The 72,089-nt window shown below is 38.1% G+C and overlaps 1 long non-coding RNA gene across 1 annotated transcript; it reads left to right on the plus strand.

The window, feature by feature from the left end:
* Positions 1-38,429: 38,429 nt before the first annotated feature.
* Positions 38,430-46,894, plus strand: LOC108586588. The gene is made up of 2 exons (XR_004183828.1): positions 38,430-40,804; positions 46,701-46,894. It is a non-coding gene; the product is annotated as an uncharacterized LOC108586588 (long non-coding RNA).
* Positions 46,895-72,089: the final 25,195 nt, after the last annotated feature.

Genomic DNA, 72,089 nt, shown 5'->3' on the forward strand with positions numbered 1-72,089 from the left:
CTGCATGTAACTACTTTCTCCGGCCAAGAAATAGAATGTTGCCAGAACCCCAGGAACCACCCAGTCTCTTCCCATATGACCACTTCCCCACACTCTCCACCTTCCTTACTTCTATAGTAACTACTTATTTGCTTTACTTTATAGTTTTATCCTTTAGGAATGAATCTCTAAACATTATAGTTGAGTTCTGTCTGTGAGGTTTAAAATAAACTGAATCTTACAACATGCATTCTTTGTGTCTGGCTTCTTTAACACAACATTCACCCATATGGTTGCTTATAACTGGCTTCATTTTGTTGTTGTTGTTGCTATATGGTATTCCATTGCATTAATATAACCCAATTATGTACCTGCTTTTGTTGATAGACTTTTGGGTGGTTTTCAGTTTAGTGCTATTACAAATACTGCTGCTATGAACATGCTTGTACATTTATTCTGATGCACATGTGCACACGTTTATTTTGGGCATATACTCAGGACTAGAATCGCTGGATCACATAATATGCAAATCTTTAACTTTAGTATATAATGCCAATGGTTTTCCACAGTGGTTGTCCTAATTTGCACTCTCGCTAACAGTATATGGCAATTTTCCAATTAACTTTTAAGAGAGGAAAGAAGGCTTTTCATTATGTTAAAATATATTTAACTACATGAAATTCATACATGTAGAGTTTCACGGACTAAGCTCCTGTAGGTGGTCTGAGTGGTGTGCTCAGTAAGTGCTCTTGCTCTGGACTCTAACAGACCTGGATTCAAGTCCTGGTCCTGCCACTTATTCACTATATGGCATTAGACAAGGCAGTTAACATTTTAAATTCTGTTTTCTTGTTTGTAAAACAAGGGTAACCATAATACAAAATTCACACAATTGTTGTGTTCATTTAGTAATACATTCAAAGTGCCTAGTACATTGTCTGGCACATTGGAAACCTAAATATAATAGGTGCTATTACATTATTATTACTATTATATTATTACTATTTGCACGCAGGATTTCCTTTCTAACCACAGCAGCGAGAAAGATTGGGAAGCAAAAGTTAACCTTGGCCATCTGTACATGCATATTTTTCGGTAACCTCCAACCTCAGGAAATAGTCTTAGAAAAGGATAATCAAGAGGATATTTACAAACCAGAACTCAGTTTTGTTTAAGTGGCATCAACCAGATGAGCAACACTTGTCAAGAGTGTTTTCCTAGTCACCCTGACAGTTCTACATCTCCTGGCACCTCAGAGAAAAAATAATTGGAACCCTGAGCTCTCCACCACCACCACCTGTCCAGGGAGCCCAAGTGCTCAGCCACCTGGCATGTCCCTGACTCCTGAGACTGCAGCTGCAGGAACAACGTGGAAGCCACGTCCATTTGAGCCCTCTGCTCACTGTTGCTCTGGGATGCAGCTGCCAGGAGCTGTTCCCAGAGGACTGGGGTGGCTAGTAGCCAGCAACACTGAGAAATAAGAGTCACAGAATCCAGGAGACAAGGTAGAAATCACTGTAAAATACCCTACAGTGAGTGAGCGGAAAGGCCGCCAATGCAATTCTGTGCTGAGAGTGACTGATCTCTCAGCGTCTTCTCTCTAGCACCTGCTCCTTTTGTCCACTTTTCCAGGAAGATGCCCAACAGGCATTAGGAAGAGTGCCTGTTCTAGAAACAGGGCGCTGATGGTCCTGTAAATAAAAGACCCATTTAGATTCCAAGGTGCAGTCCCTGGGCTAAAACTCCTAGAGGATTGTGAGGTATGATACCTAAGGGGCAGGGCAGAAGTGAGGCAGGTTCTTTGTCTGCAAGGAGACGTCCAGGCCTGTTTTTGATAGGGGAAGGAGGTTCAGAGTGGATTATGGGGTCCGACTTCCAGGATTGATTTGGTGAGACCACTTATTCAGTGATATTATTGTCCTTTCAAGGTCAAGCTTTCTTACTAGTGACTTTTTTCTTTTAGAGCAGTGATGTATTAGAAAAGACTTAAAAATCTACCGGCTAGGGACCTGGAGTCTGGGTTAATCACACACATGCGTACGTTTGTTTTTCTAAATAGGCTAAATTGATTCTTGTACCAGAGAAAACCTGGTCTAATAAAGCTTGGAATCATTCTAGATTATTCATTATTTCCATGCTGTGCATCACATGTTCCCCACTCTAGTCAATTTCTCTTTAAAATGCTTCCCACCTACGTTTCTCCTTCTTACTTTGTCTTATCATCATTATTCCTTTGTCATTGCAAATATCTCTCATTCTAATCAATTCTTCATAGACCTGTCAACTTAATATTATTAAAATAATGTTGTCATCATATCCTTTCCTGCTCAAAAAGGTTCTCAGTTACCTCATAGGTAATACCAAAATTCCTCAGCCTGGAGCTCAAGGCCCTTCACTATCCACTATGTCTTAATTCTCATTTCCCACAATTTTTCCAGTGAATCCTGTCAGGACTCATTGTCTCTGTAACGTGCTACCCCCTCTGCTCTTCATTGGCTCACCCTCTAATACCATTTGCTTTCTTCCCTTCTTCTTCCATCATGCTTAGTATTGCCAAAGTGTGGTGTGTGTATCTCTGGTATAACATAATATAATTGGGTAGTAGACCAAATTATTTATTTATTTGTTTATTTTCAGACAGAGTCTCACTCCGTCATCCAGGCTCGAGTGCAGCGGCGCGATCTTGGCTCATTACTACCTCTGCTTCCCAGGTTCAAGCCATTCTCATGCCTCAGCCTCCTGAGTAGCTGGGACCATGGACACTCACCACCACGCATGGCTAGGTTTTTGTATTTTTAGTGGAGACGGGGTTTTGCCACACTGGCCTGACTGGTCTCGCACCCCTGACCTCAAGTGATCTTCCCACCTCGGCCTCCCAAAGTGCTGGGATTATAGGCGTGAGCCACAGCACTCAAGGTGACCAAATTTTTTAAAGGAAATTTTAATACATAGGGTCTGAGTCAATTTATAGCGGGGCATTAAAAAAGCTACATCACACCCATGACTTCATAGATATCACTGCTCAGAATGGGCTAGAGTAGAAAACGCTGCATTATCCCACTTTTACAAAGTATATGAGCATAGTCTTCCACATTATCAGCATATAAATGAAGTGGCCCCACACCCTGGCCAGATAGATTGGCTCAAGAATGGGCATTTGGTTTGATTCAGTCCAAAGAGGAAAGGTCTACTAGAGAATTGAGAAAGATGTTTAATCACTCTTAAGAGCCAGTCATTAGAAAGGATATCCTCTCCTCTCTTTTTCTGGATGTAGAAGCTGTAGATATAAAGACTGCAACTGCTATAGTTACTTTGGTACCATAAAAGAAGGCAGCCTGAGGACCAAGTCAGCCCACAAGACCAAGTTGAGACATGTTCAGAGAGCTCTATATTAAACCAGATTAAACCAATTCTACTTGGACTTTCAGTTCCAGGAGCCAAGGCATTTTCCTACTGATGAAGCCAGTTCAAGTTAGTTTCTCTGCCACTTCAGTCTAAAGCATCATGGCTGCTTCAGTTTGGATGATATGAGTTGCTAAAATAAATCCATGCTTTCCATATATTTTTTTTTTTACCTGATGTTCATAGTAGAAAAATGGTAGTAGCTGTAACACAGTGATGTAAATGGATAATATTGCTTGTGATCAAAGGTAAAGCACACTGGGGCCTTTGGCTGTATCAGCTTCACAGAAAGCTGGGGGTCAGTATCTCAGAACTTGTAATCCATTTGTGGTGAGTGTGAGAACCCAGTGACTGGGAGGCTTTGCTTTAGAAAGTCCATGTCTATGGTTCTTTCTTTTCAGAAATGTGTGAAAACATCACTCGTGGAAGCAGTAACTCATTTAGTAGGTAAGGTATAAACATGTTAGAGTTGGGCTTTTGCTCTTTGTTTTTCTCTTACATTGGGTTCATTCAAGAGCAATGGTTAAAAATAAGATTTTTACAATGTAAAAGTGAGCTGTGTTGGAAATGTGAGCACTAGTAGTGAATGGCATTCTAATGGTTGCATGAGAAGTTAAATGTACTGATCCCTATGCTCTGGCAAGCTTTGTGAAAAGGTGGGCAAACACTAAAACAATATCTATTTTATTCTGATGCCCCTGGCTTCAGATAGAAAGGCCCCGAACATCTACTGGCTTTTTGAGAAAAATATCAACAGTTTCCTAAGGGAATTTTCTATCTGTAACATCATATATTTGATTGGAAATGGCTTTGCTAACTGGCATATTTTTGTTCATTTGATCAACTTAAATATACCGTTACAAAAGAGGTTTATACCAATACACCAAACGTACAACAAAGTGAACACAGTGACTCCAAACCAGATCTATAGACCTTATGCCTCAAGTAATGAAAATCATGATTTTTTTTCATGGTGCAAACAACTTGATTATTAACTCTGATGAATATTCATTAAAAATATTTTGAGTATTATGAAAAGCACTTGGAAAAACTTGATATGTATTCTTTGAAATTACTTTTCCAAATGGAGTAAATGGATTAAAATAAAAGAAAGAAAAACCAAAAATATTTTCCCTTAAGCTAAGGACTTTAGCAGATAATATATTCAGAAAAAGTTTGGAGCTTGCTTCAGTTAGTTTTTGAAATAAATATTTATCGGAAAAAACTTCCTATTTTATTTTGATTCAAAATTAATTCTCAGGATTCAGTTCTTTCACAGAATAGTGATTTTTTTTCTATTCTCATTCTATACTCATGTCAGTTGGAATTCGTTTAAATCATAACTAACCACTGAAACTATTTTATAAAAAATTTATTTTCATCTGAAACTAAGTGACTGAGCCTATTATAAGATTTATTCTTGATTGACTCTATTCTTTTCTCTTAGAAATTTATATTTAGGTATGCACTTCTACAAATTGATTACACCGAATATTGCTCATTTTACTACTTAACTTTTATTTCGGATTTAATTTTTAAATTGAATAATGTTATTTTGCTCTATTTGTACTATGGGTTTGTATAATAGTTTGTCTAATGACAGTAGTAATATAAGATTTTATTCATGAATGCATGTTAATAAAAAAAGTGAGTTGGTTTAAAGAAAAACATAAGTATATAATAGTATGTGTATGTGCACACGTGGTCCGAGTTGGTCATGTGGATAACTGAGGCTTTGGAAACCCTGCTCTAGTTGAGGCATACTTCATTCAAGGCCAAGATACATTTTTCTTCCTTTAAGAAGTCTTCCCTGATAAGTCAAACCAGCATCAAGCTCTCCTTCTTTTTAGGACTCTTAATTGTGTTTATCTTTTTTTGTTTATCAGTCTTAAAAAGCTCTTGGTTTTAATCTTTTGGTTAACTGACAAACACTCCACTTACAGTGTTGACCTGTATGCCAGCAGTAGGGTGGTGGAAGTGGTCTGCTGTAGGTGCAGGCAATAAGAGGTGCATTGACTTTAGTGAATATAAAAACATCAGTAAAACCATCTGGGTGTGGTAATCATGCCTGTAATCCCAACACTTTGGGAGGCCGAGGCAGGTGGATCACTTGAGGTCAGGAGTTTGAGACCAGCCTGGCCAACATGGTGAAACCCCATCTGTATTAAAAATACAAAAATTAGTAGGGCATGGTAGCAGACCAGTAGCCTGTAATTCTAGCCACTCGGGAGGCTGAGGCAGGAGAATCGCTTGAACCCGGGAGGCGGAGGTTGCAGTGAGCTGAGATCGCACCACTGTACTCCAGGCTGGGCAACAGAGTGAGACTCCATCTCAAATAAATAAATAAATAAATAAATAAATAAATAAATAAAACCAATTGAAATCCAGTCTGCTTTTGATTATCACCAGGTGCCAGCAATTCTGAACATCACTGATAAAATACTCCATTCCAAAAAAATCTGTGGTTAGTCCAAGTTTTAAATAATTATTGCAGCTATGGTTAAATTTTAATAATATATATGTATGCTTCAAACAAGGACATTGTTATTACTTTTCCTTTAATAAACATTGTATTGAACACAAAATAATTTGAAGAATGCCTGCTTATACAGTTAGCCTCCAATATTTGTGGATTCAACTGTACTTATTTATTTCAAGAACAACATAGTTCAGGTTCATAGTTAGAAGTTCATGATGGTTTGAAATCATTGGCTGGTGCTTGTTTGGGGTCTGGTTTATGTTTCCAATCCTGTGGTCTACATATTCATGCATTTAAACAGTGGATCTGAAATCAACAATACTGACCCAGTGACTGTAAATTTCTTTAATCCTGCCATTCCCATGTGGTCACTTGGAGTTTTTATGTTTAAAAATTTAAATCAGTGAAACAGTATAAACTGAGGGGTGCAATATTTTTGTTTAGCTACATGAAATTTTAGTTTGTATTCAGAATTTGACTGAATTTAAGAGTAATTTAAAATTGGAATGTATTTAAAATTGTCTTAAAACATCACATGCCAAGAAAATAATGGTAATTTCTGATTATCCTTGATTACTATTAAAATGATTTTCTCAGATAGAAAAGGAATGTATTTAAAATGATCCAATGCATTTGTTAAAACTCAATATTGTACACCAAAAAGGGGTAAATTTTACTGTACATAAATTATAACTTTGTTTAAAAACAATATAAAAAGTTCTGCTATGGGTGTCAAATATGCTAATTACTTCACTAAAATGAAGAAAGAAGTGGATGACTCATCAATAATCAGTGTTACTGGGAGGTGTGGAGAGAGGGAAGGTACTGATGGTGTTTAGGAGGTAAGCTGGCATACAGGCTACACCACACAAGAACTAGTGTCTGTTCTCAGCTGGCCTGTGGAGAGTCATATATTGGAAGAGAATGTGAACTGCTCACAAGACCAGCAGTTTTGCAATCTGCTGTTACTTGGGGTGGGAATATTCATAATCTTTTTCTTCTTTACCTCCCAGCACCAATGTTCTCTTAACCCCCAGAGCTGGTCATCCAGCATACTATGAACAACTAGAAACCCATTGGGAGCCTTGTGCAGTTGTGGGGTACAAGGATGATGCCCATGGAAGAGGCCACAGAATAGTCTAAGCCTTCTGGGAAAGATTCCTTGTTTCTTGCCAGTGAACATTGTTTCCTTCTCTTGATTTCTATCAGCTCTTTCTATGTGGGCTTTATTACACAAAACATTTCATTAAATTGGACATCTTTTCACTACCTCTTTTTTGACTCTAGTTTGTTTTTACTGATTTGGAAATCTAAATACCTAGTTAATTAAACTGCAAATGTCCCCCTGCCCCCCAAAGAAAGTACAACCAATCCTGATCTTTGCAGGGGCTACATCTGCATATAGATCACTCTGTAGGGTTAGCAGAATGCTTAACCTCAAATTCACTATCCTAGAGGGGTAGCATGAGAGCATGCTAGGCTGGAAGGCCAAGGTTAGACACCTGGGGCCATGTCATGGGTTTCCACAGCATTTTAGAATAGGAGAGCCCTTAGAAAATGTCTAACAGTTTTGATTAACCCATTGGTTACCAATGGGAGAACATTGTTAACAATGAGAACAATGAGGCCCAGAAAGGGAGTCAGGTTTGCTTGAAGCACACAGCTCATTAGTGACAGAACTAAGATTGCAAATCATGTCTCCTTCTCCCACCTCCACAAAATAATGCAATATATATGTTTGGGTCAAGCCACGAGCCGCATTTATTTAGAAGGTGGTGGTTAGAAAGAATGTAAGGCATACTTGGCAGAAATTTGTCATCCCTTTCAGTTATAGAGAAAATTTACTCCAGAAAATAGTTATGGCCTCAAATAGATATGAATGAGTTCAGGATTCCTGGGGAATAGAATATTTAAAGAAATCTCATTTAGAATCCTTTTGTACACATAAATATTTTTTCAAATATATATAATTGCTTTCCATACATTTTAGAGTATTTACATTTAGCTTATTTCATATGCAGCCATCACATAGTCAGAAAAATCTGACTTGAAGAGGCCATGGCTCTCCAGGGAAAATGCTATTTGGGGCTGTATTATTAAAGGTAAATGACATTAGCTGCTGCAATTGAAAACCCTGAATTCTCAGTGACTTTACACAAGACAATTTATTTTCCTCTTGTGTCATAATTAGATGTGGGGTAAGGAGAGCTGGTCATTTAGGGGCCCAGGTTCTACTCTCCTCTGGGTCTTAGGAGTTCTCTCTAGTCTACTAGCCAATGGAGAACAGAGAGGCACCCAGTTGGCAGTAAGGGTTGGGTCAAGAGTGGACGCATCACTTCCACTCATTTTCTAATGGCCAACACTTAGCCTCATGGCCAGCTAGTTTCATATCCAACTTTATGCCAAAACAGTGGGCATTCACGGATGTTGGTGAGCACAAGCTTTCTCTACTCAGGTTTCACTGAAAGGCATCTGCATGGCAAAACTTTACCAACTCCAGCAGGGCACTGTGCTGGAGGAGTCAGAGCCCATGGCATATATTATTATGATAATTCTCTAGAGACCATGACATCCTGTTCCAGGCTTCCACTACAATAGGGCAGGACCTGGATTAAACAGGAACACAAACTAGTTCCTCTCTGGAAACTCTAGGCCTTTGGTATGGCACAGCTTTTGAGCACTGAATTACACCTTTACAACTGCAATTAAAGTTGTTAGGTGTTTGGCATGAGGGATGTGAGAACCCAACTTGCAGAGTATAAAATGTTAGAATAAGATGGCGGGGTGTGATGGCTCATGCCTGTAATCCCAGCACTTGGGAGGCCGAGGCAGGTGGATCGCGAGGTCGGGATATCGAGACCATCCTGGCCAACATGGTGAAACCCTGTCTCTACTAAAAATGCAAAAATTAGCTGGGTGTGTTGGCATGTGCCTGTAGTCCCAGCTACTCTGGAGGCTGAGGCAGGAGAATTGCTTGAACCCAGGAGGTGGAGGTTGTGTGAGCGAAGATCACGCCACTGTACTCCAGGCTGGCGATGGAGCAAGACAGTGTCTCAAAAAAAAAAAAAAGAAAGAAAGAAAAAAGAAAAGAAACAAACATTAGAAGAAGGTGTAATGTCTCTGGAGGTTTCCTAAGACTTCCCGAGATAATAGCCTCTGGGCAGTATGCATGTGCTCAGCTGAAGTTTTCTTGAACAAACTATGTGTCTTCTTTCAAAGTACTTCTGGTCTCAGACATGTGTTTTTTTTTTCCTGCTGCTTAAAAGTAGAAGCCTAAAGAAGAAACGAGAATGGTTTGGTAATGAAAGATCAAGGCAGACAGTAATTATTGATGAAGGATGAAAGCTGCAATGGCATGAGAATGCATTTTACCCTTTCCTTATTCTATGGAGCATAACGGACTGAGCATAACTTGAAAATCATACTTGTTTGTGCTGAAGCCACACTTCCCCTAAGCAGCTCTCTGCTTCTGACTGACAGCCACCTTGGGCTGAAGCAGTCCTCACGGCGTTTGCACAACTTTTCTTTGACTTTACGGCAGTCAAAGACACTTCTACCCAACCTGCTCTCCCTCTCTCTCATCTGGGATCCAACTTGCATTACAAGCCATCATCCAATGGCTCTCTCAGCTTATCTTGGATTCTTCCCTGTTTCCTTGTACGTGGGCATTTTCCTAAGAAAATCCCTGCACATTCCTCTTTGCCTCTTCCTCTTAGAAATCCAGACTAACAAAAGTTCAGGCTTAGTATTATCCTGTGAACTATCACTTGCAATGAACACAACATTAACACATCACTAATTTCCACAAAGGTCATCTCTAATAAGTCTTCCTTTAAAATTTCTATAAAATAAGAAAGGGGACTTAGCAACCAAGAAGCTGAGAAGCGGGGTGTTGGAGAAATCATGGAGCTTGGGCCCCTTTTAAGTGTTATTTCCCTAGGGTAATCAGGGGAACCTGAATTCTATTCCTAGAGGCCTTTAAGAGAAGAATCTATACAGGAAACAGCAGCAAGTGAGTAATAATGTGCCACTTGATTATTTATTGTATTTATTATTGGCTGGCTCAAACCTAATGAAGAGTTTTCTAGTACGCTTGAGTAGGTTGAGCTGGGTTAGGCTGGGGTGGAGCACCCAACCTAGCCCAAAGGCCTAGTAGGCTCTTCAAAATCTTTAACTCAAACCTAAATTCCAGAATCTACTTACCCTCAGCCAGACACACGAGACAGAGGTCAAAGGCGAAAGAATACCTAAGCCTGTGAATTTGAAGACAAGAGAGATTAAGATGGTGAGTCTCTTCCCATGTGGGAATGGACTCTGGCTTACTTGACCACCTAAGTCACAAGGAGGAAAGAAAGAGGTCATCCATCAGGATGTTTACACTGACACCACCCATTTTAGAGAGCATGACCTAACCAGATTCTTGGAAAGCAATGCAATCAGATTATTATTCCCTCATCTTAGGGGAATCAAAAGGAAGAGAGTATTGAGGGAAGGAAGATAATATTTACCCTCTTCGGAGAGCATACCTAGATCCTTACTAAAATGCACATTAATCACTTAGGAGCTTGGTGTGTGTGTGTGAAGGGGTCTTATAGGAGGCAATCTCTTCCATTAAGGATTTGAAATTCAATTGGAAAATGAGAAAAACATATACAGAGAAATCAGATAACATTTCAGTGCTCGGCTCTGTAGTTCTGAACAATAGGATGGATGGGATCAATATGAGCTGGGCTGACAAGCATGAACTTTGAAGAAGAGTCCAAATCTCATAAAGTTTGGTAGGCTCCTTGGTTTTCTTATGTAATAATCTTACAGGGCAAGTCCTCATGAAGATTAAATGAGATAAAACACAGAAAGTGCCCAGCACTCAAGAGAGATGGCAAGTTGGCAGTGAATTCTGGCCAATTTCCAGGATAGGTGAAGGGGTTGGGGGACGCCAACTGAGAAAAGCATCAGCTGCAGAGGTGTATGTAGGGGAACCCAGGGAGACCAGTTGGCCAGAGAGAGGTGAGCACTTTGCAAGGTTGTGGGGAGTCAGGCAGTATGCTTTCATAGGCCTAGGGAAAAAGAGTCATCCAAGGCAGCTGGCTGGCACTCCAACTTTACGCAGAAAGAAATTGACTGGGAAGTAGAAAGTGGCAGTTGGAGGTGGGTGCTTAGATACTTAAATACCTGAGAACAGTTGGGTAAAAGGGTTCAGCTGGACTTTTCTTGTCAGAAATGAGGCTGCATTCTTCCTCCTCTAGGGTCCCAGAAATAGGATCAATAGCATAAAAGAGAAGATTGCCTTTTCTTCCTTCAAGTAATCAAGGATGCTATTATGGAAACTTGCAGAAGGCCAAGCAGAGGGTTTGCCTGTTGCAATACCAATTGTTTGTAGAATTGTATTAATATTCCATAGCTATCGCTACATTTTCAAATAAGATAGGTAAAGAAATTAAATGCAAAGTGACAGTGTGGAGCCCTACTGAAAAAGTTATTTCTCAAACATTTATAATTTTCACTTTTTAAATCAATCACGACAAACCCAGATAAAAACATTTGGCCTCTAATGTGCGTTCCATTCTAATTATAAAATGACCATTCTACTTTCTAATAGGTTTGGTCTTTACCTGTATTTAGATCTTCCCCTTGCCTGTTGGAAGCATCCAACAGACATCCAGGATTGTCTGGGTTTGGGACCTACCTACACAGATGCAATTTTTGATGTCATTTTTACATAAAGTTAAATACCTCTGGATCCTTGTAGCCTTTTTCCTCCACTGGTTTCATCATTCCAGACTCAACATGCACGACTCTCTGTCTTTACTTTTTATTTTTTGAGACGGAGTCTCTCTCTGTGTCCCAGGCTGCAGTGCAGTGGTGCGATCTTGGTTCACTGCAAGCTCCGCCTCCCTGGTTCACGCCATTCTCCTGCCTCAGCCTCCCGAGTAGCTGGGACTACAGGCGCCCACCACCATGCCCAGCTAATTTTTTGTATTTTTAGTAGAGACGGGGTTTCACCGTGTTAGCCAGGATGGTCTCGATCTCCTGACCTCGTGATCCGCCCATCTCAGCCTCCCAAAGTGCTGGGATTACAGGGTGAGCCACCGCGCCCGGCTGACTCTCTGTCTTTCTTAAGATATTTTGGTTTCTCCTGGAAAATACATAAAAAGTGCATGTGATGTAGCCCATTGGGGTTTTAATCACAGCAAAAATGAGAGCAAGATTAAAGGCTCACAGCTTCATGTAAACACCCTTGTGAATAAGCACCCCCTCTACCCCAAGATTCATTCCAGCCAAGCTACACAGGCCATAAGCACTGGTCAGTTTCCTGTCATCCTTGTTCTGGTCTGGTGGAGAGAATAAATATTCAAATACTCATGACTTCTCTGCTTTCCAGTATATTCTGTCTCAGTCTAATTCTAAGTTAGCATAACAACTCCAGAAAACTCTTGTTTTTGTGGCTAAAATTGAGTGTCAGTATTCTTTCCTACCTATCCTAGGCTAAAGCCCAAACACCACTCCCTTCTTGCACCGACAGATGCTCCTGAGCTGAGAGAATAACCAAGGAGCCCATGGACTCATTGTTCCTGCATGCTCATGCATGGCATAATAAAGACATAAAGGTTGGCACAGAATGTTGTATGGAGAGTGTTTCTAGGGTCCATCCACAGCAGGCAGCAGAATGGCTTAGGAGTAACTATGTACTGGTGTTGCTCAGTAATTTGCTTTCCCAGTGCTAATGAGGAAGGAGGAAGCTGTGCATGATGGAACTCTGTGGTTGCTGTGAGGAGCATGTCACTTGATCTGATTACTAATGATATCCAAGGCTTATCATAGCTTCTCTGAGCAACCAAACAGGCTTATGAAGGGCTTTCCACAACCTCAGAAGTTCCTAGCAGAGAAAATCCATGTCCAGGAGCAGCTGTGTGCTAGGAGAGGAAAGAATTGCAGAGAAAAAAGGAGGGCATGGAAAATAGGAATAAGAAAAGAGAAAAGGGAGGAAAAGGAGAGGAGAAAAAGATGTGTGTTTAGGGAAGGCGACAGTCTGTGGCTATAGCGTGAGCTTGTCTGGACTCCTAAACTAAATGGACATAGGGATCTCTGCCCTCATTTTCCAGGACAAGTTTGATTTCAAATCATGTTCCTTATTGTCAGACTGTGGATCTTCAATTTAAATTCAGAAAAGTAGCCAACTGAAGGAAAGTATATAAAAATAAATGCCCTCCAAATTACATGAGCTTTGCAAACATATTTAACAATCAACTTCTGATCTGGGTAAGCATATTGAATGTAGCCTATTTTTGAGAGCAATGAGTTATGAGTTATGTACATTACAATAAACAGTATTAGCTGTAGTGATTGCTTCTCTGAATTAATCATGGCCAGCAGGGATTTCTTGGAACTAACTTTTTTTTTTTTTTTTTTTTTGCTGGGGGGCACTGTGTGTGCTGTATTTAGCTGGCATTTGTAAAATGCTTGTACTATTGTAGAAATCAGGTATCTAGTTAGATTGGGCAATTACTGGCATTTAGCTATTGGGTGGTTTTGGTTTGAATTTTAATCCAATAGATGCCATTTAAAGGGTAACATTAAAAATACTTTTACGGAATGAATAAATGGTTATTGTAGAAAATTTTTAACATATAAGGCAAAGGAGAAAATAAATATTACCAGTAATCTACTCAAGAATAATGACTACTAACATTTTGGATTTCTATTTGTAACCTAGTCTTTTCTTCCACAGTGCAGGTGAGTGAGTGTGTGTATAGATGTCTGTGTGTGTGTGTCTGTGTGTGTGTACTTCTTCCATGGCTATAAAAATTGAGATCACATCCTACTTTGTGAGCTGGGGTTTTTCCACTTAACATTGTCATGAATTTGTTTCCATATCATTAACTTTGTCTCCTATAGTATATTATCTAATGGGTGCATTTTATTTTATACTAAAGATACATTGCAATTGATTGAACAGTTCTCTGTTATTTGATATTAGCTAATTCTCAAATTTTTGTTTAAAAAATCCTGATATAAATATCCCAATCCATCAAATTGAGGTTACAACTGTGATGATTTCCTTAGAGAAACTGCCTATAAACTGAACTTTCTGAGTCAAAGAGTGTGAGCATTTTAGCGGATTCTGATGTGTATCATCTAATTACTCTCCAGACTCAAAAGCAGTGTGAGTAATACCTGTCCACTGAGCCTTTGCCAACACTAAATATTGACTATTAGTACATTTCATGTTCATATTGAAGCTATATTGATTACATCATACTCATGAGTTATAAAATAATAACAGCTATACACTGAGTCCTTCCTAAGGTCAGATCCTATGGTGTGCACTTTACACATAACCCTCTCTCTTAAAACTCCCAATAATTGTAGGATTGTTTTTCTTCAGATGAAAATATGAAGATAAGGATGATTAAGTAACTTCCCCAAACTCTCACAACTAATAAGTAGAAAGTGAAACCAGGATTGTCTAATTTCAACACATGAGTTTTTACTGGCAAAATCATCTGCTTCAGTAGTGGCTACATCCTAAAACTTTAAGTTTGCAGATGCTATATAACTTCTACCTTAGGTTGGTTCCCCAGAAAGGGACTCTGAGATTTTGAGATTGACATGCAGGAGGATTACTGGGGAGTGCTCTTGAAAATAGCCCTATAAGTGGCGGCAGGGACAGAAAGGCCAGATGGGCAGAGGGACAAGTTGAATAGCAAAGCAGTTGTGGCAAAGCCTGAAGTCAATTCCACAGAGCATCTTGCAGCTGGAGTGGCATTTGGAGTGTCCTGTGTTGGGGCAAGAAGGCTGGACCTTTTCAACTGATTGAATGTGAGCTGTGCCATATCATGGCTTAACTTTGGGCGAGTCAGCTCCATTAAGCCAAAGAGAATCCCCAGAGACTCACCTGTGAGCTGTCATGCAGGGACTCCCCTAGAAGCCGAGGTAATGAGAGCCTTGGTACTGAAGGAGGGTCTGGGCAGCACAGCATAACCACCACTGAAAACTCCACAACAGCTGTTCCAGGAACTGACATCATGAATCCAGCACAGGTCCAAATTCTTGCCTGTCTTTAGTCCTGTTAGGATAATTCTACCTTTCTGATGAGTTTTGGCTCCCTTTCTAAGGACTAGCTGGGAAAAGTCATTGCCTGAGGTCTGAGGCATATTCAACTTTAGAACACTGGTGGTGGGACTAGGGGAAAAGTATTGAGACTGTGGCCAAAGGAAATCAAGGAGGACACTGTTCGTTAGTTGGTAATGACACAAAGGTCCCTGGGGATGACTTCTGTTGTGCCTTGCCAATAGCCCTCTTTCACATCAGGAATCTCCCCAAACCCACTTTCAGTCCACGTGGTTCTGATGGAGCTAACCCTCCCTCAACCCTAGGAAAGGGCACAGGACCAAATGCTCCTGGCCACAGTGATTGGGTAAAGGACAAACAGATGACTTTTCCAACCAATGAGAGTTTTGGGAAAGAGATTCTCTTTCTCTCGGAGCTGCTGAATATAGGCCTTGGTGGCTATCCTCACCTTCACTTGGAGAGAACACACTTGGAGGAACTGGAGGGAAAGAGACACAAAGAGAGAAAAAAAAACAAAGAGCACAGACACAGAGACAAAGACAGAGAGACACCGAGTTTGGTGACATGGCTTCAGCACTTGAATTCAGAAAAGCATTCATCAGGCTTTTCAATTACCTGAGCAAATAATTCCTTTTTCTCCCTCTTAAGACTGTTTGAGTTGGGTTATGGCCTTTGGTTTTGAAATAGTTCTGATGACAACAGAGATGGCCAAAGAGCTCAAAGATCAGAAAACAGAGCTTCCTGGCCACCAGTAGCAGGTGGGAAGGTCTAACAACCATGAGCACCACAGAAGGCTGCCCGGAGGATCAGAGAGGAGACAGGATGGTCCCAGGATTGCACAGGTGTTGGAAAAATTCAATCAGAAGGCATACTTCCTGGAAGATCCCCCAAATGCAGAGAAGGGTGTTAAATATACACTGACCTTCTCAAAAATATTTATTTAATAACCTAGATATTGACGAATGGTTGGGTGACATGGACTCCACTATGTGCCATGAGGGATACAAAGATGAATCTACCATGAACTCTGCTCTCGATAAGTTACTGTCAAAGTTGGTTTTTTTTGTTGTTGTTTAAAACTTGATATATTTGAGGTAGAATTGAAAAGATTTTAGTATTGATGAAATATGATAAAAGGGATGATGAAACTAATGATGACTTTAGTCAAAATAATTAATTCAGGTGGGGAGGAGAGAAGGGGATTGACTGAATTCTAGTTGACTGAGGCTTACTCATAGTGGGAAGAGCTGTGAGCCATGCACTGTTTTATTTATTGTTTTGTTTTTGGGTTTTGTTTTTAAATACCAAAAGTGGATATTCATGGAGTCTAAGAACCTAGGACTAGAAATGCAGTATATGAAAGCAGAATGGCAATGTCATAAACTGTCACAGTGCTAGGTTCTAGAAATAAAATATAGTTGATCCTTGAACAACACAGATTTGAAGTGCGTGGGTCCACTTACATGCAGATTTTTGTCCACTTCTGCCATTCCTGATACAGCTAGACCAACCCCTCCTCTTTCATCTCCTCCTTAACCTACTCAACATGAACACCACAAAGATGAAGATCTTTATAACAATCCGTCTCCACTTAATTAATAGTAAATATATTTTCTCTTCCTCATGATTGTATTAATGGCATTTTCTTTTCTCTAGCTTACTTTATTATAAAAATACAGTATATAACACATATAGCACACAGAATACATGTTGATCAATTATTTATGTTATTGATAATGCTTCCTGTCAAAAGTAGGCTAATAGTAGCTACATTTTTGGCAAATCAAAGGCTAATTACACGGCTCTGATCACTATACATTATATATATCACAGCATCACTATGTGTCCCATAAATATGTACAATTATTGTGTTTATTTAAAATTTGGAAAATAAAATATTATAAAACAATCTTTTAAAATTTAAAATTTAAAAGTTCTATGTAGATTTTTGACTGCATGGGTAAGTTGTCACTCCTAACCCCTGTGGCTCCAGGGTCAACTGTAGTGTGTATTTGCACTGACTCAAAATTCCTTATATTTACCTGCGTCTCCACTACTTGCCATTTCAAATGAACAATTAGCTTGTCGAAGATTATTTTCCTCAATACACAGCTTCCTATTTCCCACTCTCCCTCAACTGCTCTTTCTTTCCTCTTGCCTCTTATTAAAAACCAAAAGTTGATAAGAAAATGGAATTAAAGATAGAATTTGTGTATAAACAGATTTAACTGTTGTGTTCATTCTTTTCCATTTCCTAAATTGTCCAATTTCACCAGACAATGACCTCAATGTAGCCTAGAATAATAAAAGCAATTATTAGCTACTCTATTGCATGAATAAGCCCTAGTTTTACTTTGCAAGCATCCCATTAAGTGTTTGCTGGATTTTTCTGTTTTCCTTCTGTATGTCAGAGTCAAGGCAAGCATCACAAGCCAAGTAGCCATCCTGCTAACTGGAAGAGAAAGAAGGGCCAGAGGAGGGAAACAGACTCAGAGACTATCAATTTTCCCTGAACTAGAACAATCTATTCTTATCAGAGAAGATGAGCATCACTTAACATTTGACAAACCACTGTCCCCAGAATGCATTACTGTGGTAATCCAGGGCTGTAGAGATAAAGCATCTGAATCAGTACCATTTTACGGTCATTGGTCACATCATGTGCTATCTGACACTCACTGAATGCCTATTATGTGCAAAGTCTGTGGTAAACCTTGTCATTGCTAAATAGAATTTGGATAAAACTCTACCATCCCTTTCCATTCAAAATGTAGCTAAGAGATAAGATTGGGAAGAAAGGTAATTCTATTCCCCTGCCCAGAAACTATTTATATTTGTATCCATTTGGAAAGGAATCCAACGTACATCAAACTCAGTCTGATGTTTCGGACAGGTTCACGTTGGCCCACTCCACAGGGATGCGTTCATAATGCCGGCATGGACACATGAACAGCAACAGACACACACATGTTCAGTCGACTACACAACCAGAGAAAATGCTGGAGAAAAGCCAAGCTAAAAGTGTCCTTCCAAGTCAGGGACATAATACTCACAGATAGATCCATCAGCCAATCTGTCTTTTGACATGGAATTGGGAAGGAAACTGAAATTGGACACATGCCCACGAACCTCAAAAAAACCTGGAAAAGAACAGGATGACACTTGGCAACTACTTTCAGAGAAATGCGCAGAGCTGTGCCTAGATCACCCTTCCTCATCTCCAGCTTTTGGGTTCTGACTCATCCTCCATAATCAGAAATTCCCAGCAGGAGCTCTAGACCTATGAGAGTCTTGCCAAATATTAATATTCAGTGTTTTTTGAGGATTCACTATCCTGAAACTCTGCTGAAAACTTTATAAGAATGATCTAACTTAAACCATACAACAACTTTGTGATATAGTTCGTAACGAATCCCATTTTTAAAAGGGAAAACTGAGACTTCGAGAGGTTAATTAACTTGAGCAGGGTCACACCACTGTGCTGTGGGGTGGTAGATCCCAAGCAGGTTAGCCCCAGAGCCTATCCTTTTATCAGTTCTGCTTAGCTGCCTTAATGTGGTCACACACCCTGGAAAAATCCCCTGGCTGCTCTAGCTGTCAACAAGAACTCGGGAAAACTCTCTACATAGATTCTAGGGCCCACACAGAAACAATTTTCCTGGACTGTGCTTTAATATTGCTCTCTCTGCTTCGCCAGAATGTAAATAAGAGAATACCCTGGGTGAATCATGCACTTGTATCATTTGTGGAAATGTGGTGAAAGGTATGCGTTCCCTGCTATTCACTAATCTCGTACAAGGATTGAGTCAATTCATTTCTAAATAGTTTCACAGATTAATTTGGAGGCAATGTGTCTTAGTGGTAAAGAGCACGACCTTGGGTCAGCCTTCCTGAAACAGGTAGCAACCCCACCTCCTACCACTAACCTGCCTGAATGTCAGGTCCTTCATTTGTAAAGTAAAGATAACTATAGTTCTCAATTTATATGACTGTTGCAAAAATGGAATTAAAGCACTTAGAAGTATGCTGGGCATGGACTAAGCCCCCAGCAATCATTAGCTGTTAAGATTATTTCTCAGCTTGCTGTTTTCAGAAGGTAAGTGCAGTCCCAAAATCCCTTATCTAAAATTCTTGTTGCCAGGTGTGCTTTGGAATGGGGAAATTTGGGAGACTTTAGAAGGTAAAGGGAATCTATACTGTGGACACCCTATGATGAAACTTCCTCAGTAGGGTCTAGGTCAGTACACGGGATTATTTCTGCACCAAAGTGTATGACTTTTTACTCCAAGTGAGATTAAGTAGAGAAACTAAGAAACCTCGTGTCAGTTTTTGTGGTCCAGTGAGTTTCCCTGGCACTCCCAAAAAGTAAGTGGATAAATAAATAAGTACCTGCATAAATAGGCTCCTTTCCATAACTTTTGTGTTTCAGAATTGTGAACAAGAGACTGTAGATCCCAGCTACAGGACAAAAGTTTCACTGAGTGTATTAGTCCGTTTTCACATGGCTATAAAGATATTTCCTGAGACTGGGTAATTTATAAACAAAACAGGTTTAATTGACTCACAGTTCCTCACAGCTAGGGAGGCCTCAGGAAACTTAAATCATGGCAGAAGGCAAAGGGGAAGCAAGCACCTTCTTCACAAGGCAGCAGGAGAGAGAGAGAGAGAGAGAGAGAGAGAGCAAACATTCAGGGGAAACTGCCACTTTTAAAACCATCAGATCTTGTGGGGGAAACCACCTCCATGATCCAATCACCTCCCACCAGGTCCCTCCCTCAACTTGTGGGGATTACAATTTGAGATGAGATTTGGTTGGGGACACAGAACCAAACTATATCACTGGGCATCCAATCCCACTCTCAGCTTCAGCTATCTCCTCGCTGGAATGAATCCCTTATCAGCACTTCCAAGACTCATGCATCCCTACATGACCAGTTGCAGGAAAGACAACTCTTTGACACTTCCTACAGGCACCTCTGACCTGACTCATCACTTCTTCCCCAGCAGACCTGTTGCGCCTCTTGATGAATGTCATCCCAGGTTGCATTCACCTTGGGATCTCACCTCTCCAGCCATCGAAAGCCCCACACACTCAAGACTGTATACCTGGGCGTTACTGTATCCAGTGTGGAATCCTGAGGGGTGCTCAGACCTATTGCTGGCGCTTTCTGTTCTCTAAGTCCCTCTCAGATTGTCTGTACTTACTGATGGGGACCCTCATTATCAATAAGTACTGTACTGTACTTATTGATACTATCCTCCTAATTGGCGGTCCCAGCCTGCTTGGTTTACACAAGCTGCTAGGTCGATCTCCCCACTGTGCTGTTGAGATTATGACCCTCTAAACTTCAATAATCCCTGTTGTATTCAGGAGGCTCCTACCTTGCCAGCCAGCACTTGAACACCTCTATAACCTCCTCCCAACTTCCCCTTCCAGCCTTGTCTGCCCCCACTTTACCACACCTAAGGACTCACTATCTGTCACAGGCCTCTGCAGCTATCTCTGGGCTTCTATGTATCTTGCACTGTGCCTAGAGTACCCTTTCCCATCTCCACTTTTGGATTCTTACTCTTCCTACAAGGATGAAGACAAATTGCTTTCTTTCTTGAAGACTGCTTTGATTGTTCCAGCAAGAAGTGTTCCTCTTCTCTTCTGAGGTCCTTTAATTATTGTTTCCCTTATATTCCAGCTCTTCTCCTCATGGCTATTTGTAGGAAGGCTGTGTAGCATCATGGTCAAGAGTGCAGGCACACTGCCTGGATCCCAATTCTGCCTCTCACATTTGTTAATGGGCAGCCACTTTATAAGCCTCAGTTTCCTTATCTGTAAAGTGGCGGAACCAAAATTACCTCCCTCATCAGGTGGTTTTTAGAGCACTCACTGATTTGCTGCATTTAGCAGAGTGTCTGGGCTACAGTAAGTGTTCAACAAATGTCTGAGATCATTTTCATCATTCTTATTATTCTGTACATTATACCATGAGCTCCTCAATGGAAGAAACAGCTTAAGTTCATTGTTCAAATCTTCCACACTGTTTTTCATAATCTCTCACACTCTATGGGTGTAATAAATATTTGTCTAATGGAATTTTGTACTGTTGTACTCCACCTCAATATCTAAGTAGCCTCAAGTCTTTGTTGGAGCAAAGGTTTTGGAAACTCAAAATAATTAAAAAGTGTATCCAAAGTAAGAAGATTAGGTTCACAGATATAACCTTAGTATTTTTATTAAAATACGTAAAAGTCACAAGGCAACATATCCATTTATTTGAATAGCTCAACCTAAATAAAATTTGGAAAAGTATGTATCCATCAGTGCCATTGAGGAATAGTGGTACGAGTAATAAATGAGGAATAAATCAGTCTGGGGTATGAGAGAAGGACCATCTGGCAGAGGCAATGGGAAGCTTCATTAAAGCTGTTAAGCCCCAGATACTAGGTCAATAACAGAGGGATTTGTTTTGAGCTCTCTAAAACTGCAAGTATGCATAATTGCACTGTGTAATCTAGCAAACCTTTGTCCCTTCCGAGGTGCTCTGCTGCTAATCCTGCCACTGTCGCAGATGTTTCCCTTCATCTCAAAGCTTCTCCTCTGAGTTAAAGTGAGCCACAGTGACTGAGGGCATCCTGACAGCTGTGCTGGTGTGGTTAGGGCTTTCTTACTGGAAGCAATGCTGGGACAGGATTTATTGTGAATAGGCCCCCTTTTGTAGACCACCCCAGGGAAACACATGTGCATGGTGTGTGATTCTCTTACCTGCTGCTAAGACTGAGCATTCACAAGGGAGTATTAGCATCCCTGGCAGTTGTGAGCAACCTGACGCGAGGCACACCTGTTGGGGACCCCATCCTGTCCAAGTGTCTGGATTCCTGTCATAGCAAAGTGGAGGAGATAAAGGCCTCTCATTTCACTGGAATTGGATGCCTTTGCCACGAATCCTTTTACCACAGTCCTGCAGTATCTGATCAGACCACCTCCTACAGCGGCTGTGGGAGGTCCAGTAGTGGAGATGAGGACAGAGGCATAACAGAAACAAAATCATAGAAAAACTGCATCTCATCCAAGTTATCAGATTTAAGGAAAAAAACACTTTTTACAATTACAGTGTTTTTAGGCATACAGTTGAGCTGTGATGTGAACTCAACAGCATGACAGATGGAGCAGAGGGAGGCAGGCTTCATTTATTTCCAGTCCTGGAGGTAGGTGGGCACAGCCAGCACCAGTCAGGATTCCGCACCATACACAGGGAGGCCCAGATATACAGTCCTGAGTGTGTGGGGCTTTCAGTGGGCTCCCCCAATTCATAATCCATTCCTAAGAGTACCTCGATTTCTTCTAGGGGAATTGTCCATCCCACAATGTGCAGTCAAGATGTGGTGGCAAATCCAGGGCATGTGTTCTCCCATTTTACTGTTGAATATTTCAGACCAAGCCTTTTCCCTTTACTTTGATCCTGCATGCATTCCCTTAGTCTTCCAGAAGATTCCCTTACTGCAGAAGTTTGCCAGAGTAGGTTGCTATGGTTTTCAATTGAGGAACCCAAACTCAGACTCTCTCCAACCTGATGGACATCCGAAAGGAGTCATTTGTCTTTGGCATTTCTACATACACCATGTCCATTCTTTCTATTCCCCTTCCCCAGAAAGCTTCCAGGCATAGGAGCATTGCCCAGATAAGTAGAAAGAAACAAAAGACTCCCATGAGCACAATCAGCCAGGGCACCAGCTGTGAGCAGTTTGAGGAGCAATCTGTACTCCCTGGAGGTCTCTGGAGCAGCTCAAGCTGGCTGCTGAGTTGTCTAGGCTGAGCTGACCAGATCACTGATGTCTCACCAACCTAAGCATCCAAACTGTAATTAGGCTTCTGGGTTGGAAGCTTTTCCAGAATTTATGGATATGTTTTAAACTTTTGCATCAAACTGTAATGTGATGGTCCCCTCAACACCTATGTCTTGGGACAAATAAAAATGTTTAATTCTCTACTAATTCCTCTGCTACTTAATTGCCTCTGTACATTTTAGAGATCCCCTTTTTTCCTCCTTTTCAGTAGTCATCTTTCATTTCTCATCACCAAATTAATGTCTGCATATTTTATCCCTCTCCTACTTTTCTATTGGCTTAGAAACCAAAATATTAAGTTGGTGAAAAGTGTGTAAAACAAACATGAAGAGGGCTTTCCTGTTGGGTAAAATACATAAATCTCACTGCATGGACTTTGTGGCATCCTTTCCTTCTAAAATAGTTTTCTGTTGTATTCCAAAATGATGAGGTTGTTAAAGCTGAACTCGACACAGGAGATCCCACTATGGTAAGAAATGAATTTTACTTCTCTCGTATCTTGCTTAACTTCCGCAGCTGCTTTCCTCCCTTCCTGTGAACTGCTAACCATCTCAACACCATTCAAAAGAAATCACCGAGTTGTAAACAGGCTGTTTTGCTTAGACGTGCACATCAGAGTCTATTCTTTTCAAAAAGGACACATGAAATATGTATCGGTTAGCTTTTGTTATGTAACAAGCCATCCTAAAATCTAGAAGTTTAAAAGAATAATCTTTGTTTATTTGTTTAGGGTTTTCTAGGTGAGAAATTAGGACCAGATGCAGCAAGGGTAGCTTATTTGTGCTCCACTTGGTGTCAGTTGGGGATTTTACCCGGGACACCTGGGATAGCAGGGCAGTCTGGTCCTCTCACCTCATGGTCTCTCTTTCTACAGGAGGCCAGCTTAACCTTCTTCCCATAGATACAAGGTTCCAAGAGAACGGAAGCTATAAGGCCACTTGACACCGAGGCTCAGAAACCCCACATTGTTTATCCCTGCCATATTCCGTTGGTTAAAGCAAGTCATAAGATCAGTCCAGACTCAAGGAGTGGAGAAATAGATGCCACCTCTTGATGGGACAGGCTTCAAATAATTTGGCTATTTTCAATCTACCACATCAGGAAACCAAAAATTAATTATTTTGTATAAAAGACTAAGCATAAAGTCCTCTGATCCTAAAATAATCATCTTCCCCTGGCCCTAACCAGCCTTTCATTATTTGAATAGTAGTTGCAAATTAACAAAATGCTTTCACATTTATTTTATTTATCCACATGATAAGCTCTTGAAGTATATCGCCTCCTGTTTTCAGATAAGGGATTGGATGCCCAGAGAGTTTAGTGACTTACTCAGGGTCCCAGCTATAAAACGACCTTAAATCCTATCCATGTCCTCTACATTCTTCTTATAAATAACTTCATTTATTTCAAGAGAGGCTGATCTGCTTAATTATCATCAAGGTTGGGATCAGAATTGAAGCCATGTTTCCCCAAGGCTTAGGCTTGCTAGCTCAGAGATACCTATTGAAAAGGAGCACGCTGCTTGTCTGGGATGCTCTTGCGCCTAACCCATAGCCACACTTAACAGATTCCAGACATGCTTCCCAAAAGGCTAGTTTATACCAGTAACTAGACCGGCTTTACTGGGAGTAAAATATATACGTCTATTATTCCTCACAAAAGGAAAGGAAACAGAGTAATCTCACAAATAAAAGGTAGCAGCAGATAGAGAATTTTTATGGCTTCTAAGCATACAGAGTGAAATTCTCCAAACTCCTTCCCTTCAGAAACCTACAGTATCTAGCTTTTCCTTTAAATGAGTTATGCATGCTGTGTTTTGTCTAGCACAACTTAAGGTTTTGTATTCAGCTGGAAACATATTTAAGCTGTCAAATACTCATCTAAAAAGAAAGAGAGAACAGCTTTCCCCAAACTCTTTGAGAATCTTCAGAATTTACTGAGAAGATGCTTTAAAATGAAATATACATAAATTGAATCATGGAGCTGAGCAACTACACTGGAATAAAAGTTCAAGAATATGCGGAGAAATCAGAGATCATTAACACCAACTAAAAAGGAATGTGAGTCAGTCTTAAAATGACTATGCCGGTGCATTATTTATTTACTTACTGTTATTTCTGTGCTTCCTCCATTTTTTTCATCTTAGATGTCAAAGAATCAGAGGGCAGCATTTGGTGCTTAGCCTAATACTGTCATTAATGGGGCTTTTGAGGCTTTGCATTTTTATCAAGTGAAGTTAGTTTCTTGCTAATAGTTTCTCTTTTTCTTCTCAACTCTCAGAGACAGCCAGCGCATTTTCTCCAATGTACAAGTGGGGAAACAGGGACTCTGAGAAGCTAATAGGCTACTCTAAAATAACAAATTTAGTCAAGCCAAAAGTGAGGCTTAAACCCATATTATGACTAATTCCACTGATCATATTGCTGGTATATGTTTGTTTATATATATATATACACACACACATATATATACACACACACATACACACACACACACACATATATATATATATGTATTAGTCCATTTTGCATTGCTATAAAGGAATACCTGAGTAATTTATAAAGGAAAGAGGTTTATTTTGGCTCATGGTTCTGCAGACTATACAAAAAGCATAGGGCTGGCATCTGTTTCTGGTGAAGGCTTTAGGAAGTTTACAATCATGGCATAAGGCAAAGAGGAAATAAAATAAATAATGCATATATAAAGAAAAGTCTAAATAAGAAAGTAAAAATTTTCTAAAATTCCACCACCCAGCAATGATGACTGTTAACAATTGGCTCCATTTCCTTTGTCTTCAGTATTAGTGGGATTATATGTGTATACAGATTTTTATCCAATGTTTTGTTTGTTGGTTGGTTGCTTTGATTAACCTTAGATCAAGAGTATTTTTTCATGTTATTACAGAATCTTTGAACATACAACTATAAAATGTTGCAATGACATTATGTCATATGCATATTCCATAATTTATTTAATCAATGACCTATTGTATGGCACTTAGGTAATGTCTTACTTTTTGCTCCAGTAAATAACAGTGAGATGGAAATGTTTACATGTAAATCTTTTATATTTTTGGGTTTTTCCTTAGGACATAGACTTATGGGATTACAGGGTCAAAAGCCATTAAGATTGTTAAGGCACTTAACATTGCTGACATATTAAATCTCCCTAATAAGTTCAAGTGAAATGCAGGCTGTGCAAGACAATATCTCAACCAAAAACAGAGTTCTTTCCTCTGGAAATTGTCTTGTAAGAGAACTAGACACATATTCTATGAATGTGGCAATCTAGGGTCTCACATATAGACTCTCCGTAAAGATTGGTAATAGCTTCTTTAATGGGCTTTGCTGTCTATGTTAGTTCATTTTGCATTACTATAAAGGAAGACCTGAGAGTGGGTAATTTATAAAGGAAAGAGGTTTATTTTGGCCCATGCTTCTGCCGGCTATACAAGAAACATAGGACTGGCATCTGCTCCTATTGAGGCCTCAGGAAGCTTACAATCATGGCATAAGGCAAAGGGGAAGCAAGTTTGTCACATGGAGAGAGAAAGAGCAAGACAGATGCCAGGCTCTTTCAAACAACCAGCTCTCATGTCAGTTAATAGAGTGAGGACTCACTCATTACCATGAGGAGGGCACCAAGCTATTCATGAGGGATCTGTCCCCATGACCCAAGCACTTCCCACCAGGCCCCACCTCCAACACTGGAGATCACATTTTAAATGAGATTTGGAGGGGACAAATATCCAGACCAAATAACCCCCTCTCAGTGTCCTTGTTCTAGGATCTTGCTGTTACCTGGTTGACTTCATGACACTCTGTTAAGGCAGATAATTGTTATACCAAACACACTCTCTCTGCTATTCCATAATTCATTTCTTTGCTCACTACTCTGTTAGACACTAATAAAAATTTTGGTTTTTGAGAAATAACATTGTCTGTATATTTTCTATGGTAAAACTACATAACTATTAATAATAGTTCACTCTGGGATTTCAGCCATCTGGTCTTAGTTTTCAAAAGTGGAAAAATTCTTCACTTTATCTAGATTGGAGAAAGGCAAGAGATCAGTGAGGGTGGGAAGAGACAGAGACCGCTTTATAATAAAGTCTTCTCTATAGTTTGCAACCTTAGATGACTCCTCTTTCCCTTCTCCTCTTTTATCATTTCTCTTTTCAAAGTAGGTTGTTATTTATTTGTTAGGTCAACACTGTGTGTCAAGTTGTGTTCTGGACCCTGAAGACAGAGAGGTGAATAACAGAGCTTATGCTCTGGGAGTTTACAAATTAGTTAAGGTGAGAGATAATTAATTAAAACAAAGTTGGGTGAATAATTGGACATAGTGGAGGATCAGAACCTAGTCAAGTGGCCTACAAAGACCTCCACATAGAAGTGAGATTTATGTTGAAACTTGAAAGGTAACAATAAAATAGCCAGACCAAAGTGGATAAAGGAAAGTGAAATGGCCATGTAGGAAGAAAAATTTCAAGCCAGGAGGAATTTAAATTTTCATTTATGATTAAAAAAATTCTCAGGAGATTTGAAATATAAGGACATTTTCTTAAACTGGGAAAGGATAATCATACTTAATAGTAGAATGTTAATGCTTTTCTAGCTTGAAAACCATAAAATTACATGAAGAGAAATTTTAAAATATCTGAATAAATAGGTGGATATACTATTTTCATGGACTGCAAAACTCAATATTATAAAGAAGTAATCACCCTTAATTGATCTTATATTTCAATAGAATACTAGTCAATATTTCAGAATACTATTTGTAGAAGACCACAAGCTGATTCTACAAATAAAAACCTTAATGAGCTAACACTCCCTGTCCATTAAAATGATAAAATTCCAAAGACTGACAATGCCAGATGTGATGGTGAATTTCAGATGTCAACTTTACTGAATTAAGAATTATCTACAGATCTGGTAAAGGATTATTTCTAGGCATGTCTATGAGCATGTTTCTAGAGAAGACTGGCATATAAGTCAGGGGACCTAGTGGGGAAGATCTGCCCTCCATGTGTGTGGGCACCATCCAATCAGCCAGGAGCCTGCATAGAACAAAAAGACAATTTTCTCCCTCTTCTGGAGCTGGGATACACTCTTCTCATCTTCATGGATATCAGAACTCCAGGTTCTCTGGACTTATACTAGTGACCCTGCCTCATCCCCTCAAGTTCTCAGGACTTCTACCTTGGACGTAGAATTTTATCACTGGCTTCCCTGAGTTTGAGGCCTTTGGGCTTGGACTGAGCCACACCGCTGGTATCACAGGGTCTCCAGCTTGTAGACGGGCCTGGCCTGTTGTCTCCATAATCATGTAAGTCAATTCTCCTAGTAAATCTCCTCTCATATATCTCTCTTTATATACATCACATGGTTTCTGTCTTTCTAGAGAAAAGACACCAATACACCAAATATTTAGCAAGGATGTGAAGGAGCTGGAATTCTTTCAACTGCTATTGGTTAAAGCACTTGCAATACCATTTCTCCATCAAAGGTGAGTATATACATTTTCTATGATCAATAATTCCAGTCCTAAGTATATATTCCCTCACCTCCAATGCCTATAAAAGCTTCAAACTAGAAATAACCCAAACATTCGCCATCTCTAGAGTGCATCAATATATAAATCTACAGTCATGCAACAAAATACCATTCAGCAATAAAAATCAGTGAACTAAACCTACTTGCAGCAATAGGAATGAATCAGACAAACATAATATTGAGTGAAAGAATACAGGCACAAAACAATGCATACTGTATAATTCCAATTCAAACATAGGAAAAAGTAGTCTGTTAAGTTAAATGTCTGAATAGTCCTTTTAGAAGGCATGCAGTGATGATTGAAAGGAGATATGTAAGTGGCTTCTGGGGTACTGGTAATATATTATACTACCCTATTTTGTGGGTATGTTGACTTTGTGATAATTATTTAAACTATATAAGTTGAACATATTTATATGTTTTACTTCACATAAAGTTATAAAAACCTATAAGAGGAAACTAAAGTGAAGCTAAGACCATTTTGTAGCTTTAAATGTATATGTATGAAGAAGATGGAATAGCAATGGGCTAATATCCTCTTGAATAGAAGAGAAATATAAAACAAATTAAATTAAGTCCAAAGGAAGTAAAAGAAGGAAATCACAGAAGAAGGATCAGAAATTAGTGAACAAGAAAAGAAATATGTAATAGCTAGGATACACAAAGTTAAAAATTTATTTAAAGTTGAATAAAACTGACAAACCTCTGTCAAAATGAACCAAGATGTCAGCAATAAAAAGGAGATATGACTTCATATTATGCAGATATTTAAAAATAAAGGAAATTATGAAAGAGTTATGGCAATAAAATTAAAACTTTGAATGAATTGAAAAAATTCATTGAATGAATTGAAAAAAATATATACACACACACAAACACACACACACATATATATACACACACACACACACACATATATTTTTGAGTCAGTGTCTTGTTCTGTCTCCCAGGCTGGAGTGCAGTGGCTCAATCTTGGCTCACTGCAACCTCTGCCTCCTGGGTTCAAGTGATTCACCTGCCTCAGCCTCCCGAGTAGCCAAGATTACAGGCATGTGCCACCATGCCCGGCTAATTTTGATATTTTTAGTAGAAATGAGGTTTGGTCATGTTGCCCAGGCTGATCTCAAACTCCTGACCTCAGGTGATCTGCCTGCCTTGACCTTCCAAAGTGCTGGGATTACAGGTGTGAGCCACCGCACCCAGACAGTATTTGTGAGATGAATAAGTAAACAAGGGGATAGATGAATAAATACAATTCTGCATAAGCATCAGAATAGAAGTCAGGAAAAAGTAGGGGGAGGAGTATGAATATGGCTATAAAAGGGCCATATGAGGGATCCTTATAGTGATAAAAGAGTTCCCTTATCTTGACTATATCACTGTCCATATCCAGGTGTAGCAAAATATTACCACTGAGGGAAAATTAATAAAGGGTACATGGGATCTCTCTGAATCTACAATTAACTCAAAATAAAGTTTAAAAAAAATAGAAGTAATGCCCAACCAATAGAAGTTGGCCTAACACTTTTCTCTCCATTGAGTTAAAAGGTGAAGAAAGCCCCCAAACAATTTAATGCGGCTGCTGATAGATTTCTTCATTAAATGACAACTACTACAACAGTGGAGTCGATAAGCACATCTACATTCTCCTCCTGTAAATGCTTGGCTGGAAGAAAACACTCAGATGTAATTTTTAGGACATATAGATGGTACCAAATTTGAATTAAATGTTCCATAAATTTTGCTACAGTTTGGGAGGAGTAAAGGGTGGCCCTTTTGAAGATGCTATATCTTCTGTAGTCATGGTCCAGCATTACTGGTATTGTAAGAGATAAGCACAGGATTCAGATCTATCTTTAAGTATCCCAGATAAATATATCTTCTCTTCACACTGTACTCAGCAGAAATACTAAATTTACGATGGAAGTGACTATAACTAGGCCCTGGTCAGAAAGTTGTCTGGGATCTGCAGAAGTCAGAGTATTTACCATTGGTTTATAAAGCTGAGAGAAGGTAACTTTTAATATATCAGTGGTAGCTGGGCTCTATCCCAATCAGGAGAAAAAAAATATTGCAAAAATGTCTTAGTGAGACGTTATTTGAGAACACAAAAAACAGGAGAGAGGCCCTAAAACTGAGGTTATATTCAATGATGTATATAGACGATCTCTATTACTCTCTCTCTCTGTATGCATACTTTCCCTCTGTATATATGCATGCCCATAAACATATGTGTATTTCTTATATAATCTCTGAATATGACTATATATACACATATTTATAATCTTATGTTAGGATTTTCTTTTTCTTTAAGCATGTTGTGGTAGTTGTGGGAGGATTCCTTCTAGATTTGGTCAGTGTCTGGTTAGTATAAATGTGCATTTTTTTCCCTAAAGTATAAGGAAAATTTTATTTTAAATTCTTATAAACTACCTTTTCAAAAAATTCATTTGTGTTATTTTTTATACAGTTCTTTGAGTACTTCTTTTGATTTTTCCCCTAACTTACACCCTGCCTCCTCCTTTATACTATTTTCTTTGATTACTATCCTCCCATAGAATTTGCAGGACAAAATAGCCCTGCAATTATATTTTGTAACTGCTCAATAATAGCAAGCATAGTGCTTGAGAACTTCACACAATGGGTTGGTACAAAGATAGGACCCCTTCAGGTCATCTCTGCTGGAGATATTTATCATCATACAGGTGTGAATAGAGTCATCTGAGAAAATGGTTTATGAAGAAAAAAATAATTCAAAGGATGTTGGATGAGAGTGGCCAAAATTCCATGGTCCAAAAACCCACTATCAAATGAGAATAACAAAATAACAGAACACATAGAAACAGCATTTGATTGTTGCTGAAATGAAAGAAGGTTTGTGAGAAGGAAGCTGAAGATCACTGGGTTAGAATCAAGCCTTGTCTGGAAATCTGATTACTAAGAAATGAGAGGGAGTAAGCAGCCTGTTAGATTAAAACGCTTGTGAAAACCTATCAGCCACTCTGAGCACAGTTGCAGAGACAGTAATGACACCACTAAGATGTGCAAAGATAGACATAGATTTTCTGGGGGGAGAAATAACAAAGAAAATGGGAGTGAGAGTTGGCAAATACTTCCTTGCAAACCTTCAAATGCTCTATTCTTTGCAACTAATGGATACTATGTTAGTCTTTATAAAGCTGAGTGCTAGGTAATTTTTTTTTCTTGTATAGCAAATTGCCTCTGAAAATAGACCTCAAACCAAAACATTGCTAGGAAAAGAACTTAAAAAACTTGGGTTGAAGATTTCGGAGGTAACTTATTTATGGCTTTCTTAAAAATCTCTAAAATTAAGCAGAAATTATGATCAAGGTCACAATATCACATATTCCGAATAACTATGGGCTAATTGAGTTTTATGTTCTTAGGTAAAGAAAGAAAAAATAACAAAGAAAAGTGAACAGGCCTCAGAGATACGTGGCAGAGTCAACAAAAGAAAACACGGAACCATGAACTGTCTACTGGAGACGTACTTTTGATTCAAAGACACAAACAAGTTGAAAGCAAAAAAAAAAGGAAAAAGATATATCATGAAAACAGTAATCAAAACAGAGCTGGATGGCTATGCTAAAATCAGAAAAAAATAAACTTTAATACAAAAATTTGTACTAGAGACAAAGACATTTGTAAATCCATATTCACCTAACAACAGAGCTGCATGAAGCAAAAATTGACTTTGAATTAAAGGGGGAAACAGACAATTCAATAGTAACGGTTGGATACTTCAATGACCCATTTTCAGTAATGGATAGAACAACGAGACAGAGACAAACAAGGAAATAGAAAACTTACATAAGTGTATTAAGCAACTAAACATAACAGGTAACTATAGAACACTCTACACAACAACAGCAGGAAAGCTTTCTTCTCATGTTACATTGTCTAGATTGGCCATGTATTAGTCCATAAAACAAACCTCACTAGATTTGAAACAATTGAAATCATACAGCTTTGGTGCTACTATAAATTAAATTAGAAATCAGTAACATGATGAGATTTGGAGAAGTTATAAATACGTAAAATTAAACAATACACTCCTAAATAATCAATGGGTCAAAGATATAAAATTAGAAAATACTTTGAGATTGATAAAAATCTAAACACAACATACAAAAATTTATGGAATACAGCTAAAGCTGTGCTCAGAGAGAAATATACTACTATCAGTGCTTATAATTTTTAAAAAGGAGAAAGATTGCTGTTGATAGTTTCTTTTGCTGTGCAGAAGCTTTTTGTTTAATTAGATCCCATTGTCAATTTTTGTTTTTGTTGCATTTGGTTTTTATGTCTCTTTCATGAAATCTTTGCCTGGTCCTAGGTCTAGAGTGGTATTTCCTAGGTTATCATCCAGGATTTTTACATTTTCAGGTTTTACATTTAAGTCTTTAATCCATCTTGAGTTGATTTTTTGTGCATGGTTTAAGAATTTAATCCGGTTTCAGTCATTTGTATATGGCTAGCCAGTTACTCTAACACCGTTTATTGAATAGGGTGTCTTTTTCCCATTGCTTGTTTTTGTTGACTTTGTCAAAGATCAGATGGTTTTAAGTGTGTGTCATCATTTCTGGGCTCCCTATTTGGTCTATGTGTCTGTTTTACCAGTACCATGCTGTTTGGTTACTGTAGTCTTGTAGCATAGTTTGAAGTCAAGTAATGTGATGCCTCCAGCTCTGTTATTTTTACTTAGGATTGCCTTGGCTATTCAGGCTCTTTCTTGGTTCCATATGAATTTTAAAATAGTTTTTTTCTAATTCTGTGAAGAACGTCTTTGGTAGGTTGATAGGAATACCAGCAAATCTATAAATTGCTTTGGGCAGTATGGTCATTTTGACAACATTTGTCTTTCCTGTTTATGAGCATGGAATGTTTTTTCACTTGCTTGTGTAGACAGACAACCTACCGAATGAGAGAAAATATTTGCAAGCTATGCATCTGACAAAGGTCTACTATTCAGCATCTATAAGGAACTTAAACAAATTCATAAGCAAGAAAACAAGCAACCCCATTAAAAAGTGGGCAAAGAACTTGAACAGACACTTTTCAAAAGAAAGCATACACACGGCTAACAAGCATATAAAAAATGGCCAACATTACTAACATTTGAAAAATGCAAATCAAAGCTGAAATGAGACCATCTCACACCAGTCAGAATAGCTACCGGTAAAAAGTCAAAAAAAAAAAAAGAAAGAAAGAAAAAATAAAAAAACAAGAAACTAAAACAGATGCTGGCAGGGTTGTGGAGAAAAGGGAAAGTTTATACACTCCTGATGGGAATGTAGTTCAGCCATTGTGGAAAGCAGTTTGACAATTTCTGAAAGAATTTAAAACATGATTACCATGCAACCCAGCAATCCCATTATTAGGTATACACCCAAAGGAATATAAAACATTCTACCATAAAGACACATGAAAGCGTATGTTCATCACAGCACTATTTACTATAGCAAAGATACGGAATCAATCTAAATGCCTGTCAACAGTAGACTAGATAAAGGAAAATATGGTACATATACATCACGGAATACTATGTAGACATAAGAGAGAACAAAATCATGTCTTTTGCAGCAACATGGATGGAGCTAGAGGCCATTATTCTAAGTGATTAGCAGGAATAGAAAAGCAAATGCCACATGTTTTCACTTATAAGTGGGAGCTAAACATTGAACACACATAGACACAAAGAAGAGAACAACAGACATTGGAACCTACTTGAGGGAGGAAGGGTGAAAAGAGGATGAGGATTGTAAAACTACTTATTGGGGTACTATGCTTATTACCTGGGTGATGAAACAATCTGTGCATCAAACCTCCGCAACATGCAATTTACCTATATAACAAACCTGCACATGTACCCTGAACCTAAAATAAAAGTTGAAAAAAGAGATCTCAAATAAATAACCTAGTCTTTCATCTTAAGAAACTAGAAAATAAAAAGCAAATTAAACCTCAAATAAGAAGTAAGGAAATAAAGAATAAGGCAGAAATAAAATAAAGAATAGAAAAATGATAGAGAAAATCATTCAATAAATATAGTTCAACATTTTCACGTGTCAGGCATTATACTAGGTATAGTTATCACTATGTCTGTGTTATCCACTTGACTATGGGCTTCTTGTAAAGAAAAAGTTTGAGTGAATTGTTTTTGTGTCTCCAGTAGTGCTTTTTACCTAATATTTAATGATATTTGTATTTGTATAATGCGGCTCATCCGATTGAATAATTAGTACTCACAGAATGGTATACTTTTATCAACAACACTCAGATGTACCTACAATCGGTTATGACTCTTTTGGTAATAATATCAATAGCTAGAAATAAGTGAATACTTTCTAAGTGGCAGACTGCCTTAGCTCTGATGTCCACAGAAATCTGGAAAAAGGTGTGAGTAATCAGGGCTTGTTTTCAATTTATAAAAGTAAATTGTATTTTTGTTTATTCTACTTTTAATTCGCATACAATAATTGGGTAAATAATAATTTATCGGGTACCATGTGATGTTTTGATGCATGTGCACATTGTGAAAGATCAAATTAAGGTAATTTGCAAATATATCACCACAAATATTTATCTTTTTTTTTTTTTGTGGTGAAAACCTTAACAATTCTCTCTACTAGCTATTTTGAAACATACAATATGTCGTTTTTAATTATAGTCACCCTACTATGTGATAGAACACCAGAACTTATTCCTCTTGTCTAGTTGTAATTAAGAAATGTCTAGGTCATTTGCCCATCTTTGAAATTTGATTATTTGCTTTGTTTATGTGTTTTGCTATTGAATTGTTTGCATTCTTTATATATTCTGATTACTAATCTATTGTCAGATGGATAGTTTGCAAATATATTCTTCCATTCTGCGAGATATCTCTTCACTCTGTTGATTGTTTTCTTTGCTGTTCAAAAGCTTTTTAGATTGATTTAGTCCCAACTGCCTATTTTTGCTTTAGTTTCCTGTGCTTTTGAGGTTTCATACAAAATATCTTTGCTAAGATCAATATCCTGAAGTGTTTCCCCAATGTTTTCTTCTAACAGTGTTCTTTCTAGTAATTTTAGGTCTTACATTTAAGTTTTAACCCATTTTGAGTTAATTTTTGCATATGGTGAGAGATAGGGGTCTAGTTCCATGTCTGCATGTACATACTCAGTTTTCTCCACACTATTTATTGAAGAGATTGCCCTTTCCCCAACTTGTATTTTTGGCATCTATGTTGAAAATCAGTTGGTTGTTAAGTCTATGGATTTGTTTCTAACTGTATTCTGGTCCCTTGGTGTATATGCCTGTTTTTACACCACTACCATGCTATTTTGGTTATTATAGCTTTGTAGCACATTGTGAAGCCAGGTATGTGATCCCTCTAGTTTGGTTCTTTTTGCTTAAGATTGATTTGGCTATTTGGGGTCTTTTGTGGTTCCATACACATTTTAGGATTTTTCTTTCTATTTCTATGAAGAATATCATGGATATTTTGATAGGTATTACATTGAATCTGTAGATCGTTTGGAGTAGTATGCACACTTTAAAAATTCAAATTCTTTAAATCAATGAACATGGGATATTTTTCTGTATCTTTCTATTTATTTGTGTCCTCTTCCATTTTTTTCATCAATGTTTTATAGTTTTCACTGTAGATATTTTTCACCTTCTTGGTTAGGTTTATTCTTAGGAATCTTATTTTTTGTGCTATTGTATTGTAAATGAGTTTTTTTTTCTTGATTTTTAAAGATAGTTTACTAAGGCCATCTAAAAATACTACTGATTATTGTAAGTTGATTTTGTGTCCTGCTACTTTACGAAATTTGTTTACTAATTATAACAGGCTTTGGTGGAGTCTTTAGGGTTTTCCATCTCTAAGATCATGTTGTCTGCAGACAGGAACGTTTTGACTTTTTCCTCTTCAATTTGGATGCCTTATATCTCTTTCTCTTGCCTTGTTGCTCTGGCTAGGACTTCTGGTACTGTGTTGAATAGAAATGATGAATGTGGGCATCCTTATTTTGTTCTAGACCTTAGAAGAAAAACTTTCAACCTTTCATTATTCACTGAGATATTAGCTATGGATATGTCATATATGGCTTTTATCATTTTCAGGTACATACCTTCTGTGCCTAATTTGTTGAGACTTTTTATCGTGAAGGGACGTTGAATTTTGTCAATTTTTTTGGTTGCATTTATTGAAATAGTTGTATAATTTTTGCTCTTCATTTTGTTAATATGATGAATAATATTTATTGATTCGCAAATGTTGAACCATCCTTGCTTCCATAGGATGAGTCCTACTTAATCATGGTGAATTATCTTTTTAATGTGCTATAGAATTCAGTTTGCTATTTTGTTGGGGACTTTTGCCTCTGTATTTATCAGAGATATTGGCCTACAGATTTCTTTTTTGTCATTGTTGTGCTCTTGTATAGTTGGAATAAGGATAACGCCAGCCGTATAGAGTGATTTTGGAAGAATTTGACCCTCTTTAACTTTCTGGAGTAGATTGAGAAGAACTGGTATTAGTTCTTCAAGTGTTTGTTAGAATTCAGCAATAAAGGCAACAGGTCCTGGGCTTTTCTTTGATAGAAAATTTTTTTTTATTAATAATTCAATCTTGTAACTTATTATTAGTCTATTCAGATTTTCTGTTTCTTCATGATTCAATCTTGGTAAATTGTATTTGCTCAGGAATTTATCCATTTCTGATAGGTTCTCTAATTTTCTGGCATATAGTTGCTAGTGATAGCCTCAGATGATCCTTTGTATTTCTGTGGAATTAATTGTAATGTTTCCTTTTAGTCTCTGATTTTATTTATCTGAGTCTTCTCTTTTTTTTCTCAGTCTGTCTAAAAGTTTATGTGTTTCTTTTATTTTTTATAAAAGCAACTCTTCATTAACTTTTGTATTTTTAATTCTCAGTTTCATTGATTTCTTTTATCTTTATGACTTATTTCCTTATACTAAGTAAGGGTTTGGTTTGTCCTTGTTTTTCTTATTCCTTGAGGTGCAATATTGGATTTTATATTTGAGATTTTTCTTCTTCTTTGATGTAAATGCATTGCTATTAATTTTCCCTCTGAGTACTGCTTTTGCTGTATCCCATAGGTTTTGGTATGTGTGTTTCCATTCTCTTTTGTTTCTAGAAATTTTTAAAATTTTCCTTTCAATATTTTTATAATAATTGATTCGTTGTTCAGGAGCATGTTTTTTAAGATTTCCATGTATCTATATGGTTTGCAAAGTTCTTGTTATTGATTTCTGCTTCCCTACCATTGTAGTAAGAACCAATTCTTAATATGATTTCAATTTTTTACAATTTGTTGATACTTATTTTGTGACCCACTAAATGGTTTATCTTGGATGATGTTACATGTGCACTAGACAATAATGTATATTCTACTAAGGTTGGATGGAAAGTTCTGTATGTATCCTTAGGTCCATTTTGTCTTAAGTATAGCTCAATTTCAGTATTTTCTTAATTTTCTGTCTGCTTAATCTGTCCATTGTTGGAAGTAGGGTATTGAAGTCCACAACTATTATTGTTTTGCTATCTGTTTCTCCCTTCATGTCCATTAATATTTGCTTTATTAGGTGCTCCAATATTGTGTGCATATATATTTACAATTGTTATGTCTTCTTGATAAATTGGTGCTTTATCATTAAATGACGACCTTTGTCTCTTGTGGCAGTTTTTTACTTGAAGTCTATTTTATATGACATAAATATAGTCATCTCTGCTCTATTTTGGTTACCATTTTCATGAAATATCTTCTTCCTCCCATTTACTTTCAGCCTATGTGTGTCCTTAAGGCTTAAGTGTGAATCTCTCAAAGACAGAATATATTTGGATATTCTTTTTGTAAAATCCACTTAGCCCCTCTGTATCTTTGGATTGGAGAATTTAGTTAATTTACGTTCAAAGTAATTATTGATAGGTAAGGATTTACTACTGTCAGATTGTTAATTTCCTACTGGTTGTTTTGTAAATCCTTTGATCCTTTTTTCCTCTCTTATTTATCTTTGTGATTTGCTGATTTTCTTTAATGTTAATTTTGATTTTCTTTTTTTATTATATATGTATTTACTATAGTTTTATTGCCTTGTGAGTATCATGAGGTTATCATAGAACATCTTAGAGTTAATAATAGACTATTTGACATTGATAACTTCAGTCACATACAAAAACTCTATGCTTTTACCCTTCTACCCAAAATTTATAATTTTGATGTCACAATTTATATTTTATATTACATATTTCTTAACAATTTATTGCAACTATTATTATTTTTGACTGTTTTGACTTTTAACCTTCACAGTGGATATATATGTGAATTACAAAACGTCACAACAGTATTGGTCTATTTTGGATTTGACTATATATTTACCTTTACCAGTGAAATTTTTACTTTCGTATGTTTTCATGTTAGTAATTAGTGTCTTTTCACTTGTACTTTAAGAACTCCCTTATGCATTTCTTATAGGACAGGTTTAGTAATTATATAGTCTCTCAACTTTTGCTTATCTGGAAAATACTTTTTTTTTTCCTTTATTTCTGAAGTACCTCCTTGCTGGGTATAGTATTCTTCACTAGCAATTTTTTTCTTTTGGCATTTAAATGCATCATCCCATTCTTTCCTGGCCTGCAGTATTTCTGCTGAGAAATCAGCTGATAGTTTAATGGAGATTCCCTTATACATGATTTGATGCTTTCCTCTTGCTGCTTTTAAAATTTTCTCTTGCTGCTTTTAAAATTGTCTATTTGTCTTTGACTTTTGGCAATTTAATTATAATATGCCTCAGTGAGGACTTCTTTTTGTTAAGTGTGTTTGGGAACCCTTGAGCTTTATGCATCTGGCTGTCCATATCTCTTCCAAAACTTAGCAACTTTTCAACAATTATTCATTAAATAAGCTTTCTTTTCCTGTTTGTCTTTTCTCCTTCTTGAATTCCTATGAATGTTTGTTTGCTCAGCGGTGTCCCATAAATCCTGTAGGCTCTCCTGAATCTTTTTCATTCCTTTTTTTTCCTTCTAACTGGGTAATTTCAAAAGATTTATCTTCAATTTCAGAGATTCTTCTGCTTGATCCAGTCTGCTGTTGAAGCTCTCTATCATAATTTTTTATTTCATTCAATAAATTGTTTAGATAAAAGATTTCTGCTTGATTCCTTTTTATGATATGTAACTTTTAAGTTTTTCATTCAGATCATGAATTGTTTTTCTGATTTTGTTGAATTGTCTATCTGTCTTCTCTTGTATCTTGCTGAGTTTCCTTGAAATCATTATTTTGAGTTTCTCTTCAGGCACTTCATAGATTTCTTTTTCTTTGAGGTCAAATTCCTAGAGCATAATTATGTACCTTTGGTGTTCTTATACTCCCTTGATTTTTGATGTTTCTTATGTTTCAGCATTGATGTCTCCCCATCCAATGGAGCAATTATCTCTTCAAAATTTTACAGCGTGGATTTTTTCAAGAAAGACTTTCACATGGAGAAAGGTCTTAGCATGTTGGTTAGGAAGCGTGTAGTGATTCTATTTTTGAGTAGATGCAGCGGTACAGCCTCCATGCAGTTTCTTCAACTGAAACCAATGTCAGTGAGGACTGTGAGTGTCTTGGTGGCCTAGGCTGTAGGAGTTTATGGCAACAATGGCAGCAGCACAGATTGTTAGGGTCTGCAGTGCCAAGGGCTTTTGGGGCCCTCCTATTCTTGTTTTCCTTGCAATGGGAAGATTTAACTGAAGGGTCTTAGGCTTGGGGCCTCATGAACATATTGTGGTACTTGGGACTTAAGGTTCAGGTTCACTCTCTGAGGCAGGAGTGGATGTAGACTGTCTATGGTGCTAGTTAGCTGTGACTCTGAGGCCCCTTAAAGCAGCCTGGGCACTGGGGCTGGGTTATAGCTGTGAATCTGACCATATGGAGTGGGGAACAGCACTGGCCCAACTTTGGGGAAAAATGAGTGGTTTGGAGGTTTGGGCCCCGAAAGCTACAGCTACAATTCAGGAACCAGAGCCAATAGGGCACTGTGGCAATTCAGATCCTGAGGGATGAGTTATTGTATAGTGATCACTCTGGACCCTATACAATACCTCATCGCCCAGGCATATTGATACAATAGCAACAAGAATCCCAGAATGGCAGAACACAGCCATCCCTTGAGTCACAGGGGGCAGGGAGCACAGTGATGACTTCACTCCCCATAGAGGAGGGTGTCTCAGCTCAGACTCTAGAAAACTAATTCAATTTCAAAGAAGCAGGGCACTAGAGTTGTTTGGCCTGCAGGACAAGTGTCTCAGTTCAGCCACTTCTCTGTTTCCCTGGATGCGGGGTACCACATCATCTCAGTCCTGGGATGCCTGACTGCTTGGCTCAGCAAGCCTCTTGGCCTCATCCCCAAGAGGAAATGGGACACTTCAGCTCAGTCCCTGGGCACATGAATTCTCTGGGAAGCCAAGGTACTATTTTCCCAGGAGGCAGGCACCACTTCAGCTCAGACACAGAAGGACAAGACATACAGCAACTAGGAGAAGTAGAAGGAGCAGTTCTGCCAAGGAGCTGTTTCCTTGGCAGACAGTGAACAGCTTCAGCTCTAGTCCCAAGAAATAGGTGCAAAAGTTACTGGGTGGCAGGGGTCAGGTAGAGGGAGCAACTCAGCCAAGGCATGTTTCTCCAAGAAAGAGTGCACAGCTGAAAGAGTGCACAGCTTCAGCTCAGGCCCTGAGGGGCAAGGCACAGCAGTGACTAGGAAGGGTAGATGAGGCAGCTTCAAGGCCACATGCCCCCATGGGCCAGGATGTAGCAGTAGCTTGGCTGAGAGATGGTGGGCCACCAGACAGGGGGGGTTCAGTGGTGACTAAAACACAGGAATGGAATAGTGTGGCCATTCACTCCTGGAGGAGAACACACTCCAGCAGTAGTTCCACTTCCAAGATGGCATAGTGCAGTAGCCACATGGGTCACAGGGTTGGGCACAGTGTCAGCTCCTTCCCTTGGGGAAACACAGCAGTGTGGATCCAGGCAGCTCCCTCAGCTGGCCTTAGCAACTGTGAGAACTGCAGGGGTCCCTAGTGGTAAGGACTGTAGGCGTCCCAGGTATTAACAGGGGCTGCTGGGAACTGTTTATCTTTTACCCACAGGGAGAAATCCCTCCTGGTTCTAAGCTGATCCTCACTGGGGGATGGGGTGGCAGAGGCCACCCTTTGGTTCCAATTTCCATCCTTTGTTTCCATTTCCAATTGGAACCAAGTTCCCTTTGGTTCTCAATGTGGCCATCCTGGGTTTCTGTGCTCTACAAAGATTTTTAGACTCTTTTGATGTACTCTAGTGCTCTCCTTTAGTTATTTGCATCAAAATGTGGTTTATTCATTGTTTTGGCCATCTTGGTTGTGGGGGAAGAACACTAGAAGCTTATAGCCAGTCATCTTGCTGACATCACCTCTAGTTTACTGGCCTTTTTATAAATGAGATGACTGAAGTTTGAGTTCTAGGTCAAGGACACATAATAATAAGTGTGTTAAAGATGAGTTTTAAACCAAAGCCTGTAGTACTATTCCCACCATATCATGCTAAGTATTAAAGTAAAGCCTTGCTTGCAATTGGACAGATTATTGGGTACAAACAAGACAGTAAAGGAATCCTTGTCCCAGTGTGCTCAAATAAGTGACCTCTGAAAGCAACTGTCCAGGCGGGCACACCTCTCCGTGAGGGATGCCTGTGGCAAGCACTCTAACAGTGACTGCTGCCTGTCGTGGACAGCTAACTTTCAGATCTCAATGCTGACACCCATGTAAGGCCTCCCAAAATTGATTTTCCCCTCTATAATGGCTTTTGTACCCTTTAGCAAGCCAGGCTTATTTTTTGATTGAACTAGACCCTAGTAATTTCCAGACTAAATGGATTTCAGAAGTTCTAAAATGCTGAACTGTTTGAGAAATGCACAACTTACATGTGGCCACAGAGAGAATCTTCCTCGTGAGCCAACTGCACTCTAAATATTGAAATGTCATTTTCACAGCTATGCAGTTTTTCCAGATGGATTATTTTTCAAAATGGATGACATTAGCAAAAAAAACTCTTGTTATTAAAAAACTACATAATGTTCTGTGAATGAAAATGTGAATAAGATTGTCTCTAATGTCACTTGTCCCTAATTAAATTTTTCACAAGAATGTTGTCAGCAACATACTGTGATTCTGTTAAATAAGAAAAGGAGTTACCTTATATGGCTTAACAATGTTCCTGGAGTTACTTCCATAAGGAAAAGTGATTAGAGCCATTCCAGCTAATGACCACAATGTGCAATAGTCATCTGAAGTAAGCATGTTCAGATTGCAATCAACACTTCCACATAATAGCAAATTTGAAATTTTATCTGCTTTCCGGATTTTATCATAGTTGGTGTCTCATTTTGTGTTTCCCTGTGATGTAATACCAAGTGTCTGGGTTGCAAAGTTTTGTTTTGTTTTAAACTTCCAAAATTGAGGCACAACATGCACAGACAGGTATATACATCTTCAATGAACAACTTAATAAGTGTTTGCATATGTATACATCTGTGTAGCTACCACTCAGGTCAAGATATAGAACATTTTCAGCACCCCAGAAAGGTCATTTGTGTCCCTTTTCAGTCAACACCTCTTCAGAGGTTACCATATTTTTCCTTCTATCATTACATATTTGTTTTGTTTGCTTTTGAGCTTCATAGCAGTACCCTTTTTGCTTCTGGTTTCTTTTCCATAATACTGTTCTTGTGAGATTCATTCATGGTGCATGTGTCAGTAGTTCATTTTTCTTCTGTGTAGTATCCCATTATACCACGTTTCCTTTTAAGAATCATAGCTGGCCAGGAGCGGTGGCTCATGCCTGTAATCCCAGCACTTTGGGAGGCCGAGGTAGGTGGATCACCTGAGGTCGGGAGTTCAAAACCAGCCTGGCCAACATGGCGAAACTCTGTTCCTACCAAAAGTACAAAAATTAACAGGGCCTTGTGGCAAGTGCCTGTAATCCCAGCTACTCAGGGAGGCTAAGGCACAAGAATCACTTGACTCCCAGAGGCGGAGCTTGCAGTGAGCCAAGATCCCACCACTGCACTCCAGCCTGGGCAACAGAGCAAGACTCTGTCTCAAACAAACAAACAAAAACATAGCCAAGCTAATCACAGACTCACTCAATGTGGGGTGAACTTCTCCATCACTGCCTGCAAAGGATAAATTAAATTTAAAAAAATGCTATCATCTTATCTCCTCCTACAGAGAGGAAAGAACCGCCATCATCTACCTAGAAAAATTTCATCTCACATAGGCAGACAAGTCAGTCCTTTATTGGGTCAGGGCAATTTTACTTGTCAAACAACTGCCTCTATGATGCTTTGCAATATCCAGGGATCCCTGATAAGAAGGTGGTATTGTTAATTGACAAGCATGGAAGAAAATATTGCCTGTTTGATTCATAATCAGTAAATCATGTTTAGCGATATAAATATCACCAGCAGTTTGAAAAGGAGATAGTTGCTAGGAGCAGTTCACTTAAGTTAAGCATTAATAGTACTCAGGCCTGAGTCACACTGATGCTCAGTGCAGAGACCCAGGTAGAATGTATGAGGACCATAAAGAGAGAGAGGCTCCACAGACAATGCTCACCACAGACACAAAGGAGCAGAACAAAATAAGATGGATAGTGAGCTTTAAGAAGTGAAACCTTTTACTAAGGCAGATTTTACATAGAAATACAATAGTGTTATGTATCTGGACACATATAGAAACACAGGGGTGGAGATCAACAGAGAAATCAGAGCCTAGAATATCTCTTAACACTTAAGGCTTGTTTTTACAATCTTGTAGGAGGTTGAAACATTTTGGTTTCAGCCTACCATAAACTGCATGGAAGTCCAGACTTACTAGTGCATTGTCATAGTGAAAGCCAATCATCCAAATATTTATGATAACTAGAAGCAGAGGAACATTTGATGAAAGAGAAAAAAAAAAGGAGGATGTTATAAGATTCATATATAATGAAAGGATGAACTTGAGGAGAGAGCAGAATTTTTAAACTACTTTAGCTCTACCATTTCAATTTTATTAATAAAATAAATACTTAATTGTGTGTATGACTTACTAATTTGTTCATTGCTAGTTTTATTGAGCATCTTCCATATAGTGAATATGGAATAGTGAAAAAGTCTTGTAGGTAGCAATGCCCTTTGTCAAAGGTAGCTACCCTGAATCTGCATCTTTATTTTCCAAGGACATTTTTTTTCCCCCAAAGCTGTTTTTGCTGCCTGCACTTTCAAGTCTCTAACTATATTTACAGTTTTCTTTTTGCCTTTGACATTTGCACTTCTCAACTCAATGCTTCAGTAACTCTCCATATCCTGCAGCTAATAACTATGCTGCTTATTTAAAAAGTTACAAGGAGTCTCAAGTTGGAATGCTTTGAGAAATATAAGCCAACAGCTCCTATTCCCTGACTCTGCGTTTTCTGAGCACAGTTTGCAAAGGAGAAGCTTTGGGGAATTGCTGGGGTGTGGGAAGAAGGAAAAGGAGGCATCTGCCTACAATACGAAGTCCTTGTAATGAAGGCCCTGGACTTTTAAAGTCCCCTATGATAAGAGAGGAACAATTTCCTTCATTAATTAGCTGTAGATGGTTTGAGAAACTTTGCCTACTATGCAAATTGCACAGTGCTCAGGACAGGAAAGTCAAGAAGATGTCATTCTGGAGCTCAATTTGGTTCATTCTGACTTGAGAAAGAAGGTTCTAGAAGGAGGAATGGAGAAGACAGAATGGACCAAGAGAACTGATCTTGAAAACAGAGAGAAAGCATCAGACTGTAGTTGAAGTTACAATGTTACACGTGTGCCCCATTTGTTGAGCACTTATGTGTCAAACCCTGTGTCATTCCCAGAGCATGTAGTATAAGCTTCCCAACAACCCTATAGGGGCAGTTACCATTATTTTTGTCATATCAAAGGTGAAGAGACTGAAGGTCAGATGCTTTCTGTAGATTACAGAGCTGGTAAGCAGCAAAGCTGCAACTCAAACTCAGGCCTGAGAGACCCCAGAACCCACGGTTTTAGCCATATGCCATGCCATCTCCATGTTATCTCTTTATTGAGATAAGGGAAGATATACAGGACAGGGTGATTTTCACTGGAAAGTGAAGGTGGTCAGGGAAAGGGGTACCTGCATGTCTAGAGGTAGAGAATGGAAGGATGAGTCTTTGGCTTTTATAAAAACCAATGTTCTCTGAAAACCTCAGAATACCCAGTATGTCGGGCCGCTCTACTTGTGGATGTTGCTGCCAATCAGAACTTGGATACATCCTTCTAAGGAACCCTGGTTTTTCTCATCTCTGTTCCTCAACCACTCTGAAGCTAAGCAAGAACCTCTTTAATGGAGCAGCTTGCTAACCTTCCAGGGAGCTATCTTGCTCCTGACACCTTGGCTGCATCTCATCATGCTGCTGTTATTATTCCCCTTTCACAGTGGAGACTGAGCCACAGGAGCCTACGTGGAATCTGGACTAGACGGGTTCCTGCCCGTCCCCTTCCTCAGGCTGGCACAGTTATTTGTGATTCCATCTATGTAAGCATAGAACAAAGAACCAGTGTAAATTTTGGTCAGAATTTAAATTAGATTCCAGAAGGTTCACAGGCTTGCTTTCCTCTTTCTCTTCCTCTCTTTCCCCTCCTTCTGCTCCTTCTTCTTTTATTATTGATTTTATTTTTCCTTTTAAGGAAAATTATCTGAAAGATTCAATGCCCTTGGTCATTAGAGTCTTTCTAGAGCCAGATCCATGAACTGTTTCTGAGAGACACAGAGAGCAGTGGCTCATCCAGCTAAGTTGAACACCCTGACATGGGCAGAGCAGCAAAGACCCCCAGAGTGTCTGGCTCCACTAAGAATTGCTGCATGCGCACAGCTGGCTTTATCCACTAGAGTTGGGCTATGGTCTTATCCTAAAAAGCACTGACTCTTTATTGGGTGCCCACTCTGCCAGGAGCTAGGCTGTGTGCCTGGGATTTGGAGTTAAATAAAACATAATTCAGGCGAAGTGTGTGGGGAAATAAGCATGGTAACAACGTGCCCCTGATGGCTATGATGAAGGGCAAAATCAACCGTGTCAATAATATGCTGCAGCACTGCTGAAGAAAAAAGAATCGATTATGCGTTGGGTAAGGAGAAGAATTGGGGGAAGCTGTTTGTGTTGGGCTTGGAGTGGTATTAGTAGAATTCTACAGCAGGAGCATTATAGATAACGGTGAGAAAACAGGAATAGTCTGAAAATAATAATGTCAAAGAGGGTTCTGTGATTTTAATACTTAAAGCATGATCCATTTATTTCTTTTTTCAGGAAATTATTTGCTGAATAACTTGTGCCAAGGACTAGGTAGTTACTGAGTACACAGCATTGAGCAAGACTGACCAGCTCCATGTCCATGGAGGTGAAAGTCTCGTGGAGGGAGACAGAAGAGAATATGCCATTTACACACTTATTTCTTTGTTAACAGTCATGATAAATAAAAGTAAAATGGTGCCACAAATGTACCTAGAAAAGGGCCTGATCTTGTCTTTCAAGGATGGGAATGCAGTCAGGATGCATTTCCTCAAGGAAGTGACACTTGTGTTGAGATCCAGAAGATGATTAGGAATTAGTTAAATGGAAGAAGAAACACATCCTGACACAGAGAGGTGCCATGCCCTGAATTTTGTCCCCCCAAAATGTATATGTTGAAGCCCTAAGCCCAGTACCTCAGAATGTGACTGCATTTGGAGATAGGGCCTTAAACGTGTTGGGTGGGTTAAAATGAGGCCATTAGGGTGGGCCTAATCCCATCTAATTGGTGTCCCTACAAAAGACAATGTGGATGTTCCAAGAGTGACCAGGGATACATGTGCACAGAGGAAAGGCCATGTGAAGAAACAGCAAGAAGAGAGCCATCTGCAAGCCAAGGACACAGGCCCAAGAACAATGCAAACCTGCTGACAACTTGATCTCAGACTTGCCAGCCTCCAAAACTGTGAAAATTAAATTCCTGTTGCTTAAGCCACCCTGTCATGGTATTTTGTTCTGGCTGCCCTGTTTGTTACATGTTCTGTTTGAAGATGGGGAAGGAGGTCAGTGTGGCTTATGACATTCCTTCACTCTGAGGCCTGGGTAAGTCTGTCTCCTATTCTTGGGACTGGGAGTTGCCTCCTGTAAGACAAATGCCTTGAACTGATCACTCATCTCTGAGGTTCCTTCTGGGTTTCTGATGCTATAAATTCAAAACCTTAAACCCTTATAATTCCAGGACCCTAGGAAAGAAATGGGCAAGATGATTATTTGGGGATCCCTTAATAAAACTCAGAACACTTTGGAAAACATTCTTGATTCATCAAGTCTAACAGTGGATGATCAATAAATGTTTGTTGAAAGAATGGACACTTGGATCAATAAACATCCACCAACATTTATCAGTAGGTTGAAGGATAGCTAGCTAGGTAGAGAGAAGTCTGATGCTAATATGCAAAACAGTAAACTATTTTCTTTCAACTTTTTGAGGTATCGCTCCTCACAAGAGGGCATTAGCTGCGAGGGTCTGCCCACAGACCCTGACCCAAACGACGGATGAATAAAATGTACACTGACACACAGATACTCTTTTTTACCAGTCCTGCTGAATGTCTGACGGCCTACACACCAAGAGAGGTTTGTCACTACAGCCAGCCCCATCAGCTCAGGAGGCTTGCATTTATTCATTAAGATTAGCTAACAAAAGCTTGCGTTAACATCATTAGAGGGTAATTGACACTGTGGACTTCCTGAGTAAAAAGCATACATCAAAGGCTTAAGGCTTAAAACCACATGAGTAAACAAGCTAACTAGAGACTTCCCCACATCCTGTTGTTTACTACTCTAATCTTTTTAACTAAAGGTAATGGGACCAGGCTGCCTTCTGCCGGGTCTATTACCGAAGTCATATGAAAACCCCAAAAGGGTTTTGTGGCTATCATAATGAATATTTTTCGCACCAGCCTGATCAAATCCCAACAAATTTTATTTTAGAATCATGGGGTGCATGGGCAGGTTTGTTACAAAGGTATATTGCATGATGCTGAGGTTTGGGGTGTGATTGAACCTGTCACTCAGGTAGTGGGCATAGAACACAATAGGTAGTTTTTCAGGCCTTGCCCTGTTCTCTCTCTCTCTCTTTTATTAGACCCCAGTGTCTATTGTTTCTATCTTTATGCCCATGTGCATCCAATGTTTAGCTCCCACTTACAAGTGAGAATATCTGGTATTTTGTTTTCTGTTTCTGCATTGCATTAGTTTATTTAGAATAATGGCCTTCAACTGCATCCATGTTGCTGGAAAATACATGGTTTCATTTTTTATGGCTGTATAGCATTTCATGGTATATATCTATCACATTGTCTTTATCCAGCCTCCACTGATGGACACCTGAGTTGATCCCATTGAGAGGTGAAGCCAACTGGACTTCCTGGGTCAACTGGGGACTTGGAGAACTTTTCTGTCTTACAAGAGGATTGTAAAGTGCACCAATCAGTGCTCTGTAGCTAGCAAGAGGTTTGTAAAATGCACCAATCAGCACTCTGTAAAAACGCACCAATCAGTGCTCTGTAGCTAGCAAGAGGTTTGTAAAATGGACCAATCAGCAGGAGTCTAAGAGTAGCCAATCATGGAGAGGATTGAAAAAAGACCATTCTGATAGGACAGAAACAGGCCATGAGAGGGGACAAATAAGGGAATAAAAGCAGGCCACCCCAGCCAGCAGCGGCAACCCACTCAGGTCCCCTTCCATGCTGTGGAAGCTTTGTTCTTTCATTCTTCACAATAAATCTTGCTGCTGCTTACTCTTTGGGTCTGTGCCGTCTTTAAGAGGTGTAACACTCACTGCAAAGGTCCGCAGCTCCATTCTTGAAGTCAAGTCAACGAGACCACGAACCCACTTTAAGGAACCAACTCTGGACACACCATCTTTTTAGTATTGTGAATAGTGCTGTAATTAACATATGGGTGTATGTGCCCTTTTGGTTATATACCCATTAATAGGATTTTCCTTTGGGTATATGCCCTTTAATAGCATAGATGGGTCAAATGGTAGTTCTGTCTTAAGTTCTTTGAGAAATCTCCAAACTGCTCTCCACAGTGGCTGAGCTAATTTACATTCCCACCATTGTCCCCTCTTCTCCACAGCCACACCAGCATCTGTTATTTTTTGGACTTTTTAGCAAAAGCCATTCTGACTGGTGTGAAATGGTATCTCATTGTGGTTTTGATTTGCATTTACTGATGATTGGTGATGATGAGCATTTTTTCATGTTTGTTGGCCGCATGTATGTCTTCTTTTGAGAAGTGTCTTTTCATGTCCTTTGCCCACTTTTTAATGTGGTTATTTGTTTTGTGCTTGCTCCATTGTTTAAGTTCCTTATAGATTCTGGATGTTAAACCTTTCTCAGATGCACAGTTTGTGAATTTTTTCTCCTATTCTGTAGGTTGTCTGTTTAATTCCTTGATAGTTCCTCTTCTGCGTGGAAGCTCTTTAGTTTTCTTATGTCCCACTTGTCAATTTTTGTTTGTTGTTGTTGTTGCAATTGCTTCTGAGGACTTGGCCTTAAATTCTTAACCAAGGCCGATGTCCAGATGGGTATTTCCTAGGATTGCTTCTAGAAATTTTATTGTTTGAGGTCTTACATTTAAGTCTTTAATCTATCTTGACTGTAATTTTTGCATATGGTGATAAGTAGGAGTCCAGTTTCATTCTTCTGCATATGGTTAGCCAGTTATCTCAGCTTCATTCATTGAGTGGGGGGGCTTTTCCCTATTGCTTATTGTTGTTGAGTTTGTCAAAGATCAGATAGTTGTAGGTTTGTGGCTTTATTTATGGGGTCTACAACTGTTCCATTGATCTATGTATGTGTTTTAGTCACTGTGGCTTTCTAGTATAGTTTAAAGTTCAGTAGTATGATGCCTCTGACTTTGTTATTTTTGCTTAAGATTGTTTTGGCTATTCTTTTTTGGTTTCATATGTATTTTAGAGCAGTCTTTTTCTAATTCTATAAAAAATGATGTTGGTGATTTGATGGGAATGGCATTGAATCTCTAACTTGCTTTGGGCAGCATGGTCATTTTAGTTATATTGATTCTTCCAATATGTGAGTTTGTAATGTTTTTCATTTATTTGTGTCATCTCTGATTTCTTTTAGCAGTGTTTTATAGTTCTCATAGTTATCCTTTACCTCCTTGGTTAGATATATACCTAAGTATTTCACTATGTTTTGTGGCTATCATAAATGAGATTGTCTTCTTGATTTGGCTCTCAACTAGAATGCCATTGGTGTATAAAAATGCTACTGATTTTTTCTGCTCTGACTTAGTATCCTGAAACTTTACTGAAGTCGTTTATCAGTTCTAGGTGCCTTATGGCAATCTTTAGGATTTTCTAGGTATGGAATAATTTTACCAGTGAAGAGAGACAGTTTGACGTCTTCTTTTTCTATTTGGGTCCCTTTTATTTCTTTCTCTTGCCTGATTGTTCTTGCTGGGACTTCCAGTACTATGTTCAAAAGGAGTGGTGAGAGTGGGCATCCTTGTCTTGTTCCGGTTCTTAAGGGGAATGTTTCCAGCTTTTACCCATTCAGTATAATGTTGGCTGTGAGTTTGCTATAGATGGCTCTTATTATTTTGATGTCTGTACCTTCAATGCCTAGTTTTTTTGAGCATTTTATCATGAAGGAGCATTAGATTTTCTGAAAAGTTTTTTCTGCATCTATTGAGATGATCATATATTTTTTGTTTTTAATTCTGATTATATGGTGAATCACATTTTTGACTTGCATATGTGGAACCAACCTTGCATCCCAGGAATAAATCCTACTTGATCATGGCGAATCAACTTTTTGATGTGCTGCTCAATACAGGTTGTTTGTATTTTGTTGAGGTTTTTTATGTCTATGTTCATCAATTATGTTGGCCTGAAGTTTTCTTTTTTCATTGTGTCTCTGCCAGATTTTGGTATCAGAATGATGATTTAGTTAGGGAGGAATCCCTCTTTTATGTTTTGGAATAGTTTCAGCAGTATTGGTATCAATTCTTCTTTGTACAACTGGTAGAATTAAGCTGTGAATCCATCTGGTCCAGGGCTTTTTTTGGTTGGTAGGTTTTTATCACTGATTCAGTTTTGGAACTCATTATTGGTCTGTTAAAATTTTCACTTTTTCCTGGTTCAATCTTGAGTGGTTTTGTGTTTCCCAGAATTTATCCATTTTCTCTAGATTTTCTAGTTTGTTTGCCTATTGGTGTTCATAGTAATCTCTGATGATCTTTTGTATTTCTGTGGGTTCAATCGTAATGTCATCCTTTTCATTCTGATTGTGCTTATTCGGATCTTCTCTCCTTTTTCCTTTGTTATCTAGCTAGCAGTCTATCAATGTTGTTCATTCTTTTGAAGAACCACCTTTTTGTTTCATTGATTGTTTGTATGAATTTTTGTCTCTCGATTTTGTTCAGTTTATCTCTGATTTTACATTTTTAACATTTTTATTCTGCTAGCTTTGGGGTTGGTTTTTCTTTCTAATTTCTCTAGGTGCCTTGTTAGATTGTTAATTTGAGATCTTTCTAATTTCTTTTCTTTTCTTTCTTTCTTTCTTTTTTTTTTTTTTTTTTGAGACAGAGTCTTGCTCTGTTGCCCAGACTGGGGTGCAGTGGTGTAATCTCAGCTCACTGCAACTTCTGCCTCCCAAATTCAAGCGATTGTCCTACCTCAGCCTCCCAAGTAGCTGAAACTACAGGTGTGCCCCACCTTTCTCAGCTAACTTTATTATACTTTTAGTGGATACAAGGTTTAGCCATGTTGGTCAGGCTGGTCTCAAACTCCTGACCTCAAATGATCCGCCTGCCTTGGCCTCCCAAATTGCTGGGATTACAGGTGTGAGCCACCATGCTGGGCCTCTAATTTCTTGACATAGCACAAAGCAGTAAACTATTCATAGCTGAAAGTTACTTCAAATTTCTCTGCACCAAACTCAGTATTAACTGTTTCCAACTCAGTCTATTTAATCTTCATGGCAACTTTTTTGATGTAAGCATTATTTTGTAAATAAATAAATTAAGATAGGGAAGTTAACCTTCTCAAGGATGCCCAGGTGCTTTGTACCACAGGAGAGCAGAGATGGTGAGACACACAAAGGAGAGCTTCCATCAGCTTTGAGCTCCAGACTGGCAGTGTGACTGCCCTGTAGGGGAGGCTCAGGCGATGGCATGGCTAGTCCCTATCCATGGTAGACCCTTAGTGCCTTGTGAATTTGCTATCTTTCCTTCCTCAACTTCCTGATTCCTACACCTAATAAAATGAGCTACTGGGCGACAGACAAGATAGTCTCTTTCAGAACACAATTGACAGTTTATAGCTACTTCCCAGCAGAGTAAAGAATGCCCTTTACTGAATTAACCAGCCATCCTGTACTAGAAGGCTTGGAGCCTGTTAGTATAACTGTGCCAATTCATTTGGTTCCATCAAATATCGTCACAACACTGCAGGTGACCTTCAAGGAAGTATTGACTGCTTCTCGGTGGACCTGCTGGAGTTAAACCAAATTTTTCCTCATTATTGACCTCATCCATGAGGTCATATTTATATCCATATAAATTCATATTTATATGCAATGTGATACTCCCATCAACCCTCTGATAAAAGACTCTGCTTCAATTAAAGTTGGTTTTGTAGAACCCCCACTATCATTTTATTTTCACAGCCAGCTTCTGGAAGAAAGAAATAAATCACCCGAGGTTGTTTCAGTACAGGAGAAGGACAGAAAATTGGCATCCAGGCATCAAAGTATGGCTTCTGTGGATGCTAGAGATTCACAGCTCCAGTGCTGGGAAGAGTCACCCCAAATGCAAAAGGAGGCCTCCCTGCCCATCTCATAACAAGGATGCTTCCTAGGGCCTTTTCAAGTAAAATAAGAGTGGAAACTGTCTTTGGATCACCTTACATGGACTGCAGAAACTCAGCTCAGACTAGGAAATAGTGCTCCTTTGGCCACACTGCTTATTTGTTAATTTTTAAATTTTTGATTCCACAAAGATCTAAAACTGTTGTAATTCACTGTGCTCCATTCACAATCATTGTCTTCCTTGCCTACACTCAAAATTCTCACCGTTATCTTTGAAGTACTCCTTCCCCTAACTTTGCCCATCCATCGACCCAATTTCCAAAAGGCCATTTTACAGACCAACTCATCATAATCAATTGAGTAGCTTTGTAGAGCTACTGATCCCAGGCACTCACCTGGGAATCAAAGAGATTCTTATTCAATAACTCTGTGGTGGAGCTAGAGAATATTTTAAGAATATTGCCTCACAATATCAAATACATTGGTAAGGTGTCCTGGGAGGGAATCTTGGTGCCTTGTACAATGGCGTAGTGGTGCAGGGGATCCTTTTCACTGTATACGTTTTTCAGTATTTTAGATTTGTACCCAGTGAATGTATTAGTTATTTCTACAAAACGAACAGAATTCACAATGAATGCATAAATAAACAAATACATAAAAGCATTTTCCCTTGGTGATTCTGCTGCACAGCCAGGTTTGAAAATCACTGCATTAACTCATCACAAGGGAAAAAAATAAATTCAAATTGATTAGCCCATTTACCAATCTTCCAGTGTAGACATCTGCCTTGTATCCCCAGTGATTAACACAGGGCCTGCATGGAGGGTAAGCAATAAATATTTGTTGAATTTAAATCAGTCTTCATCTGTCTTTTACAACAGACTGAGGTGAACATAGTCTCTTGAGGTTGAGTTCTGTATGTATTTTTATATGCCCCCTGCAAAGCTAGGGGCCACAGCACCATAACTTGTGTGATAAATTCCAGTTTCTAAGTGTCTAGCACTGAAATGCATTTAATCAGGCTGGTCCCAGGGAACAATGGGATACCTTCTCTGATCCTGTTCTTTAAAGAGTATAAATAGTCATCTTTCAAGATAAATTTGAAAAGGGCGTTGGGTCAAAAGTCAGAAGTTTGTATATACAGGGAGTAGTTAGGGATTAGGGAAGTCTTCATGGGGGAGGATGGCACATCTTGACCAAGCTCATCAGAATGATTAAGATTTCAGTGAATGGTGATATTGTAGGAAAGGTGGACTTGGGGTTAAGACATTCCTGGTGGAGGTATAGGAATGGGAAAGTGTAGCATTGGAAAGGCCACAAGTGGAAAGCATATTTGGGGAAAAACAGGGAGCAGCTAGCTATAGGAAAGAAAAACTGGGACATACAGTCTGGAGAGGATGGGGCCAGGTTGTGGGTAAGTAATGTGAAAGTCTTTGAAATGATATGCACATACAGGGAATCATAATTATTATGTTATTATAATTTTTAAGTCCTGGTTGGCCCTGTAGGTAAACTGGGCTACTATTTTAAACAAAAAATATGCTCCAAAACTTGCTGCAAAAGCTGAACAGTATACAAGGAAGCAGATTCTTCGGCAAAAGAATGCGTTCCTGGGACAGATTCAGCCAGGTTTTGATGTTGAACCCGCTGAGAATAATGAGAAGAGAGGTAGTGAGTGGAAAGAATAAAAAGATAATTACTACTTAAAGAAAGAAATGTAGAAGCAGATAAAATAACTGTTTTCTCCTCTCAAATGTAACAGGAAAAGAAATGCTGAGATGGGTAATGATAAAAAAGTGGCCCAAGATGAAATAAAGTATGCAAGTGATAGAAATCGATTCCCTGACTATTGTGTATCCATTCTGGGCTCAAAGGCAGAGCCAACCTGAACTTTTGTTCTACATTCTCAAATCAGTAAATTCCTCTTATTTTCCCTGAAGCACTTCCTACTGAGGCATTGTTGGAAAGGGTGGAATATGTTCTTCCTTCCAGATCTTAACGCTGCCAGCCAGCCATAGTGTGAACTCCCAACAGGTGTTGAGGAGCATCAGCAACATGGGAGTAATGGAAAATAGAGCAAATGAAAGCATTTCCTAAGTCAGCGCTACTTGCTCACAAATGTTTTCAGGGGGGAAATATGAAAGAAATCACACAAAATTACCTTCTTTCGGAGTCACATTCCCCCCAGGACAGTGATGGAACCTCATGAGGGTGGATCACACTTACGAATTTCAGCCCCAAACTAGATATAGTTATTTGTTTTACAGACTAAGCAAGGCTTAAGAGGTAGAAGTTACCTTTTGATGCAACTGGAAGCAAAATGTCCCCTGCTGTCTGACACTTGATGTACTTAGTTTCAGGTCTTAGAAATCAAGACACATTGCTTAACAGATTATTCTCTCTCTCTCATTTTTAATTTTCAAGTTCCTATTCATAGCTCTTTACGTAGGAGATGAGGATGAATATAGAGAAGATGCTCCTCACCCAAGCCCGTTCTATCCTCTGTCTGGCTGAGCGAAACTTCCCCTTAGGCTAACACATAACTAGCTTACTCCGCTTTAGTCTTTAGGGAGCTATGAGAAGTAAATTTGCTTGGAAAAAGATTCAGAAACAAAACTAGGCATTGAAAAAGCAGGACCAACATTCAGATGAGGTGAATAAGGTAATTAAGGCACACAATTTAAGAAGTCACTCCCCCTCCAGGTCACACAGTGCAGGGTTGTCCCTGGGAGCGGGCACCTCCTTCAATTTTAATCCCTGGGTGTCTCACTTGCCTCACCGTAGTCTCTGCCCAGAGCCCCAGTGTTCCATTCATAAACACCCAGGTCGCCTTGATATTTTATGCAATTAGTTCACCGTTTCTTCAGGAGATACATACCTGAATGTTATTCACAATATCCAAAAGTCTTTCAAGTTGTTTCATCTGTTTCTTTCACTGGCAATGGCCCCAAGCACATTAACTTTGTATTTTCCTTATTGCTTCCTGCAGAGAATCTTAGAGGCATTGCAGGAAACCGACATTAAGTGAATTTGAGAAAGTAAAATAATCTTGGGGTGTTCATGATCACCTCCGAAATTCATCTGTTTTATAAGTATATTTTCTTGTTTTAATTTTCTACAAGTTTGAAACTTTCTATACATTTGGATTCCTGAAATTCACTGTCCCATAGGCCAACCGGGAGGCTAAACAAAATAAGAGCAGCCATTGCTTTCTTTACTGTCAACTGATCCTGCATAAGATCTCCTTCAAAACTGTATGTTATTTTGCAATGTCTTAAACTGCTGGCTGCTGGATTCTCTGGGATGAATTAATTGGGAATGTACTATTAACCCCCTGGAAAAGTGGATTATTTCATTCTAGGATTCTGATTTAGTACCTTGCCAAAGAAGATGATCTCTATTAACCTCGATAACAGAGGATTAGTTAGAATCTTTAGTTATCACTGAAGGCCATGGTGACATGATAGCTGAATGCCTAAGAAGAATGCTACTTTTCAGATGGTCAGCTGTATTAATACTTTACTTTGTGACTATTTGCTTTTATGCTTAGAAAGTTTTTTCCTGTTTACCTATATTATTTTTAGTTTTGATTTCTCATTTAAAATATACTGAACTCTTTTATTCTTCTAGAATTTCTTTTCGTACATGTTCTATGGAGAATATCTAAATTTACTTTTCTCCGGTTAGTAAAGCAATTCACCTAATACTATTCATTCTAGAATTTCTCAAGTTTGTGAACACATGAACCCCCTTGAGCACATAAAAACCAAACTTTCAAATAATTGAGGACAAGGGGAAAAGGCTTATTATGCTACATTAACTATAAAACATCAGATACAAAACTGAATCAATTTGATTCATATATAGTGTTATACACTACACATTCATATATATAAAATGTTTTATTTATACATTAAAAAAGGTTAAAAAACACACCTAATTCTTAGTAGTTGTATGTACCTCGGGTGACAAAATCATAGGCAATTTTTATTGTTTTCTGTATACTTTATGAGTGTTCTGAATATCCTCAATGGGCATATATTATTTTGTAATGTAATGGTATCAAGATTAAAAATTTAAAACCTTTTTGCCTGTTATATTAGCAAAGTGAAAAATACACATATTCAGGAGAATTCTGAGCAGATGGTGCCAATGGCTATAAAGTTTTTCAATCTCCAAATCCCCCCATAAAATTCGAGGGACTTTATGGCAAAACATGGACAACACTGACAACAAAACTAAGTGAGAAGGTGTCCCCACAAACCCTAAAATATAAGCCATCAACAGCCACAAGATCTACGGGGTATTGGCATTTTTGTGGAGAACACAACAGAAACTATAGGCCAGCATTTTGCAGAGCTGAGAACAGAGAACCCCAAAAACTTAATAGGTATTCACCGAAAAGTACCACAGGCTAACTAGAGAACAGCAGCCGAAATGAGAGTGGGGTTTACTCTCTCCCATATTGGATGAGTACAAGAAATCTGGCGCTAGAGAGATGTGAGGGAGCTGCAGCTGTCAGCCAAAGCTTGAGATGAATTCTCAAAATAGCCAGAGCTCCTGCTAGGATGGGCCTGCCCTCAGGAATAACTGCGGGGAGTCGAATCAAAGTTGAGCAGGAGATGGACACCAGGGATAAGGAAAGACAACACTGGGGAGGAGAACAGAGCTGGCAGACCTCAGGAAGCAGGCTGCCTATTTTGGAGCATTATGAAACAGACGAGGGAGCTCTGTGAAGTTATAAAAGCTTTCCTGAACCACGCCCATTCTAAAAGTGCAGAGAACCAATTACACATAAAAATGGGCAACAGAAAAGTATGAAGGCCAAACGCGTACTCAGTTATTATAAGAAAAAAGAGAATAAGGGGCAGAGTAACATCTCTGCAGACAATGAAAGGTATGCTGCCAAACAACAAAACTGTACCCTACAATTTTAAAACCAAAAGAGATTAAGAAGATGATATGACATTAAAGAACAATACAAATCAAAATTAGAAAAACAGAAAAATGTGATGACAAAATTTGAGAAAGAACTAAAAATAATTAAAAATAGTGATCGCCCTATAATGTTTTTTACCTAATAACAAGAGAGACGTAGACATGAGCATCAGTTATCAGCTTATAGGAATCTATAGAACTAAAACTAATTGAGAGCTAAGAAGGGGAGGATAGAATTCATAAGTACTATGTATTACGACAATGCAGATACAGTAGAACTCCAAGAAATACAGGAGGAGAATGTGTAGATCATATGCAAAAATAATTGGAATATTTTCAGGAATCATATTCATAAATATTAGTATTAGTATTAATATTATTTGGATACTATTGTATGTACAATACATGAATAAACAAATGAGTAGTTATGGAATATTTTCATTCTATCACCCCTGCTGTTCTTGAGAACCAAGATTCTCAGTGTGAAAGAAAGGAGATGCATATATAATAGAGGAAAAGTTGAGTAAAAGTTCTGTGGGCTTACATTTGAATTAGGGGCAGCAAAATAAACTTATGAGATCTTTTATCTTTATATACGTACGTGTGCATGTGTGTATTTCCTAGCTCTGGACACTAATGAAAGGAGAAACCTAGAGACAATGATCCTCCTGATAGCAATGAGCTAGTACCCAGATTGTGATATTGAAATAAAATTTGTCTTTAAAAGAAACCTGGGCTCTGTAAAGAAATAGCTAGTGGCTGGGAGCGGTGGCTCATGCCTGTAATCGCAGCATTTTGGGAGCGGAGGCAGGCAGATCATGTGGTCAGGAGTTCGAGACCAGCCTGACCAACATGGAGAAATCCCATCTCTACTAAAAATACAAAATTAGCTGGGCGTGGTGGTGCCTGCCTGTAATCCCAGCTACTCAGGAGGCTGAGGCAGGAGAATCACTTGAACCCAGGAGGTGGAGGTTACAGTGAGCCAAGATCGTGCCATTGCACTCCAGCCTAGGCAACAAGAGTGAAACTCTGTCCCCCGCCTCCCCCACCACCCCTAACACACAACAGCTGATTCCAGGTCTGGGGCCTGAAAGCTAATAGGAGCATGACAAACCTTGTCACACACCCAGAGTGGTCAAATCCTACTTGAGTCATGACAAAAAGACTTCAGGAGCCAACTTAACGACCCCTCTCCCTTGCTAAAATTAATACAAATTGTTGTCCAATAATGATAAAAAACACAGTGAATTGAAACTCATCAAATATGTTTAAATTCATGAGCTTATAACATTAACAAAATGCATTGCCTTCAAGGATGGCAGCAAACCAATGTATTATCTTGAAAACCAGTAAATAAATGAAAGGATCAAGCATTTTCCTACCTTTTCTTTATTAACTATACCGCAAGCTAGTTAGGAAATAATGGAAGAGGACAAGAGTCTCCTTATAAAATGTTCCAACAAATAACCTGCAACAAATTGACTCTTTTATGTTGACTGCTGACAACTTTTAACCTCATATCTCTCTCCTTTCCTTCTGCTCCATATCTAGGCTACTAAGAAAGCTTGGTCTCTCTCCTTTGGCTCCTATCGAAGTTTCAAACCATGCAGGCTTGCCTGTACAAACTTGTGGGAAACCTGAGAAACCCTCACTTCAGTGCCACACTCTAATCCCAATATAACCCCCTAGCCAGTCTACTTTTCCTGCTCTCTCCAGCCATTCATGGGTTGGCTTGCAAAGCCAGCCCTGCTCATCTCCAAAGGCCTCATGTAATGAACCTTCTCATGCCCTCTTAATGTGAATGGCATCATCAGCCCTGATAACCAAATCATTTTGAGTAGGGATCCATTCTGCTCTGTAGAATGATCATACCATGGACAAAAATCAAAGGATAGACTTAGAATTCTATTTCCATTTTGTAACCCCAATTAAAAAATGAATCTAGTCATTCAGCATCAAAGTCTGCCAACATCGTAAAGCAAAGAAAAACTAAACATTTTATGTCTACAGCAGGTTATCTGAAAACTTAGCTAAGATAATTGTTAAAGGTGGCTAATTTTCAATGCAGATGAAACAGCCTTATCTTGGAAAAAGGTGCCATTTAGAATTTTCATAGCTACAGAGTAAACATCACTGCCTGGCTTCAGAGCTTTAAAGGATAGGCCGATTCTTTCGTTAGAGACTAATGCAGTTAGAAACTTTAGGTTGAAGCCAATGTTCAGTTACCATTCTGAAAATCCTAGAACCCTTAAAAATTACGCTAAATCTACTCTGCCTGTGCTGTATACATGATACAACAAAGCCAGAGGACAGCATGTCTGTTTACAGCATGGTTTAATGAACATTTTAAACTCACTATTAATACTTACTGCTTAGAAAAAAGATTGCTTTCAAAATATTACTACTAACGGATAACACACCTGGCCACCCAAGAGTTCTGGTGGAGATGTACAAGGGGATGAATGGTGTTTTCATGCCTGCTAACACAACATCCATTCTGCAGCCCATGGATGGAGAAGTAATTTTGAATTTCAGGTCTTATTATTTAGGAAATACAATTCATATGGCTATAGCTACCATAGATAGTGATTCCTCTGATAGATCTAGATGAAGTACATTGAAAACCTTCTGGAAAGAATTCACCATTCTAGATGCCATTAAGAACATTTGTGATTCATGGGAGGAGGTCAATATTAATAGGAGTTTAGAAGAAGTTGATTCCAACCCAAATGGATGACTTTGAGGAGTTTAAGATTTCAGTGGCAGAAGTCACTGTTGATGTAATAGAAATAGCAAGAGAACTAGAATTAGTAACAGCACCTAAAGATGTAACCAAATTGTTGTAAAATCTAATAATAAAACTTTAAAGAATAACGAGCTGCTTCTTACCAATGAGCCAAAAAAAGTGGTTTATTGACATGGAATCTGCTCCTGCTGAGGATGCTGTGAACATTGTTGAAATGATGACAAAGGATTTAGCATATTTCATACCTTAATTGATAAAGCAGTGTCAGAGTTGGAGATGATTGACTCCAATTCTGAAAAAAGTTCTGTGGGTACAACGCTATCAAACAGCATCATACGCTACAAAGAAATCTGTTGTGAAAAGAAGAGTCAATCAATGTGGCAAATGTCATTGTTGTCTTACTTTCAGAAATTGCCACAGCCACTCCAACCTTCAGCAACCACCACCTTGATCAGCTAGCAGCCATGAACATTGAGGCAAAGCCCTCTGTCAGCTAAAAGATTGTGACTCACTGAAGGCTCAGATGATCTTTAGCATTTTAGAGCAATGAAGTATTTTTAAGTTATATACATTTTTTAGACATAATAAATGCTCACTTAATAGACTACAACATAGGGTCAGCATAATTTTTATGTGCTTTAAAAATGTAAAAACAAAACCTGAATGACAGCACATCTGTTTTATATGCACTGGAAAACAAACAAACAAAAAAATTGTGTCATTCACTTTATTATCACATTTGGTTTACTGCTGTTGTCTTAAATATCTCCAAGTTATGCTTTTACCTTACACCAACATGATGGATTATTATCAATATATGGAAAGGCTACCAGTTTAATATTAATACTATATGTCATTTATTATACCCTATAAAGTATAGACAATGCGCTGAGTAGTTCATATGCATTATGTCTAATACTTATAGCATGTCCTCTCTGTCTCTCTCTTCCTCTCTATTTTGCCACTCTGAAAACTGAGGCTTAGAGAATTTAAGGGATGAGGCCAAGTCCACATAGTTGTGGGCTGCCAAGTCAAGGTGATTGTTTTCATAGACCACAAACACTTTTAAGGATCTAATCATGAGATGAGAGAAGATGAAAGATACCTCTAGGTGTCATCAATATCTCCAAACAATGGAATAAATAAGAATATCATCAACAGGCAATGAGCCCAACTTGGAGGGAAACTCAAACAGCTAACAACTGTTTCAGCTGATTTCCTCAGCTTCACTTGAAAAAGAAATAAGGCAGAATGGAGTCCTTCAATCAGATGGTTTAATCCTACCTTCAGGGAAGGCAAAAATCATTGTGTTAAAGATGAGAGTTGTCTTTTTTAACCAATTAAAAACTCTTAAACAGATAAAACACAAAAGCTGATGAGAAAAATGGGGCCTTGAATCAGGCAGAATTTTTTTTTTTCAGATTCTTGATAAACTTTCATCACAAGGAGATTAATTATTGGAAATTGAAGAGGAATGAGCTATTAATAAATGTATTAATGGGAGTAGAAGTATTACTCATACTTTTAATAATATTTAATATAATTAATAGCAAAACAAAACAAATATCCAAATGGTTATCAATTTGAAAATTTTTTCTACAAACATATAGACAATTTTAATTTGATAACAAGCACTGAAAAATGAAACGTAAAGGGTGATTTTTGTCCTTAATTTTAACCATTTAGGGGAAATGGAAATTGAGGTCATTTCATAAATTCACAAATAACTCAAAACTAGTAACTAAGGTAAAAATTCCAAATAAAAATAATAAAAACTGATTATTAATGAACATTTAGCCAGGGAAGAGTGATTTTAAAGTGGTAAAGATCACTATTCCAAAATGATAAAAAAAAACAACTCAGGGATTTTATAGAAGTTGATATTTTTAGAGAAATTTTAAAATTCTCACTTTTGTAATAACAGTTTATTTTATCACCCTGACACAAAAAAGTGTTCTGGGTATTTTAGGAAAAGTTAAATAATACTCAAATTTGCAAGATTTTTATTGAACGCTAAAGGCCATTGATTCTCAATCACGGTTGCACATTAGAATCATCTAGACAACTTTAAAAATATTAATTCTGCATCTTATTCCAGACTGATTAAATTAGAATCTCTGGGAATAGGGTTGGGCATCAGCTTTTTCAAAAGTCTCCCAGATGATCATATTGTGCTGTCAGGGTTCAGGACCATTAATTTAGACAGTGAAGAGAAAATTGTAAACATGATGAGAGTAAGAACGATGTGTGATTTATTCAACACAGTGCTTGGGGCACAATAAATGCTCAATAAAGATGGAGTGAATGGAGTAATTTAATAACTGTGTGGCGTATCTATAATTAGGAAAGCCTACCAATGCTTCCTATTCCCATTATATCATTTTTAAAGTTGCCCCTGCTGAGTGATAACTTATTTTTAGTTCTTCTTGATTATACACTCAAATAATATTTTCAAATCCAAAATCTAAAGAAATGAAATATATTTTGAAATGAAGCTGAATTTTAATGTGCCTACTTCTTGTCCTAAAAGAACCAGCTGCCTATCTTGTTACCATAATAACAAGCACCTCATAGGTGGTGGGTGCCCCTAAGCACCTCATATGTGGTGACACAGTGCTGAGGTTGTGGCCTGAGGAGCCATGCCTTCATACATTTTTTATGGTGACCTGCTGTCACATATATTTTACATCATAACCAGGATATCCATAAATTTAAATCTGAAACAAATATCAATACTAACCTTTAATATGTGAAATAATCTCTGATGTGTTCTATTCTATTTAATTCACTAAAAATGTTAGTAAAATCTCAATTAATTTCATGACCACTAGGGAATTTTTTAAAAACTTTGAAAAACACTGCTAATGTATACTACTGATTTTTGTACATTGATTTTGTATTCTGAAACTTTGTTGAAGTTCTTTATAAGATCTAGGAGCTTTTGGACAGAGATTATGGGGTTTTCTATCTATAGAATCATATCATCTGCAAACAAAAAGCAGTTGCAACAAAAAGAAAAATTGACAAATGGGACCTAATTAAACTAAAGAGCTTCTGCACGGCAAAAGAAACTATCAAGAGAGTAAACAGACAGTCTACAGAATGGGAGAAAATATTCACAAACTATGCATTCAACAAAGGTCTAATATCCAGCATCTACAAGGAACTTAAACAAATTCGTAAGAAAAACAACAACCAACCCCACTAAAAAGTGGGCAAAGGACATGAAAAGACACTTTTCAGAAGAAGACATACATATGGCCAACAACCATATGAAAAAATGCTCAGCATCACTAATTGTTAGAGAAATGTAAATCAAAACCACACAAGATACCATCTCACATCAATCAGAATGGATATTATTTAAAAAGTCAAAAAAGAAAAGACGCTAGTGAGGTTGTGGAGGAAAGCGAATACTTATACACTGCTGGTGGTAATGTAAATTAGTTCAATCATTATTGAAAGCAGTGTGGTGATTTCTCAAAGAATTTAAAACAGAACTACAATTTGACCCAGAAATCCCACTATTGGGTAAATACCCAAAGAAATGCAAACTGCTCTACCATGAAGACTTATTCACACATATATTCATCACAGCGCTATTCACAATAGCAAAGTCATGGAATCAACCTAAATGCCCATCAATGGTAGACTGGATAAAGAAAATGTGGTACATATACACCATGGAATACTATGCAGCCATATAAAATAACAAGATCATATCCTTTGCAGCAACATGGATGAAGCTAGAGGGCATTATCCCAAGCAAACTAATGCAGGAACAGAAAACAAATACCTCAGGTTCTCACTTATAAGTGGGAGCTAAACATTGACTACACGTGGACACAAAGAAGGGAACAACAGACACTGGGGCCTACTTGAGGGTAAATGGTGGGAGAAGGGTGACTGTTAAAAAATTGCTTATTGGGTACTATGCTTATTACCTCAGTGATGAAGCAATCTATATACCAAACCCCCATGGCATGCAGTTTACCTAGATAATAAACCTGCATGTGTACCCTGAACCTAAAAGAAAAGTTAAAAAAGAAAAAAAAATGCTATAACTGAACAATGCACATAGCATGGCCAAGGCAGACCAGCAATGCTCTTCTTACCATGGGGGAGAAAATAGGTTTTCAGTGATTATAGCTAACTCATAATATCCTGGTATTGTACTTGCTGTAAATAGATATTTTATTGTTTACTCTTTATTTCTTGCAGCATGAATCTATGCTTCATTGAGGGCAGGACTTTCATCTGCCTTCTACATCATTCTATCATGAACTAGGTATAAATATGGTGCCTAACTCATATTAGAAACTGAGTAAATGCTGGTTATACTGATGAACACGTGAATAAAGAAATCACAACTATAGCTGTGTAAACTATACGAAAGTTTCAACTATTTTCCAAAAGCTCTCAATTCCAAAGTCTTAGTTGTACAGTTTGCATCCTGTTGAAGAGCCCGGCATATCATCATTATTTTATAAAGGGATTCATGCTATTCAGTGAAAAATATCATGAAGCTCCTAAAACTCAACCAAGGATTTAAAAAATCATCTTTGCCCTAAAGTTCATAGCCCTAAAACCAAGAATAGTACTCCCATCAGCTGAGAGATGGAGAGAGAGAATGATCTATTTTTTGAATAATTTTCTATGAATAACAATAACCAAATATCTTGTCAGGGAAGAAAGCAAGCCTTGAAAGTAAAAGAGCCATTAAATCAAAAGACTGGGAGCCATGAATGGTGAATGCCAATGAGACCACCAGATTTCAGGATGGTTTTGGCCTCTGAGGGAATTGGGAAAAGCAAAAAAGACCAGTAATAGGGAAATGATGGCAAAAATAAAGAAATCATATGTTACCTGGCAGGGTATCTGGGAGTAAAAGCAACCCAGGGAAAGAGAAAACTGGTGAGAACATAGATCAATAGATACTCATCCACATGCACACACAAGATATCACAGATATACAAGTCAAGGTAAGCCAGTGCTAATGTTGCTGAGTGACTCATAAGTTTCGATTCAAAGATGTGTTGCACTTAGAGATTTATAGCCCAAGCTCTGATATTGGTAGAGAATGAAAATCCATTCATTTACTTAGTCAATAAATATTTATTGAACATTTGTCCTATACAAACGTTAGGAATAGAATGGTCCACATAGTAGACACAGTCCTTATCCTCATGACATTTCTATTCTAATGAGAAATTTAAACAACTATAATATTAACAAATTAATTGCATAATTAGTTATTGACTGTAATTTTAAGAGTTATGAAGGAGGTGTTCAATGGTACCATAAACGCTTGAGCTATGGTCTAAAGCATGAAGAAGAGCCCACTGGGGCATTCCAAGCAGAGAGGACAGTATTTACAAGGGTCCGTGGCAGTGGGAGTGTGTTTCATTTGAGGATGGTGTGGCTAGAATACATGAGTGAGGGCAGAATCACTAAGGAAGTCAGTAGGGTCTGGACCATGCATGGACTTTCAGGGCATGTTAAGTTTTGGAAACTTTATTCTGAGATTAATGAGAAGTCACTCAAGGGGTTTGAACAGAGTTCAGAGGGGTGGTGTTGAGGCTGCTCAGGGACAGGAATTAACGTGAGTTATCTGGCTCAGGTCTGTTCTGTGAAGTGTACCAGCATGATGGCTGTCAATTGTCATGACCATCTCATTCTCATTCTGACTGATATAGTTGTGTTAGGACAGCTTTAGTTCTGTTACTGAATGATCTTTTCATTTTATCCCTGGATCTGTCCAAATTACTGTATAAAGAAGTTTTCCAGTTTAAACCATTTCTCATTAGAGAATGATTTAAAAAGAAAAAAGCTTTGCTTGTCTATTACTACTGAAGAAAATGTTCTGGAGAGAGAGACTTGCCTTAATCTTGGGTCTGCAACTCATGCATTCCAAATATGATTTTCAATAAATCTGTTTAAATCTTCATTGTGTCTCCCTTTAAATCTTTAGCTCCTTCCTTACATATCAAGCTTGGGAAGAAATAGATTTCTTCATTCAATAAGAAAAGCCCACAGCACCATAACCTGAGAATGTAATTCCTTCTATGTAGAAGTGTGCATATCTTTATGAAATTTTGATGAAAATGGAATTTTACTTTCTAGACAAGGAAAACAAGAGACAGAGGCTTTGGGATTCCTGGCTTTCCAAAGAGCTCTATCTAGACAGAGAGGATGTTTATCCATCTAGGAGGTTTTTTGTTTTGTTTTGTTTTGTTTTTTAGTACTGCTTTTAGGGTTAGATAAAATTAAATTGTACCATAAACTATGATTTTTTTTTAGAAAACCTATTCTTGAAAAGTCTAGGTTTGAGAAATCTGAATCTACATGAAAGTATTTAAGTTTGGTACCAGATCCAGCAATGATGGAAGATTACAATAATTCTTTTAAATATTGATTAAGCAGTTACTGTGTGCCAGGCACATGTGGAAGCTTTGGATGCATTATCTCATTTTACCCTCATAACTATTCCAGGAAATAGATACTACTAATGTCTTCATTTTACAGATGAGGAAAATGAAGCTTGGAAATGTTAATTTGCTGCTTGAGAATGTGGTAGGGCTGGGATCTGAACCCTGTTTATACAACTCAAACACTCCCTCTTTAATTCCAGCATAATATCTAACACAATTAGATTAATAACCTATCATGTGTAAATACAAGACTCTTTTTTTACAGGTTCCTAGCATTGTCCAATATTGTAAAGTTATTAACATAGGCTAGCATCTAGGAAACACAATGACTTGAGCTCAGAAATAGAGTCCCACCCTTCCTCTCCTATAAAGTGATTAAAAAAACCCCAAAAGAATCCAAAAAATAAAAAGGAACACAATTCTGTCATTAGTGGCAACATGGATGCATGGATAAGCTTGGAGGACATTATGTTAAGTGAAATAAGCCAGGCAAAGAAAGATAAACACCACATCTTCTCGCTCATATGTGAAAGCTGAAAAAGTTGATCACAAAGAAGTAGAGAGTAGGGCAGTGGTTGCTAGAGGCCAGGGGAGGGCACCAGGGAGGGCACTCACTGTTCTTTCTTGACATCACATGCGGTACAGACACCACCATTAAAGCATTTTCATACTGAAAAAAAATTATCCTTTCCACTTAAGAGCTAAAAGAGAGCAATAAAAAAAGAGAGAAATCAATCAGAATGGCAAAATGTGGGTATTGCAAAATTGAGTGGCAGGAGAATTCTTTATGGTATTCTCTTTACTTTTGTGTATGGTTAAAAGTTTTTATAATAAAAAGTCCTAGATTTGGAAAATAAATTCAGGAGTAAAGTTGAAGTTTACAAAATTAATGTACAAAAATTAGTAGCATTTCTATACAGCAATAACGATCAAACCAGGAAAGAAATGAAGAAGGCAGTCTCGCAATAGCTACAAAAAAATAAAATACCTAGGAATAAATTTAACCAAGGAGGTAGAAGGTCTCTACAAGGAAAACTACAAAACATACTTGAAAGAAATTGAAGATGATCCCAACAAAGAGAAAAACATCAAATGCTCACGAGTCAGAAGAGTCGATATCATTAAAATGATTATATTGCCCAAATAATTCTACAGATTTAATGCAATTCCTATCAAAATAACAATGTCATTTTTTTTACAGAATTAGAAAAACCAACCCTAAAATTCATATAGAATCAAAAAAGAGCTTGAATAGCCAAAGCAATCCTACCCAAAAAGGAAAGAAGCTAGAGGCATCATATTTCCTGACTTCAAAATACATTTCAAAACTATAGTAACCAAAAAAGCAGGGTGCTGGTATAAAAATAGACACACAGACCAATAGAACAGAATAGAGAACTAAACAATAAAGTCACACATTTGCAGCCAACTGATCTTTGACAAAACCACAAAGAACTTAGAATGGGGAAAAGGTAGGCTCTTCAGTAAATGATGCCAGGAAAATTGGAGACCCACATCCAGAGGAATGAGATTGGATCCCTATCTCTCATCATATACAAAGATCAAGTTAAAATGGATTAAAGACTTAAATGCGAGACACAAAATTATAAAATTACTAGAATAAAACCTAGGGAAAAATTTCCTAGTTCTTGATTTAGGCAATGAATATATGACTAAGAGCTCAAAAGAACAGGCAACAAAACCAAAAAATAGATAAATGGGACTTTATTAAGCTAAAAAACTTCTTCACAGCAAATGAAATCATCAACAGGGTGAAGAGACATCCTATTGAATGGGAAAAATATTTGCAAACTATTTATCTTACAAGGGATTAATATCCAGAATATACAATAAACTAAAAATCTTAATAAGAAAAAAATCAAATAATACCATTAAAAAGTAGGCAAAGGACATGAATAGACATTTATTAAAATAAAACATACAAATGGCCAATAGGAATATGAAAAAAATGCTCATTATCACTAATCATCAGAGAAATGCACATCAAAACCACAGAGAGGTATCATCTTATCTCAGCTAGAATTGGTATTATTAAAAAGACACACACACACACACAAACAATTTGGAGAGAATGTGAAGAAAAGGGAAAAGATTTCCCTTAAATTCTGCTGGCAGGAATTTAAGCTAGTACAGCCACTATGGAAAACAGTATGGTGATTTCTCAGAAAACTAAAAATGGAATTCCCATTTGATCCAGCAATCCCACTACTGTGTATCTACCCAAAGGAAAAGAAATCAATGTATGAAAATGATACCTGCATTCACATATTTATTGCAGCCCTATTCACAATAGCTAACATATGGAAATCAACCTTAGTGTCTATCAAGGAATGTATGAATAAAGAAAATGTGATGTATATACACAATAAAATACTACCAATAAAATCATGTCATCTGCGGCAACATGGATGGAACTGGAAATCATTATCTTAAGTGAAATAAGCCAGGCACAAAAAGACAAATATCGCATGTACTCACTTATATTTAGGAGTGGAAACTAGATAACAAGGCTGGGGATGTGAGTGGGTGGGAGGGGGAAGGATGAAGAGAAGTGGGCTAAAGGGTACAAACATATGGTAAGATAAGATGAATAAATTCATGTTTTGATAGCAGAGTAGGATGACCATACTTAACATTGTACTTAAAATCATACTTAACACTGTAAATATATTGTACTTGGGTGATGGACACTGAATACTCTGTCTTGATGGAACCACATTATATACATTACACATTATTTTGTAACAAAATTTTTCATGGACTCCATAATTTTTCACAAACAAAAAAAAGCAAAAAAGAATAGGAAGAAGAAATATGCATCAGTATGGGAAACCAGAGATGGTATCATACTCATGTCCAAAACTTATATGAATTTCAGATATGGTACAGAAACTGCATGAGGAAGTGGACTGGCTTTGATATAATTAAGCAGAAGTTAACATGCAGAAATTGGATGTCCCCTAATTGGGACTCCTATTGGAACAGAGTGGGGCAGGCTGCTGGACAGAGGGATCTCCCTCTGAGTACTCTTCAACACTGCAGATCAGTCATCAGAATCAGCACAGCAGGCAGTGGTCCATCAAAGGAAAAGCCTTGGGGAAGAGGACTGCATATTGAGAGGCAATTTAAGACCCGCTGGGTGGATTTTCCCTCCATCTATGATGCCAAGAAGTAACAAAATGTTACCTACAGCAAACATTTCAATCAGAATATTATAGAAAGACAGCTAGCCTGTTTGGAGCACTGAAGCATACACTTGTTTATTAGCCTTGGGATTGTATGGGGAAGAATCCACTGATATTTGTGGCATGGAAAGAAAGATGATGTGATACCTGCTGGTTTTTGAGGTGCAGAAATTTGACTGTTTATCATTTATTTTATCCCATGTCTAAGGTGTACTCCCTCCTTATCCTCCAAGACCCAGCTCAAATGCCCATTCTTTCACAAAACCATTTCTTGTTACTCCATGCGAGTTTTTATCCTCCTCAGCTAGAAGTAATATTTATCTTTCTTCTTGTTTGTTGATCACTGGGGGAAATTTCTTCATTAACTTTTCCAGCCATTTTTTAACTGCCTCACTCCATGCTAGAGGCAATGACTTTCTGAATTCTGCTACAATGTATCAATTTTTTGTGTTCTTATACTGAATATAAATGAGATAATATAGTACACAGTCTTTTTGTAAAATTTGTTTATCCATTCTCTTTTTAATCAACTTTCCGATTTCCTCTAACTTTTTCTTCTAGAAAGCTCTATATTTCTAAGCTTTTATATTTAGATATATGATATTAAGTGAATTGTGTATGGCATGAAATAGGGGCTGAGGCTTCTATTTATTCATACAAACACCCAATTATTCTAGCACCATTTGTTAAAACAGTTTTCTCCACTGACTTTGTGCATTAAAATTCAGTTGTCCATATAAGTGTGCATATGTATTTAGATTCACAATCTTTTCCATCAATCAATTGATCTAACACTATCTTTATTACTATATATTTATTTTGAAATCATAAAATATAAATTATCCAACCTCATTCCTCTTTTCAGGCTGTTTTTCTTATTATAGACCCTTTGAATTTCCATAAAAATTTTACTTTATTATATATTTACTTTCATAAGTTCAACTTTTATTCTAGATTCAGGGAGTACAAGTACAGTTTTGTTACTTGGGTATATTGCACGATGCTGAAGTGTTTGGAGTATGATTGATCCCATTATGTAGGTACTGAGAATAATATCCAATAGTTAGTTAGTTTTTCGGTCCTTTTCCCTTCCATTCCTCCAATGTTTAGCTCACACTTATAAGTGAGAACATGTGGTATTTGGTTTTCTGTTCCTGAGATATTTTGCTTAGGATAATGGCCTCCAGCTCCATCCATATTTCTGCAAAGGACATAATCTCATTCCTTTTTATTGCTGCATAGTATTCCATAGTATAAATGTACCACATTTTCTTTATTCAATCCACCATTGGTGAGCACCTACCTTGATTCCATGTCTGCTATTCTTAATAGTACTGCAATGAGCATATGAGTGCAGGTATCTTTTCGGTAGAAATGTTTATTTTCTTTGGGATATGTACCCAGTAATGGGATTGTTGGATCAAATGGTAATTCTCTTCTAAGCTCTTTGAGAAATCTCCAAACTGCTCTACACAGTGACTGAGCTAATTCACATTCCCGCCAGTAGCGTATAAGCATTCCCT

This window comes from Papio anubis, chromosome 5, assembly GCF_008728515.1.
Source record: "Papio anubis isolate 15944 chromosome 5, Panubis1.0, whole genome shotgun sequence".
NCBI lineage: Eukaryota > Metazoa > Chordata > Mammalia > Primates > Cercopithecidae > Papio > Papio anubis.